A 72,089-nucleotide genomic window follows, 5' to 3' on the forward strand; every position below is an offset into this window, starting at 1 on the left:
ACTTTTAATAAGTTTGTTGCGGCGTGCAACCCAATCCTCCAATATATTCATTTCAATCAATTCTGTTGCGGCGTGCAACCTGCTCCTCCAGTATATTCATTTATCAATTCTTATAGAAGGAATTTTCCCAATAAATGCAATAATTAATATGAAATTATAAGACAAAAGCACACAATAATTATGATTTAATCATGAAACAAACAATGTCAAATAGCAAATTATTATAGAAATCAGGAAAAAATAGGCAGTTTAATATTTAATATGCTAAATGTCAAATAACAATTAAGACACATAATTCAAGTAGCATGGAATAATTAATGCGGGAATTCAAGAATTAATATTTGGCAAAGAATATGAGAGAAATAATTATTATAATAATTAATTCATGATTTTCAAGTAATTATGCAAACAATTAATTTGACGAGGTATAGACACTCGTCACCTCGCCTATACTTCGTTCACATGCATTTCACATAACAAATAATTTAAGGGTTCTATTCTCTCAAGTCAAGGTTAACCACGACACTTACCTCGCTTTGCAAATTTCAATCAATTACTCAACCACAGCTTTTCCTTTTAAATTTGTCTCCAAAAGTTTCAAATCTATTCACAAACAATTCGATATATTCAATATGAATAATAGGAATTAATTCCATATGAATTTATTAATTTTTCGGATAAAAATCCGAAATTCATTAAAATATTTGACAGTGGGACCCACATCTCAAATATTGAAAAAACTTATGAAATTCGAACACCCGTTCCGATACGAGTCCAACCACATAAAATTTATCAAATTCCGATGTCAAATGGACCTTCAAATCTTAAATTTTCGTTTTTGGAAGATTTTATAAAAATTCCAATTTCTTTCATCTAAATCCGAAATAAATGATGAATATAGACTTAGATTTATGAAATACAATCATTATATGATAAAGAACACTTACCCAGTTCGAAATCGTGAAAAACTCCTTTGAAATCGCCCCTAAGCCGAGTTCTAATTGAGGGTTTGTGAAAAATGGGAAAAATCCCGTTTTGGTTCTGTTTTAAGTCACAGGCATCAGGCCTTCTTCGCGTTCGCGAAGGGCCTGTCGCATTCGCGATGAGTAGCAGTCTGTGGCTTTCGTGTTCGCGAGTCCTCCTTCGTATTCGTGAAGGCTTTTCCCCCCTGATCTTCGCGTTCGCGAGGCATTGCTCGCGTTCGCGATGAAGGAATGATCAACCCTCCCCCAGGTGTGCCTAACACTACGCGTTCGCGAGGAGCTGGTCGCATTCGCGAAGGGTAACGCCCTCATCGCTTCGCATTCGCGACAAAGCCTTCGCGTTCGCGAAGAAGAAAACTTCAGCTGCCCATTCACTCTTCGCGTTCGCGAAAGTACCTTCGCGAACGTGAAGAAGGATATGCCAGAACACCTGCTGCAGCAAAATATCAGATTTTCAAAGTCTAAAACATCTTGTGGCTCCGAAACTCACCCGAGCCCTCAGGGCTCCAAATCAAATATGCACACAAGTCTAAAAATATCATACGAACTTGCTCGCGCGATCAAATCGCCAAAATAACACCTAGAACTACGAATCGGGCGCCAAATCAAAGGAAATTTTCAAGAAAACTTTAAATCTTATATTTTTACAACTAGACATCCGAATCACGTCAAATCAACTCCGATTCTTACCACATTTGGCAGACAAGTTATAAATATTATAGTGGACCTATACCGGGCTCCGAAATCAAAATACGGACCCGAGATCAATAAATCCAATATTAGTAATTTTTTTAAAATCATTAAGCTTTCAAGCTTTTAATTTTTTTATCAAAATTCTATATCTCAGGCTAGGGATCTCGGAATTCGATTCCGGGCATACGCCCAAGTCCTAAATTATGATACGGACCTATCAAAATTGTCAAAATACTGATCCGGGTCCGTTTGCTCAAAATGTTGACCAAAGTCAACTCAATTGAATTTTAAAGCTATATTTCACATTTTAATCCGTTTTTCATATAAAAACTTTCCGGAAAATTGTACAGACTGCGTACGCAAGTCGAGAAATAATACATAATACTTTTTGAGATTTTAGAACATAGAATTACTTATTAAATTTAAAGATGATATTTTAGGCCATCACAATCATACTTATGTGATAAATTAAGCTAATGTGGCAATATTGAGTGTAAATCACGAAATAAATATCACATAAATTGATACGAACAATCGATTATACTCATAATCGAGTCAAATCAACTTGATAGCCGAAATAAATCAGAAGCAGTTTAAATGCTATGAAAATATGCAAAAACATAAAATAAAACCAAAAAATTAAGAAGCCGATAAAAGTGGTGTTATATTTGGTACAGTTTCGTTTATGTATTAAATAAATTGAATAAGTTGAATTGATTCAATTTTAAGTAAAAATAGAGTTAAATAGAATCATGAACTCCCTTCCCCTCCCAATTCTTACAAATGGCCAAATACATGTGTAGCCCCTTAAACTTGTTCGATTTTTTTATTTAGGCACTTAAACTAAGTCTCATTCTTATTGATTGCCTAAACTCAAATCACATTGTACCAGTTAGACACGTTTTATTGGCATGGCACAATGTGTGGAAAGAAATCACCCTGCCACCGCCTCCGCTTTCCACCACCATTCACCTATTCTTTCTCACTCCTCGCCACCTTTCCCTCTTCCCCATCTATTAGCTCAAAAAAATGAAAAGAATTTTGGGCCACAAATAACACCATTTTTGCAATTCGCCGTCTTTCATTCATCATCTCCTTTTTTGAGTTTTACTGTTTTGCTGGTTTCAGAAACTCCATAAAACTGAGAATTTTTCAGAATTATTATTGCTCTCAAACACATACGCAAGTATACGTGGTCGTACAAAGAATATAGGATTGTAAGTCTAGATATCGTACCCATTTGAACTTGTGATTAGTAACTATTTATTAAATTAAACTAAAATAATTAATCTATTCAAGCGATTTTCTATAGTATGAATATTTAACTAAAACTAATCTAGAGTACCAAACTAAGAGATTAAAGGAAATAAGTAGGCAATATTCTCGATACTCAGGTTCAAGATCTCGCTCTACTCAATCTTATATGCAATCAAGAATTCTCTCTCCCGATGTTCAATCCTAGATTCGTAGATAGTATTCAATTGGTGATCAAGCAATCAAATAATTAAGCGCAAGATTTAATAAATAAACCAATATGACAAAATAATACGAATAATTTAAGCTTCAAATTACAATGTTCATGTAGCACCCAAAACTCTGGAACTAATAAACTATGAGATTAAAGGAAGATAAGATAAAAAAAACTGAGAATCCTTGCTCCCGAGTGTTCCGTGCGTGTATTTTCCTCTCCAAGTGGTGTCTCCTCCTCCAAAATAGGTTTAGACTTGCTTTTGTACGAGTTGGGGGCATCTTGGGTCGAAATAATCTTGTCCCGGACGAAGTAGGATATTTTCCATCACCTAGCGCCCAGGGTAGCATGGGGCACTAGCCTTGGCGATAGGATTTTTGAGGTTCTGGAAACTGGGCCACAGGTAGCGCCCCACGCTACCTGTGGTGCTACACTGTCCCAATTTTTTATTTTGTTCTCTTTTTGCTTCAACTCGTGCACTTTCGTCTCACATTACCTCTAGATGACTCCTACACATTAAAATACCATGAATTAACATAATTTATAACATTACACATCCGAATTTTATGAAACATAAGTAAAATGCAAGGCAATATGCATAAAAATATACATACTTTAAGCCGAATATCAACACCCCACACTTAGCTAGCGTTTGGCCATAGATTCCCAAATTTATTTTGAAAAATCTGATTTGGGTGAAGTTTGGTTTGAAGATGAAAGTGTGTTTAGACATAAGTTTTCAAAACATATTTCACCTTTTTTTTTTTTTTTTGAAAAAACATGAAGCATGACTTATACCCACAAGTTCTAAAAACTATCATAAATACTCAACAGTACCTTCATCAATAATATTTATTATCATTATCACAAACTATAGTCCCGAACATAAATAAATTTGGTACAAAATTATCATTTTTATAAAGAACTACATAATACACTATCATATGACCGAGAAGACGAAGCAACTTTATTATAAAATAATAAATAGTGGGCTCTTTTATAAAATATAAAAGTTTGGGATAATTTTAAAAAAAAATTAAAAATGTAATAGTAAAATTTTGGGCCAAAACCGGATCTTGAGCGGTTTTGGAATTTGAAAATTTGCCAAAATATGGATAAAATTTATGAACAAACATGTATTTGCCAAACAAATTTGGGAGAAATTTGGCAAAATCTATGGCCAAACAGGTCCTTAGACTCTTGCTCGCTCTCGAGCAATGGAACTCTCAACTACACACCAACACGTACATCTCAACTAGGGAAAAACAATTGATTTTTTTTTTCCAACATACACTCTACTCTTGACTATGATCGATACCGGAAATCAAGCACGCACATACAAATTTTAAATTCTTCCTGTTTTAAACATGCCCAATTGCAAACAATTCAATTCAATTAATTCAAACAACATATCTTTCACCACCCTACCTCAAGAGCTGACTCGTTACCACTAAGTACCCTCAACTCGCGCACTCACCCAGTAAGAGAAGTTTACAACATTACCAATCCTTCATGAGATTATGTGCCTCACCAACAAACAAAAGAGTGAATATAGAATATTCCACACATTCAAGTATGCCTTTGAACATAATTTAAGGACATCACACAATTTGAACAAAAACACCGCTAACTCTCACAAAGAATTCATGTGCATCCCATAGTCGTACCATAAGCTTGCCTGTAGTGTACATCTCTATTAATCTAAGCTAGCCAAATCTAGGATCAATTAGGAATTTAAGGTTATAATGTAGGTTAAAGGATGGGTATGATACATTTAGGAGTAATGACTGACCCTCCTAAGCACTTTAATACACTACACTAAAAAATCGAGAACATCTTCTTCTCAACCAATTCACTCGCCACAAACCATATACAACATAACCCCTTTTTCAATTAAGCATATCTATATTCCCACTAGCACGAATTAGTAAGGTTAGGAGGTGTGTGTTTTTCTATATTATTTGAACTATTTTTTTCTTTCTTGCAATTTTTTTCTTCTTTTTCTCTTTCTTTTTTTTCTTTTCTACACACCCTCCATACATTAAGGTTCATCGGCTAGTGACCTTTTTTCACAACTTTAGTGCACCTTAAGAGTCTTTCCATGGTTCCACTCGAAAGCTACTCTCCAATCTCTCACCTTACTTTTTTTAGCGACTAAATGCCTTAGGAGATAAGTATTCAACAATCTCAAATTAAGAACAAAATAGAGATACAACTTGTAATGTGGGTGCCAAAAAAAAGGACTATAAGCTCAAAGGGGCTAGCAACGAAAAATGTTATTTTTAAGTAACAGGCACATCTATGATCAAGCAAGAAATACCTACGTCGTCTCCTAGACTAGCACAACTTAATTATTTCATTTCGATTAACACACAGGGCAAGTTATAGAGTACACAGGATTAGCACAGAAAATTACAAATCCTCACACGCATTGCACATGACTCAATCTAGACGGTTCTGTTCAACTCTCAAGTCAAGCAAGCACATATAATTGAGAAATTTTAAGCAATATTGCACTATGTGACATACAAATCAAACAACTAAGAAAATGCATTACAGAGTAGGCAATTTATTTTATTCGGGCATCACAATTCAATCCAAATGTACGGGAAGACAGAACGCATGCCATAGCCTAATGTGCCAGCACCAAACACGTCAATAGGTACCTCATAGCAATTCAATTTCTTCCTAACCTACTCCTAAAAAAATAAAGTACCCAGTTCGAGCTACACCCTTGGAAAAGAACCGACACCCAAAGAAAAATCAAGGGATCCTACCTAACTATCCTAAAAAAAATCTTTTCAGTATTTTTTAATCACACTTTAATCCCTTAAGAAAATTGTCCAAAAGATCCATCGTCGGAAAAAGTCCGAGCTTTTTCTGATTTTTTTCTCTCAATTTTCGTTTTTATTTTATTTTATTTTTAATTATAAAAATCACTACACTAAGAAAGAATACTACAATTAAGCTAGGATAGCATAGAAAATCATCCAGACAATCTCCTCACCCCACACTTAATATTGTGCAATGTCCTCAATGCACAATATAAATAAAAAGTAGGTAAAAGAAATTCCATGGTAGGCCAAAGGGCGAAGCATTAGCAGTTCACGGTATACTCAGACTTCTTCCAGGTATGTTCCTTTGTGCGGGCACTCCACACTTAGTTCCAACCACCTGCTCGATTTTTCACACACATACGGCCTTTGACTCCATATTCCTACTCCTACAAAAATACAAAAATAACACTACCAAAAAAAATAACACAATAAAAAAATAAAAGTAAAAAGTAAAAATATAATTGGGTTGCCTCCCAACAAGCGCTTGATTTAACGGCGCGGCACGAAGCTACCACTTTTCCTTCCACGTTGAAGATATGAATTGCGCCCCCAATTTTGCATCAACTTTTATGTCACATTCCTGGGACGGTGGTTCAAATACAAAAGAACCAAGTAAATAATGTCGCATCTTGCACTTCTTGGCTTTTAAGTGAGGGGTGTCATTTTGACTCCTTGGCATCGCAAAATTCAGAATATATGCACTTTGTTCCTCATCCATTGACTCCTCCATATGCTCGAATGGATCAATTCTCGTGTCACCAACCAAACACAATGTTGAAAAGTGGTTAGAATGAGGTTTAATGCTCTCCAACTCTAAAATCGCTTCACTTTTAATATCCTCATTTTTGCACATTTCGTCAACCTTATCATCATCAACAAAATTTTGGTCGAATAGTTGGAATTCCTCTTTTTGCTCCACTAGTTGGCCAGTATCTATAACAAATACTTGTAGGGCATTAGACGCCTCAACCTTTTTATTCAATTGAGAATGCAAGTCATGGATATTTGAGCCAAATTGATCTATCTCTTGCCTAAGCTTAGTTTTTTCGTCTATCAACTGTGTTGCCATATTTGCAAGACCATCACGAAGAAACTCATGAAATTTTATTACTTGAGCTTGTTCCTCTAGCCAAGTTTGGCTCACTATATCTGCTTCTTCAACTTTTACCTCTTGTTGGAACTCACTCTCTTCGTCGAGTTGAGGTTCTTCTTGAAAAATAGCCATTAATTCCATTCTAGTATGCAGTACTTTGATTGCTAAGGCAGTCTTTTCATTTTTCTTAATTATTTGCCTTACAATGTCCATAATACGAGCATCGCATTCTATATCCTCCACTTCATTGCTCATATCAAACTCATAAACATTATTAGAAAAATTATAACAAGGGCTCAAAAAAGGGTAAAAAGAATTAGGACAACCATCTCAATGGTCACCTTGACAACCACACACATTATAGAAATTTCACTCATAAGATTGGGATTCATAATTTTTTCACAAGTGTAGTCCTCCACAATATGGACAAGGATCACTAAAATAAAAATAACCAATATTCGACCAATTCTCATTCCAAGATGCCATGTCAACAAAGATAATAAAATATTAAACTAAGCTAAAAAAAATGAGTAAACCAAAAGTAAAAATCTAATCTAGTGAAATAGTCAAATTCAAAGTCCCTAGCAACTGCGTAAAAAACTTGTTGCTCCCAAATGCACACGCAAGTATACGTGATCGTACAAGTAAAATAGGATTATAAGTCTAGATATCTTACCCACAGGGACTTGTGATTGGTAACTATTTACTAAATTAAACTAAAACAATTAATCTATTCAAGCGATTTTCTATAGTATGAATATTTAACTAAAACTAATCTAGAGTAACAAACTAAGAGATTAAAGGAAATAAATCGGCAATATTAGAGGCGAATTCAATGAGAGAAAATATTTTAGAGCTATGGGTTGGCTAAAAATCTCGCTGAATCTTTCGCTTAAATTGTATAATTAATTTATCTGGTTTATTGATTGACAGAGTTAATATTACTCATAGTATTCTCCCGAATTCCTACTCGCCTATTCAAACTAACCTAACTCCTATATTCCTATAGAATTAGGATTAACAAGAATGCATTAATAATTCCTGTATAATAACTAAGCAAGGCGATTAGGTATATCCCTATTCTAACCGCAAATCTGTTCCCGATACTCAAGTTCAAGATCTCGCTCTACTCAATCTTATATGCAATCAAGAATTTCCTCTCCCGAGTTCAATCCTAGATTTTTAGATAATATTCAATTGGTGATCAATCAATCAAATAATTAAGCATAAGATTGAATAAATAAACCAATATGATAAAATAATAAGAATAATTTAAGCTTCAAACTACAACGTTCATGTAGCACCCAAAACTCTAGAACTAATAAATTATGAGATTAAAGGAAGAGAAAATGAAGAAAAACCAAGAATCCTTGCTCCCAAGTATTTCGTGCGTGTATTTTCCTCTCCAAGTGTCGTCCCCCCTCCAAAATAGGTTTAAACTTATTTTTATACGAGTTGGGAGCGTCTTGGGTCGAAATAACCTTATCCTGGACGAAGTAGGATACTTTTCCGTCACTCAACGCCCGGGGTAGCGTAGGGCGCTAGCCCTGGCACTGGGATTTTTGAGGTTCTGGAAACTAGGGGTGGGCATCGGTCGGTTCAGTTCGATTATGAATATTATCGGTTTAGCATATCGGTTATCGATTTACAAATATGATAAATCGATAATCAAACCGATAAGATATTAGTTATCGGTTAATCGGTTATCGTTCATTATCGGTTCGGTTATCGGTTTACCCGATAAGATAACTCAATCTAGAGTTAAGCAAAAAAGAGAAGAGTAAAACAGTTTTAAAACTCGTTTCTGGCCACAACTAAAATAGTTTTATAAAACAGTTTTATATCAGTTCTAGACAGTGGACACAACTAATTATGCTATCTTCTGCTAGCTTTGACTTAATCTGACCCCTGTAATACAGTTGTTGTATCACATGTCTTACCAATTGTGCTAAAATAGTTTTATATCGACAACTAATATTCAACGTAATCAACACTGCATTGAACAAAGAATCTGCAACAAACATAATCAAACACTATATTGAACAAAGAATCTGGAACTAATATTCAACATAATGTTGCTGCTACAACTTTCTAGTTTCCAACACTACAAACATCAACATAATGTTGCTGCTAAGCCATAAAATTTGCAACTAATAGTTCAACACTACAAACAGTTGTCCAATTGTTTGAAAGAGTAGGGATGACATCGATAGAATCAAATACAACTAATAGTTCAAACACATTAATAATAATACAAAGTAGTAGCAATTTCACCTTAAGATTAACAAGTCCAAACATAGTACTAATAGTTCAAATTCAAGTTAAAAAGAAAAGAGCAATGTAATGCATGGTTATTCCAATGCAATCTGATGTGTGGCTATAATTTCATAGTTTCGTACATTATGTGCCTTGTATTTTACATGCTTTAATGATAAATTACACTTTATTTGTGCATAATGGAGTCTATTTTATGTGTAGGTGAATTGTAGATGAAAGTAGAGCAAAAGGGATACTTAAACGTTGAAAGTGTGCTCGAGAGCAGCGAAAAGAAGAGACCTAGCGAGGCCAGGCTGGACTAGGCTTTAGCCTGGCGATGCCAGCCTAAGGCCAGGCTAAACCAGGCTTTAGCCTAGCGAGGCCAGCCAAATTCCAAGCGTTAGGCTGGCGACGCCAGGCCTGAGGCCAAGCCCAATCCGAGTTTTGAAGACTTAATTCGTTCCGGGTTTGACTAGGACTCGGCCCACACGTTTAGGGTTTCTAATCAAATGTGTTACTACTGACTGCACACTGCAGTACCAGTAATTTCTTTTGATCGGTGAATGCACTACCAGTAAGGTTCTATTTTCATGACAAAATCTTAAAAAACGAATTAAAAGAATCTAGACATAAGGCAACTGAACAAAATACATATTGGTTTTATCCTACACCTACTTTCTCTGTGATTTTACAATTAATATTCTCAGAAGTTTTTTATTTTTAAAGCCGATTCTACGATTTCCTAGATAATGAAGTTTCATGTAGACAATGAAGATGAACCAACTAAAAACTTACACGAAGAATGAAGATGAAGCTGAAGAATGCGGCTAAGAAATGTAAACTGTGAAGCAATTGAAGAGTGAAGAGTCTTAACTTTGAAGAATGCGGCTGAGGCTGAGAAAGAATAGGAAAGAATGAAGCCCTAGCATATCTGCATATGTATATACTTAAGGGTAAAGTAGTAATTTCGTTAATCCTTATTGGGTTATCGGTTAACCCAATAACAGAATTGCCAAACCGAGGCCCAAACCGATAACCCAATAGTGAAAAAATTCTAAACGGTTACCGAACCGTTAACCCAATAACCCAATACCTATAACCTAATAAATAATTAACGGTTCGGGTTATCGGTTTTACCCGATATATGCCCAGCCCTACTGAAAACTGGGCCACATGTAGCGCCCCACGCTACCTGTGGCGCTACACTGTTCCAATTTTTTATTTTGTTTCCTTAGTACTTCAACTCGTGCACTTTCGTCCCACATTACCCCCGGATGACTCCTACACATTAAAATACCACGAATTAACACAATTTATAACATTACATATCCGAAATTTACGAAACATGAGTAAAATACGAGGCAATATGCATATAAATATACATATTTTAAGCCGAATATCAATTATGACTGTCCAACGATTTCTCTTCTTTCCCAAATTCACATTTACCATCAGAGCATTTCTCAAACCGTAAAAATCTCCATCACAGTTGGGAGAGACGGCGACGATGATACCGTCAACTGAAATTCTTCAATATCCTTATACCCAGCTATACATAAAACCCAACATTCAAGTCAATAAAAAATTAATTAGAGTTGTAGGGTTGCAGCAGAGAAGACGAAGATAAAATCGAAAAAGATGTTGATAAATATTAAATACCATACCTGATCCAAATAATTCTTGAAGAGTTGATATGGACCCATTTTTCTTCGTTTTACTATACTCTTTTAACTAATCAAAATCAAATTTAGAAAGTGACTTTATGTATTAAAATGGCATAGACATAGAAAAATAGACGAAAGGGAAAGGAAAGAAATGTTATGAAACAAGAAAGAATCTGTAGAGATCTCCACAAAATTTCTATTACCTCGATAATCGGCAAAAATTGTGTTGAATCATGGGATGACGCGTGTTTGGGGCATTAAATGCGGAGAGACATGCGTCTAATCAACCGTCAGAAGCTTTCAGAGGGATTTATAATAATTCCCACCAAAAAAGTGTTTCTACCAACTTTCCGGTAACACAAAGTTATGTCACCGGAAAGCAGATGGACTATCTGTATAGGGTGAAATATGATATGACATGTGGTCATCTAAAGGAAAGACACGTGAAACCCTAGACGGGGATGAGCGAAGATTAAACGCAGCTATTCCGCTTGTCACCGGAAGGGATAATGTTCTTAAAGGTGTATTAAATTCTCTGCGCCCGGTAGCATTTAATAAGGAATATTCTGTAGCATCAAGAGCGACGACCCGTTACAGAAAATTTAGCATTTATATTCACCGTTACATCTTCATCAATGACCCTCATAATTGACATTAAAAGATGGAACGATCCTAGGACCTCCTTCCATAGACATAGCTATAAATAGTTAGCCCAATTATAATTGTAGGGGACACGAATTTTCAGGCAAAACTTACACCACATTCTATATAAAGCTTAATACAATCTTACTTTTCCGCTTTTTAATCTCATCATTGATGTACCCGAAAATCTTGTTCCCGGAACTGCCATCTTTGCTGTTTCATCTACATTTTAAGGCTAAGTATTGTACATTTCTTCAATTATTGCATTATTTCAGGATCAAATTAGTTCACTTGTCTTGAAACCACATATAAATTCAACTGTACCGTTTTACGGGTAAACAATTGCTGTGTCCGAAAACTTTGTTCCCAAAACTGCCATCTCTGTTGTTTAATCTATATTTTAAGGCTAAGTATTATACATTTATTTAATTATTATATTATTTCAGGATCAAATTAGTTCACTTGTCTAGAAACAATGTATAAATTAAATTGTACCGTTTTACGAGTAAACAATATAATTTAACTTGTGTTCAAGTATCTAAATAAAACTTTTTATTTATTTATTTAAGAAGCTATACATGTATTTGGCCTTTACAAATTATAAAAGTGTTTAAATATTGGGAAGAGTACACGAGTTAGTAGCATGTGTGCTAAGCCAAAGTATAAAGAGGAAAAGACTATTTCCGCGAGCAAACAACAACAAATAAGTTGATCATTATTAACCAAAAGGTTTCGTGGGTATTCCAAAACTTTATTTTTTAATGTGAAACTTTTGAATTTAGATTTAATCTGACCCAATAAAATTATCGAAAATAAAAAAAAAATAAAAAAAATGAGTTGACGACAAGAAAATATAGGAGCATCAAAATATCCGAGGACTGTTTTTTCTTTTTTCTGGACTGAATTTCGAAACGTAAATTTATTATTCCTCTCTTTTGTTGTCTGGATTTTGTTCTTCTTCTGTATAGCGCCACGCTCCCTGTGGACTCATCCGATCGAGCTCCACAGAGTAACGAATCGACAGGCTTCTGGTTCACTACATTTCTAGGGTTTCCATAGTTTGAAACTCGTCAAATCAACACGCCATTTCTGAGAAATTTCTCCAGTTAAAAATAAAAATTGTCTGCTATTTGAATTGGTGGATTCGGCAGCTCAACCTCAAGCAATGTACAGTGGGTCAAGCGATGGCGAAGGTCCTGAGGCTTCGGCGCAGCAGCGAAAGATTCCTCCCGCTTCCTCTATGCTTTGGGTCCGAAACCTCCGTAGATACATCGGATCCGGCGCCGGCCTCGGCTCCGAAGCCCTGATGGGTCAGTCACTCTCTCTTCACGCATTTGAGTTTCCGTTTGCATGGTTTCATTTGGTTTTATTACAACTTGTTTATGCATTTTCCTTTTTTTTACTCTCTCCCCCCCCCCCCCCCCCCCCCCCCAAACACACACACACACACATAGTTTTACTTTACAATGCTTTTTGTGAGGTTAATTCATGACGTCAACAACAAACCCGGTATAATCCCACAAGCGTATAATGATTTAATTTCTAAGATGATTTGAGGAGTCAGTCACAAGCTGAAATTGAATCTATTTGACCTAAAATTCAATCATTTACTATGCATGTTGATCTCAAAAGGGTAACTTATATATGTGATATTTTTTGTGCTAATTTTAGTTATGGGAATTCGTGTTGTTCACCTCCTATTAATGCTTGAAGGTAAATGATAGATGGAGGAGGATTAATTAAACCACAAGGGGACTTAGTGAGATCCTACTTTGTGGTCGGCTGGTTTTTTGATAGCTGTAGGAGATATTCAAAGTTGTGCGAGCTATCGTGGCATTAAACTCAAGAGTCATACAATGGAACTCTGGGAAAGAGCGATAGAGTGTAAATTTAGGAACACAACAGGAATAACATAGAACCAGTTTGGATTTATGCCTGGTGGATGAGTGGATCTACAACGGAGGTTGTATTCTTGCTAAGAAGTTTGATGAAAATTTATCGCGAAAGGAAGAAAGATGAAAGCATATGATACAGTACCACGAAAGGTCCTTTGGTGGGTGATGGATAAGAAAGAATTCACATTAAATATATAAATGTCATAAATGACATGTATGAAGGAGTTGTCACTAGTGTGAAAACAATAGTAGGAGATACAAAAGAGTTTCCCATAGCACACCAGCGTTCTGCATTGATCCCCTACTTATTTATCCTAGTTATGGATGAGCTAATCAACGCAATACGAGATGAGGTCCCATGGTGTATGCTATTTGTTGATGATATTGTGCTAATTGACGAAACTAACAAGGGTATCAACCACAAGCTTGAGCTATGGAGAAGCACCTTAGAGAGTAAGGGTTTTAAAATAAGTAAAAGTAAGGCTGGGTACCTGCAAGTATAGTCATCATGAGAAGAGTGGAGTTGAGGTGAGAGTAGATGGAATTGTGGTGCTAAACGACAAACGATTTAGATATCCAGGCTCGCTGATTCGAGAGAATGGAATGATAGATGAAGATGTTACTTATAGAATTAGAACCGGATGGTTGAAATGAAAAAGTGCTACTAGGGTATTATGTGATAGAAGAATGCCTACCAAAGTGAAAGGTAAGTTCTATAGAACAACTGTACGGCCAACTATATTATATGGTAGTAAATGTTGGGTTGCTAAAGTTTAACATATCCACAAGATGAGTGTTGTAGAAATACAAATGCTAAGATGGATTTGCGGTCACCCAAGATTAGATAAGATTAAAAATAACCGTATTCGCCAGAAGGTGCAAGCAACTAGCACACATTGAGGATAAGATAAGAGAAGGTCGCTTGAGATGGTTTGGTCATGTCCTGCATCGGCCTACAGATGTACCGGTCCATAGGTGTGAAACTATGGTGGGGGTCCTGGGGGAAGGTGTTAAAAGAGGACGGGGTAGACTTAAAATCACATGGAAGAAAGTGATCTCGAAAGATCTACAAATCTTTAGAATAAATGCAAACTTAGCTAAAGGTAGGGCACAATAGAAGAGGAAAATCCATATATGTGATAACTACTAATTGGGAATAGGTTTTAGACTTGGTAGAGAACTTCTATCAATATTATTATTATTACTGTTATTATTAATATTTATATATTATATATTTTTATTTCTTTTACTTGCCCTTTTATTTTATGTCGGTAATGACGATGATATGAGTTGAGGATAATGAAAGGAATGGAGATTCGTTTACCGACCCCAACTTGTTTGAGACTGAGGCCTAGTTGTTGTTTTAGATAAATAATGAGTAATATGATATCACAGATTCACAAGTAATTTGACGGTTTTCACTCATTTGTTTTATTTACGCACGCAACTACATTACAGCTCCTTGGAGTGCGGCTCTTTCCCGGACCCTGCGTGAATGCGGGATGCTTTGTGCACCGGGCTATTATTTTTTTACACATTAGAAAGCAGAAAAAATTATTGTAACGATGAGTTTCTCTCATATTATCATGCATTTCATGCCTTCAGAGCAAAGAACGCTCTGTGGTAGTGTACTTACTTTCTATTGATCAAAGGTCCATTCAAAGTTCAAGTGGGCGACTGTAATCAGTATGCACTTGTGTCCAATGGTTTCAAAGTGACTCCAAGTTTGTCGCTGCTTCAGGATGGTTTATTTTTATGTAACAATTTAGGTTCCATTTTCAGAGCTGGCATTTTTTCAGCCAATTTATTTGTTTAGTTTTTTCCTCTCCTATATTGGCTTTAGGTGTATTTTAGGTCCAATTTTTTTTTTCTTAAAACTAAAATTAAAATTAAAATAATAGATAAAATTGTAAAATAAATATTGAATTGCAAATAATGTGTGTCCAAATTCCCTTATAACTAAAAACAATTCTTAAAGTATGCATATGATTAAATTCAGTATTTTGCAATACATACTTTATAATAATGATATGAGATGTGCAACGCACGTTCAAAGACAACAACAACAACAATCCAGTATAATCCCATTAGTGGGGTCTGGGGAGGGTAGTGTGTACGCAGACCTTACCCCTACCCTGGGGTAGAGAGGCTGTTTCCGATAGGCCCTCGGCTCCCTCCCTCCCTCCAAGAACTCCCCACCTTGCTCTTGGGGTGACTCGAACTCACAACCTCTTGGTTGGAAGCGGAAGGTGCTCACCACTAGAGCAACCCACTAGTGGGATTATACTGGGTTGTTGTTGTTGTTGTTGTTGTTGTTGTTGTGTATATTCTGCTTCAAAACTTTCTTGTTATGATTTGGTTTGGTTTAACACTTCCCTTGATATGCAAATCTGTCGCTGTTCTGTAAATCATGAATCTATGTGCAGTATGCGTTATCTGACTATATCTTCATGTTTTCATTTCAGAGCTTGAAACAAAAAGAATCTTGCTAGATATTTTTAAGGACAAGCAACAAAAGAGTGCTGAAGCTGGCACTATTCCTAGCTTTTATAAGAAGGTATCACTTTGCATTCTTAGATGATAGTGTAACTCGCGATGTTTCTGCCTAATATCCTACTCTCATCCTTGATACTTCTGTCTTTTTTTCTCCTTTTTAGAAACCTGAAGAAGGATCTATTAGTCATAGGGTTCAGCGGCTGGCAAAATACCGATTTTTAAAGGTATTAATACCCTTTTCCTAGTTTGCATATGGTCACTGGTTGTAAAGCGTCAAGCATTGGGATCCAGTCTTCCAGTGCTCTTGGCCAAGGAGCTTTTCTCTGCTGTTGCTGAGGGGGTTTTGTTTTTCTTGTTGATGGCTATCATCATGTTGATATTGATGACTAGTATCTTAACCTATTTTTAGAAAACAGGGTCACTGGGATAGTTGATATTTTTATAGTTCATGTCTGTGAAAATGTATAGAGTTAATTAACTTCTTTTATTTGTTCAGAAACAATCTGACCTTTTGCTAAATGCTGATGATTTGGATGCTATGTGGGTCTGCCTAAGAGAGAACTGTGTGATCGATGATGCAACTGGTGCAGAAAAGGTTAGACAATAACTTTATTTTCCTGATTTCAAATTTTATAACCAGCACCAAGTCAGTTTTCGATTTTCCAGCTCAAAAAAAAAAAAAAAAAACCAGCGCCAAGTCAGATCCTCTTTGGGAGTCTCTCCTCTCTCAGAATCACCTACACATGGGTGCATCATTCAGAAAACTGTCAGCAGCATACTATTGGTTGAACTTAGAGTTTGAGACTATAATTCACAAGTGTTAGAATGGAAAAAGTTCGAGTCCTCACTGTTTCGATATTTTGGCCACATGGCTGTCATACTAAATCACACAATTAAAAAAAAAGGCTGTCATACCAAATCATTGTAGTTGCTTGAATCCTAACCTACTTCCCGTTACTTTGGTCAGCTAGTACTAAACCTGAATGTAGTGATGAAATAGGTATTAAGTGCTTATGGGTGGTATATCTCATTCTTCAGATGTTTGTTTTTTGCTCCTCATTGATGTGTTTGTCTGATTGCTTGACTATATCTTCAACTTCCTCAATTGCTTCTCATTTATGTCTTTTGCACTTACTTTGTGCTTTGTTCTTAGAGTAATTAACCATAGAGATCATTCTGAACCATCTGAGACAAACAGACAAAAACATTTCTTCATTTATTACTGTTGTTGTTATATTATTGTTACTATATATATATATATATATATATATTCTTTGTTTTCTTTCAACATCTGTAAGCATGCTGAGAAAGTGATTCTTTGTCTTGTTTAGATGAATTATGAAGACTTTTGCCACATTGCCTCTGTCTGTACAGAACAAATAGGGCCTAAATGTCGCCGCTTTTTCAGTCCTTCAAATTTCATGAAGTTTGAGAAAGATGAATCAGGGAGAATTGCCATTCTGCCGTTTTACCTTTATGTGATGCGCACAGTGAGTATTATCAACCTGTACCTGCAAAGTCCTTTTAGCTTTAATTTTCTTCCTCCACAATGTTTAAATACACTCAGATATACTTCCCTGTCCCTGGCATGGTGGAAGTATATTGAATCTGTTTGCGTTTTTATACACCGAAATTTGACTGTTTATTGGTTTATTCATAAGCTTTAAGGTTGTTCAATCTGCTTGCTTTGTATATCGAAATTCATATATTCAATGCATTGTTTGTACCCCTGATGAAACTCACTTCTTTTGTGAATAAAAAACATTGTACCAGTTAAGTAAACAACCTTTGATCCTAATTTGTTGGAATGATCAAATCACAATATGTGCGTGTATGTGTTTCTGTGTCTTTGTCTTGCGGTCTTCCTGATGGAAAAGAAGGAAAAATGTGAAGGGACTAAAGAAAGAGATAACGTAAATAAAATTACCTTATAAAAAAACACGATATGTGCGTGTATGTGTTTCTGTGTCTTTGTCTTGCGGTCTTCCTGAAGGAAAAGAAGGAAAATGTGATGGAACTAAAATAAAATAAAAAGAAGAAAAAACATAAATAAGATTCTGCTGGAGTAGTGAGTGTGAATTTTACCTTGTAGGATTGCACCCCTCTGAACCACATAAATCAACTCTATTTTATCTGAAAAAGAAAAAACCAGGGCACTGTGAATTGGCCGTCCTCCAATTCTATAGTTGAGTTAATACGTTATTTGCAGGTCTTGAGATATTGCTATTTGGACTTATTTTGAACAGGAGCTTCTGTTGAGGACGTAAAGTTTACTGAATAGTAAGGCATTCTGTCTCTGTAAGAATTTATACTGTACAAACAGTTGGAAGTTTTTTGTAGTTAAAAGAGATCCTGTGAAAACTACCTACCGGCAGGCTGGTTGGCCATGCTATTCTAACGAGGGTTCATCTTGCGAGATGTAAATTTCACTTAGATGTTGGTGACAGAAGTTGTAGTGTGGTCTTTCAATATTTTCAATTTTGGAAAAGTTGGTTATTTGATACTACTTGTTATTTCCTTGTTCCTCTGGAAGAGTTGACACATCTTCTCTCAAGAGCTGGCTAAAAATAAATTAGGAAGAGGTCTTAAGCTCTCTGTGTCAAATTTCTTACATTTCTTATATGATTTCTCTGCTAGGTTTCACTTACTCAAGCCCGAATTGACATGAGCGAGCTTGATGAAGACTCTGATGGCTTCCTTCAACCCCATGTATGGTTCTTCACTATTCTCAACTCCAATGCTTTACATTTATTTGTTTTTTGCCTTATACAGTTATTATCTTAGCAAGTAGCGCACACACTTGGACAAATTGAATTCACACATGCACTTTCTTTTTTGGGGCCAGGAAATGGAAGCCTATATACGGGGCTTGATTCCTAACCTAGCACAGCTTCGAGACATGCCAGCAGCTTTTGTGCAAATGTATTGCCGTATAGCTGCACACAAGTTTTTCTTCTTTTGTGATCCTCATAGACGAGGTTTGTGTTTTTAATGACTGTTTTCATATTACGAGCTTTTGTATATGGTACTCCTGCTGTTTTGTAATCCCGCAAATCAATAATTTCCCAAGCACAAATATTCTTGCTTTATATACCCAATCCATTAGATATTCTTTGCATTATCTTGAGCTGCTAGATAAACTCTTTTATACAATTGTTACTTGAATTTAGCTTGAAAAGTGCAATGTGGACCCCAACAGGTAAGGCATGCATAAAGAAGATTTTGCTTAGCAACTGTCTTCAGGAGTTGATGGAACTTCACCAGGTAACTTCTTCTTGTCGTGTACTACTACTTTATGCAAGTAAGCATGGTTTAAGAGCTACGGATAAATACTGCAGAAGTTCTCTCAAGTGTAAAGCAATCTACCTGTAATTTGTCCTTGTGACAGTTTTGATTGGGCTTTGTTCTCAATCCTTAAGAAATCCTCATAACCCTTCATTTTAATCAGCCTTGAACATTTAACTTCTTTCATGTAGCAACTCCATGAGCAAAATTTAAGGTGTGAATTCTTTACATCAAACTATCTGTCCTCACTTAGTCCACTTTCCGGTTGTTAGAAAGGCACCATAAAACGGAATTTGAGGGATGGGGATGAAGAAGGCTTTAGTATTCCAGATGCCATGTTTCAGCTTCAGTTGAGTAATTTAATTTGATTCACTGAGGAACACAATAAAGTGATGACAATTGTTGAGTTTGATGAACGTCTTAGAATGTAAAAAAGATGGAGAAACCTGACAGAATGGGAGATTCAAACCTGCATGTTGCTTTTTCTCTGCCTAACTAATTCAATTTAAGTCCAGAAATGCTTTCCAAATGAGCTATTGTCAGAATATCATTTAATAAGCTAACGAGACTTGGCGAAATACTGGAAAGCACTCTTATATCTCAAATTTGTTTCCTCAATTCCTGATACATATTGCAACCCTAGCATTTTGCTGATATTATTGCTTTAAGTGTGTGGGTTGACAAGTAGAAGTTATTTTATTCAGCTGTTCCCAGGACTTTTTTTGGTTCCTAGAACTTAAAACACATAAAAGTGAAGTGATGGTCCTCGGTTAGTATTTTGCACAATTTTATCAAAATTATTTGCATAATTTTGTTAAGAAACCAACTTTTACAAACTATCACCTAGATTCGAAGTAATAGTTTGTTTACACTCTACACTTAAAAAAAATCTGCTACTCCTTTGCGTGTACAAAGATGTTCACTAAACTATTTTGTTGCAAAGTTTTCACTGTATTCTGCAGGAGAAACATATAACTGTTTATAGTTCCTTATTTGTTCTAAAAGTAAGAATCTGCTTTTGCATCAGTTTAACTTTTACTTTGAGGATGATATGTTCACATTATTTTTGTGCTAGGAAACTGAAGAAGAAGTTACTGACACAGAACAAGCTGAAAACTGGTTTTCCCTAACTTCTGCACAGCGCATATGTGGTCAGTGCTCTGAATTTCTTAATTTTGAAGCAGATCCATGTCATGTTTTGTTTACTGCTTTCCTTCTACCCAGCTTCCATTGGAGCTGTCTTTCTTTTACATCGGGGATCTGGGAATGGGAGGGGGGAGACATTTAGAATCAAACCCACACGTATTATGTGGGAGACTCTTACCAGTACTACTAGTATGTTTTATGTTATAGTTCCAAAGGTTCCTGCCGCCTGGATCATATTGTCTGCTAGTTTAACCAGCTCTGATACAGTATTCCCCTTTGAATGAGTACAGTTCCACATAGTACGTGCTGTAAGTACAGAACTGTAAGGTATACAAGTAATTATCGTGGCCTCAAAATGTATGTTCTCTTAATTTCTTTTAAGTTGATAGGAAACAAAGGTTGTCAGTTTAGTGCTTCCAATTTTCTCAATACTTGGTCATGCTACAAGATTGGTTATAACTTTTATACATGGGCTGGTGGAGAATCAAGTATAAACGGCATTTAATGGAGAAAAAAAGGTAGTTATATGTCCAAATACTTGCTAATGTGGTTGTTGTGGGAATCACAGCATGGTATATCCCAATCCCCAGAATAGTTACGCTCACACATCTTTCCTATTATTCCCCTTTTTTCTCCTTATTCTTTTCCTCCCCCTCCTTTTTTTTCTTCTGATTCTCCTCCTCTTCCTCTCTTTCTCTGTGTGTGTGTGTGTGTGTGTGTGTGTTTCTCTTTTGTTTAATTTTGTTTTTCTGGGTATTCATTCTCTTCTGCCTTCCTTAAGATCAATATGCTTATATGAATTATGCAGACATGTTTCTTGCTCTTGATAAAGATATGAACGGAACATTGAGCAAGCAGGAGCTAAGGGAATATGCTGATGGTACACTAACAGATATCTTCATTGAAAGAGGTAAAACTGAGAGTCTGCTTATGTATCATTGATGTATCTTTCTTGAGGATCTATGGGATGTTTCAGTTGTGTGGTCTGCTGCAGCTGTGGTCTCTTTTCCTAACTATTTCTTTCACTTTCTGCAATTATTGCTTGAAATCCTATAGGAGTCACTCCCGTAGTTCACATTGAAACCTTGCTGTCTGAGATAGACACTTTGCATGTTCACCTACCTGTCACTAGACCTAGGAATCTGATGCTTTGAGATTTCTCTCCATTCTAAACTAGGTAGGGATTCAGCCATGTTTCTTCTTTTTGATACTGGGGGTCACCATGGGACATAGGCTCCAAGATGGGTGAGCTGTCTTACCAAGGGAGTTCCTTGCCAATTGCCACTGTCATGGTAATCCAATCTGGCACCATCTTCAAAGGGCAGTGGGCATAGGCTCCAGGATGGGTGAGCTGTCTCACCTAGGGAGATCCCTGCCAGTTGCTGCTGTCATGGTACTCCAATCTGGCACCACTATCAAGGGTTTTCTCACTGGATGTTGAGTCTATTTCTCCAATTTATTATCAATATTGCAAGACAGGATTAGCACTGGTCAAGCAGTTGATTATGTTCTCATATATCCTATAGGCACTAAGATTAATATGTAATCTAAACACTAACATTACCTCCATCATCAGTATAGTTGCCCACTTGATTGCTGCAATCTTTCCCTCCATAGGTCATGTTTACAGTATCTACAGCCCAGGCTCCAGAGAACAGCCCAACACCACTCTTTATCTTCTGGATATTAAAGGATTTTCGCCCTTTTTGGTATGGATTATCCTGAAGTTTTCCATTTACATGACCTAAAGTTATCCTGCCTGCTCCTCAAGGAAATAACACAAACATTTCAAACGAACTTCAGCCACATCATGTTACTTTTCCACCTTGTCTTGCTGCTTGTAACCTGATGCAGCGGACTACCAGAGAAAGCTCTTTCCCCCTTTCATCTAAACTCTCTTGTTATCTCATAAGGTTTTATCTCATACCAATGTGCATTTCCCATTTTTACAGTCAGAAGTCATCTGGGTGCTTTTATTTTTAAACCTCCTATAGCTTTTATATAGTCCTAGGATTGAATTCGTATTTATCGTGAACTTTTTTTGGTTTGTGTAATTGCTAGTTTTTGACGAGCACGTTCGGCGTGGAAAAATTGGAGGCGGCAATGCCCGTGAAATGGATTTTGAAAGCTTTCTTGACTTCGTACTAGCCCTGGAAAACAAGGATGCTCCAGAGGGTTTAACATATTTGTTCAGGTGTCTTGATCTCAATGGAAGGGGTTTCCTAACTACAGCTGATATTCACACGCTATTCAGGTAAAAGGAACATGTAGTTGTATTTTTGCTATGAGGAATTCTCCACCTGTCTAGTCAGTAGTACATAGTTGTTTCGTATTTGTTATTCCAAATTGAGAAAAGGAAAAATGAAATATGGAAGAGAAAGAAGGGATCACAGTTAAGTTTGAGATGTATCCCGATTCAATCTTCCTAAAAAGAGTTTCTGGGATTTCCTACTTGTGGTTCCTGAGATAGTGCTGCAAGTCTCAAATAACCAGATACATAAGCTCATTGAATTATCAGCCACTCAATAGACTGAAGTGTTTATTTGATTCTATACGCTACCACTACTATTTACCACTCCCCTGTACACCAAAAAGGATGCGGATAAGAGGACAAGAACTCATGAAAGTTTAGACGGTCTTAGGTTGACCATCTATGTGTAGAATCTCAACCTAGTTATTGAATTTCTTCCAGTGTCCAGATAAAGGCCTATTTGGTATGATGTAAAATGTTTTTCCTTAATGAAATTCTTTGTATTTGGTTGTCTAGAACTGAAAATTATGTTTCTGTAAATGGAAACATTCCCCACCTCCACTCTCCATTATATTATGTTGCACCAACTTTATGTCCGACGAAACACCAAAAATCATTTTACATCATCCCAAATAGGGCCAAGTATTTTATGTCTTACAATCAGATTTGTTCTTGTATCACTGAGTATTCCATTATAGTGGTCCATTTCTGATATGGAATGTTATTTGTATTAAAAAAAACAGAGATGTCCATCAAAAATGGATTGAAGGAGGGAACTATGAACTCTGCATCGAGGATGTAAGGGATGAAATATGGGATATGGTGAAGCCGGCTGATGCTTTGAGGATAACACTGGCTGATTTATTGTCATGCAAACAAGGTGGCACCGTTGCAAGCATGCTAATAGACGTGCGTGGTTTCTGGGCCCATGACAACAGGGAAAATCTTCTCCAGGAAGAGGAAGAACCCCAAGAAGAAGGATGAAGGATTCAAAGAGCGAATCATCTGTAATTGCACTAACATCGGATCCTAGTTTGCAGAATAGATTATTCTATGTAGAGAATTTGGCTTTTCTTTAGTTGTGTGAATGGGAAGTGGCTAACTATGCTGTCATTAGGTAGTCTGTCTTGGATGATGAAAAAACCTCCAAAAGTAAGTTTGAAATCTTGTGTAGCAAACAGATATTTGGATGTTGCTTGGTTCCGTGGGCATACCCCATAAAAATTGAGCATGTTTACTAGAAGTCTATTAATGAAAAGCTATGTCAGGAAAGCTGCTCTCTTGTATCATCTCTGCCTTTTGGTTCAAAACTTTGTCTGCATATATGTGGGCTGTGGCCAAGTATTTTCTGCTTTTCATGAACTTGTTGATTTTTATCAACGTGAAACTGATTTGCTGCTCGAAACTAAAGTCTAGAATTCAGGTAACTATGATTAATCTCTCTGAATCTGATTGAAGTCAAAAACCAAAGTGTGCAAGAGATATGCTAGTTTGTTGTTCAAGGAAGCAATGGGAAGACTTATTATCAGAAACAGAAAAAGAGAAGGAAAGGAAACACTAAGAAAAGCTTCACTGAGTACTTAGTTGAGTTTGATTCTAGTTCTTGTCTCATTTGATAAATTTCTTCTGTTTTTGCAAATTTTCATTCTACCTCATTCTCCAATTAAAATCTTTAGATCTTCTTTTCATATCTTCTTCGTCGAGTAGTTTTCTTTCTAACAAATTTATTTCCTTCATTTTTATCATTTGTGCATCAAAATAGAAGTTTCAGATTTGCCCTTTTCACTTCTCTTTCTCAAATAATTTCTTATAATAAAAACTTTAAGATTGAGGTGTAGTTCGTTGATTGAATGAGGCAGAGAAAAACCAAGATAAATATTAAAGTAATAAATGGGACTTAGGACCACTAGAGTTGGTAACCAATTACATTCGACTGCATATACATTATGGTTTTTTTATAAAGTACCTTCAGCTTTTAAAACAACTCATATTGGCTGAGAAGAACAATATGTATAACCAGAGACATATCCCTACTAGCTGCAAAAGACACTGACAGCAAATTGATAGCAACACCCTCTTTTGAGATTTTCAATTTTCCAACATTACTCTCCTCTTTAAGGCTACTTTCTTGACTAGAGACTTCTAACTTTTCTCCTCTTTATGGCTAGTTTTGGGGCCAATTGGTTTTGTACCCCTCTCCAAATTTATTTTCGTTTTTGCGTCATTTTCTTTTATTCAAATTGCTCAAATTAATGAAACTTGGGAATAATTGCACATGCTGTCGACATACTTAGGGACAGAGCTAGCATATAAGATATGAGTTCGGCTGAATTTAATAATTTTTTGTTTGGATCTTAACTCAAATATATGTTATAAAATATATACGATATATGTACAAATATTAAATTCCGAATTCAGTAACTCAAATAGTTAGTGGCATCCGAATTCTTGAACTTCAAATCCTCACTCCGCCTGTTCACTGTGTTTACATCCCACCTGTGGGCTTGATATTGTTGGAGGATTTCAACCAAGCAAGACTGTGTCTACTGTCTACCAATCCCTTTGTGTTGTACACTGTAGCTCCCTCCCTCTTCCTCCTAAAATAAAAGACAAAAACTCATAAGAATATAACAAAACTTATAAATGAGACAGAGCAAGACAAAAATGGACAGAGAATATTACAGCTCAAGAATCTTCCATACAAGTACCTCTACACCCTTCTAATCTCCAGCCTTTGGGGGTAAAAAAAGAAAAAAGAAAAAAGAAAAGGTAAATGCCAACAACTTAACAAGAGGTAAATATAGAGGCGACTTAAACTGATACTGTAAACATGACTTGGTATTCACTAAGCATGACTTGGTATTAGAGTCAGTCAAATTATAGTATTCTGTAACGTTGCACAAAACTTAAAATTTAATGTGCATTATGTTCCCCGGAACACTAGATTTAGGTCTAATATAAAAAAATAAACAATCAAGTCACCAGAAAATCAAGGATGTGTGATTTCACTAGACATGACTTGGTATTAGAGTCGTCAAATTACACTGATAGTGTAAATATTTCGTAACATTGTACAAAACTTAAATTCAATGTGCATTATGTTCCATGGAACAATTTTCTTGAGTCAAAAGTCTATCGAAAACAGACTCTCTACCTTCCAAGGGGTCGTTTGGTTGGGAAACAAGTGATCCCATAATTAATTATCCCGCGATTAGTTATCCTATTCTCCCATGGGGATTAAAAAAATACTACAATCCCGGGATAACTAATCTCGGAATTAGTTATACCACAATTTTATTCTAAACAAACATGTGATAAACTTATCTCAAATTTAATCCCGAGATTAATTATCCCTTATCTTTCGTACCAAACGAACCCTAAGGATAGGAGTAAGGCTTGCGTATACACTATACTCCCCAAACCCCATTTGTAAAATTCTAGTACTTTTTTTTTTTGGTTGTTGTATGTTCCCTGCAACACTAAATTTATTTAGGTGTAATATAAAAGAAGCCAACAAGCAATTCCAGCAGCAATTTGTGTGTATGGATTTGGGTGTGGGGAATGTCTTATTTGCTCAGCTGTCATGATCTGTAATGATGTGATGCCTCATTCTGCCAACAAAAATTAATAAACAGATACTCTCTTCTTTCCAGGTCATACAAAGAAAAAGAAGGCAAAAAGGCTGATAGTGTGGATACAAGGAAAAGACTTGGATTGATTTTTTCACCTTTTCTTTTGATTCCCTTTCAATTATTTTGTCTGTCCAGTAAAAGTTAGTTTTTTCTTACTGTTCCTAACCTAGTAAAGACAAACTTTTTTACTATCAGTTACAGCTACCTCAGATTGGATGAAACCTTTTCTTCCTTCTTTTCCTATTTTGAAAAGTTCCAAGACTTTACTAAAAGCACATTTTTATTGGTAATTTCATGTCAAATTTGAGGTTTGTAACTAACACCCTTATAAAGATTTTATCTTTTAGGACAACACGGTGCACTAAGCTCCTGCTATGCATGAGGTTCGAAAAATGGCCGAACCACAAGGGTCTAGTACGCAGTCTTATCTTGCAGTCTGAAACTCCCATTTTATATTTAGGGCAACCTGGTGCACAAAGTATTCCATATTTACGCATGATTCGCGGAAGGGCAGTACTCCTTGTGATGTAGACAGAGATACACCCTTAGTGGCTGCTTCCACGACTCGAACCCTGATCTACAGGTCACACTGAGACAAATTTAACGCATTCAAGATTTTATCTTATTATAAGATATTCTTGCTGTGTGGGAAATCTTAGACACCTTTATGCCAATTATCTTTCTACACAAGGGAATCAAAAAGTACTTGTACAACTGACAAGGTATGTAATCTTAACTGAATTGGTGTAAAGAGAGGGCAGAATCTGAGGAAAGCTATAAATAATAAGTCCTCTTTTTCTTATATTTACATAGCAGCAGGCCAAGGAAAAAAGTTAAAGAAAAAAACAAGAGATTCTTTGTTGGTTATAAAAAGAAGGGGTTCTTCAACTGTGGTGGGAGCTTCTTTTCTTGAATGACATATTTGTATGTGTAAATGCATGGACAAGAAAGTGGGGTACTATAAGAAATTAGCCAATGAATTGTCTGAATACAAAGGAAATTGGCAGCATTGCTTCCTTACCATAGTTTCTGTTTCCCAAATGGATTCTTGAAATCAATTAATTGACATTTCTCAAAAATTTTGTCATGTCCTTCCTCAGCAATTACTTTTCTAGTACATAAGTTTCCAATCAAGAGGACCACCACTTTCATCTGATTTTTCATAATGGAGTTTAATTTGGTACCTTTATATTCATCTTTATGAAAAAAAATTCAGCTTTTTCAGCAGTAGTTTTGACTTGAAAGTTTCTTCATTGATACATATCAACACAAGTGTCAATTAATGTTCAAATAAGTTGGATGATTTTCTTGGATGGCAAGTTCATTTGCAGCTATAGGAGGAGGAATTGGAGGGGCAGTTGTCCTCTTGGGAGTAATTTTCTTTTTATGCTTTTGCGCGTTTCGCAACAGGAAGAATTCAAATAAGAATTCAGACAGTGCTTCTTCAGATCCATCTGCAGTAGGTAATGTAGAAAAAAATCATCATTAGTTTACTATAGCAATGGAGATGCACTAAAAATTTGCCCTGCTAACTCTACTTTCTGCTAAATGTACTGACCAAAATAGTTACAATGGAGCTGAAAAGGGGAGGACCAAGCCCATCTTTTAAGCAGTTCAGAATGGAAGAGTTGGAGAAAGCCACAAGAAATTTTGATGAGGGCAATCTCATTGGTTGTGGGAGTTTTGGTCTAGTTTTCAAAGGATTGCTTTGTGATGGAACTGTGGTGGCTATAAAAAGGCGTTCGGGGAATCCTAAACAGGAGTTTAATGAAGAGGTATGTCTAGATATTGAAGGGGCTGATTGTTTAATTGAACATATAGAGAAGGGAGTGATAACAAGAAATGGATAATGTACTATCCTTCTCATATTTTCACTTCATATTTCCTATTTTAACAAAAAAGAGAAGTAGAGACTAGAACTTCAAGAAACAAGCTTAATATCAATTCAATACAAGAGTTGAAGCAATCTTGAAACAATCAAATTCAATTATATATCCAAGTGTTAATCACTAAACTTTGCATTTCCAATAATAGGTGGCTTATTTATCAACGATTCAACACCGCAACCTGGTTAATCTTTTAGGCTACTGCCAAGACAGTGGATACTCAATGCTGGTTTTTGAGTATTTGCCAAATGGAAGCATGTGCAATCACTTGTATGGTATGGCTCTATTGAGTAAAGAGCCTTTGATTATATTACTCATTATATATCAAAGCTGATTAGTTCTCTTGTTAGATACAGGAAAGGACTCTGCAACAAAGCTAGAATTCAAGCAAAGGTTATCTATTGCTATTGGAACAGCCAAAGGTATATCAATAAACTCGTTCGAGATAAAAGTTCTGATTAAATCAAGAATGAGAAACAGAAACAAAGATGGCTCTAAAATTGTTATTGACTGTAACAGGTTTAAGTCATTTACATGGCCAACGCCCTTCAATAATCCACGGGAACTTTAAAACAGCTAATGTTTTGGTTGATGAGGACTTCATTGCTAAAGTTGCAGACGCGGGGATTCTGAAGCTACTCGAGAAAATTGATGATGCAGGTCCTTCTGGCCTGAGTTCTGTCAATGCTTTTAGAGATCCAGAGTAAATAGCAATTTGCCATCTGAAGTTCCAGAGTAAAAAAACTTGACTTTTAAGCACTTTTTTGATTCGTTTTCTGTTCCATGCTTAGGATAAACCAAATTGGAATTCTCTGTGAGACAAGTGATGTTTACAGCTTTGGAGTATTCCTGTTAGAGCTCATAACTGGAAAGGAGGCTTCACATATAGATGAATTTGGATCAAACCAAAGTATACTTGAATGGGTAAAGAACCAAAATTTCAATTTTTCTACCTGTTAATAGACTGTATCATATATCATCCTTACACTGAATGATTATTTGAACTCGGCAAAAGGTTGAGAAACAGCTGAGTTCAGACCAATTAGTGGATCATAGGCTGCTGGGAAGCTTCACGGCGGAGGTAATGAGGGATTTGATCAAGTTAGCATTGAGATGCATGAGTTTTCCTGGTCGATATAGGCCAACGATGGAAACAGTCGTGTTGGATCTTGAAAGGATTCTTGAGAAGGAGCAGATGCACACAACTGTTATGGGAGAAGGTACTTCAATAGTTACTCTTGGGAGTCAATTGTTTACAAACTGAAGCAAAGAGATCTCGTCTTGATCTTCACAAAATCTTCTATTTAACTTGAAAGATTTCGGCCTGCAAGAAACAACAAGTAAATGTACATTAGCTTGAATGGCTTTTCCTCTCTCCTATCCTGCTTAATTTTACAAAGCTAGAGAGGCAAAAGGGCGTGGCCTGAAATATTAATGGGCAACCAAATTTTTTTAAGTCCAATAGCCTAGCAGACCTGATACGCGTTGAAGGGCATTATTGTTTGATTTGTGATAATTTATATCCTGCTTGATAGAGCTGCAATGCTGAAAAAATATTAAGTGCAATCTCGTGTTCTTTTTACATTAATGTAACTGAAAAGTAACTAATATTTTTGCTAGTTTCAATTATTTATTCTCATCGGATCAACATGTTTCCATTTCCCACATAGAGCAATTGGTATACATTAAAGATGACTACAGGATGTTCAATTCAGTAATTACATATGTGCCGAATCAAACAAGTTAACATTTACAATTTTTAAAAGCTGGCCTCCACTATGTTGTGCTTATGATGTTTACAATTATCCTCCAATATGTTGTGCTCACGTTGACGTTTCCGTTTCAAAACGGGCGAATAATGCAAAAGGATAGATTGCTCGACAAACTGGGCATGTGCTGTTCCTTAGTAGCCATATCAGGAGGCACTCAGTATGAAAATCGTGCAAACAATAAGTTGTTAACACTCATTCTTGTCCTTAAATTCTTCATAGCAAACAGGGAAAGTGTCGTCATCTATTAGATCTCTGCTGCTGCCATTGAGTTGGTCTACGGGAAAAGGAAACCGGACAATGACGTAGGTAGGTCGTGGCGGTAGTTGTAAAGCTTCAGAAAACTGAAATCGAGTGAAAAGGTAAGAAGAGATGCTATTCCCCAATTCTTCATTAGTGAAGAGTAGCAGATAGAAGCATTGTACCTAACGATGGATCGTTGTTCAGCAGCTTTGACACATCAAAAGGAATGACGGTAGACCAATACCAAAAAGGATTTAATTAGAAATACTATAAAAGTTTCATCAAATTCCCCCCCACCCCCCACCCCCCCCCCAAAAGAAAAAGAAAAGCAATACCAAAAATTGCACCAGACAACGAAAAAGATTTTAAAAAAATAGCAGAATCTTAACCTTAAAAAGAAGGAAAAGTTTTATAATATACTCATTTTCAGTGGGCATATTACGTAGATTTCCCTTGAAAAATGTGGAAACACCAATTAACCCCATATACAAATTAAAATAATTATTTTATTTTATATACCTACTTTATAAATTTACTCTACCATATATAAAATGCATGGAACTTTTATTGAATCGTTTTGTTTTATTCAATTTGTAAGTGTGTATAAAGGACTATTTCCTCTCCAATTCATGAAGTAAAAGTTTCACACCTTTATACTTTTTTCCATTCCAATTTGCTAAAATTAATGAACGGATGATTGATTGACTCTAAAAACATAGCATGGCATCATCAATTCATACCATTAGAAATCAACGTGGATTCAACTGAGGTAATATCTATGTTGCACCACCATACTTGCTCATCATTGCTCCTGTAATATAGGTACTTGTTGCGTCAACTGGTGACCTATATATAATGCATACATACAAGGAGCAGAACCGTGTTGCAGGTGCACTCGCGCGATATGGAGCCACACAAAACTTGTTTGAGCGGACTCATGTTCTCCATCAACCACCACCCTTTTTGGCACAATAACTGATGGAAGACCAAATAGGCACTGCCTACTTACGAAACACAACAGTGCCTGCATTAGCAAATACAATATATTTTTTGGTAACAATATGCATGTTGGGTTTTTTAAGCATAAATGTAGCTTAAAAGAGGGTGAATGGGAAATGGAGGGAAATTAAAAATATTTGAGTTTCCCTCCTTGACAAAGGGATATTATCCCATATTGAAAGAGGAAGAGATTTTGATGGGTATATATACAATTGCACTTCTTCTAGCTCTTAAAGAGTTAAGAAGAAGGCAAGCCTCGCGCCGTCGTCGTCGCTCGGCTCGGCCTCGGATTCGGATGATCGATTGATTGATTAATTTTTCGGCCTCGGCCTCGGCCTCGGATTCGGATTCGGTCAAATGATCGATTGATTGATTAATTTTTTGGACCAAATTTATTTGTTAATAGTAAATATTAACAGAATTGTTATTAAATATCCTATTTTTTGTAAACGGAATATTAATATTAAATCCAAACGTAATAGTATATGCCCTTCATTTTTTATAAAAGACATTTACAAAACAGTTTGCACCTCTTCAGAAGAACAATTTGTACCTCTTCAAATCTGAAGAGTTGAAGAACAGTTTGCACCTCTTCAGATTTGAAGAAACAGTTGGCACCTCTTCGGATTTGAAGAGTTGCACCTCTTCAGATTGAGCTCAACATTGGCTATAAATACCAGTCCATTCTCTCAGATTTTCCATACGAATTTCTGACTTCTCCTCCTTTCTTCTGCATTGTTTTAACTACAAACAAAGTATCAGTAAGTGTGATTTGCTACCAATTTTGTGTTCGCTGAAACATTGGTGTTTGAAGTATCGCTACACCAGTGTGTAATTCGTTCTATCCTGAAAGAAAATAATCCACAACCTTGGGTACTAGGAGGTGATTAAATTCCTTAAGGAAACACTGTGAATTCAGTGGGCTCGAATTAAATTCTGTTTTATTTACATTTATGTTATTTTATCTTCTCCATAATTGTTTTATAAATATAGATAAACAACAAACTTAAGGAATTTAATATTTTCTGTATTTGTGTTATATTCACTGTTTCTGGAGACTAAAACCTGTGTGGTTTTCTACTCCAGTGGAGATTAAAATCTACATGATTTTAACGTTTGTTTGTGTCATTCTTTTACAGAAATGACGAATGACAACGGGAACCAGACTGTTCCTATGGTAACTGCCAACGCATCGACAAGCCGAACACCACCGGCACTAGCACCGGCAGAAAAACCCGAAAATTTTTTCGGGATTGACTTCAAGCGCTGGCAGCAAAAGATGTTCTTCTACTTAACGACTTTAAGTCTGCAAAAGTTCATTATGGAAAATGTTCCTGTTCTGCCCGACGAAACTCCAAAAAATGAACGCTTTCTCGTGACTGAGTCGTGGAAGCATTCTGATTTTCTATGCAAGAATTACATTCTTAGTGGACTAGAGGACAATCTGTATAATGTCTATAGTAATATGGAGACGTCAAAACAACTGTGGATAGCGCTTGAAAGGAAATATAAAACGAAAGATGCCGGGTTAAAGAAATTCGTTGCCGCTAAATTTTTAGACTATAAAATGGTAGATAACAAGTCTGTTATTACCCAAGTCTAAGAATTGCAAGTGATTATTCACGATCTCCTTGCTGAAGGTATAAGTCAAATTAATACTAATGTTGAAAGTATTAATTATATTGTTTCTACTAACAGAATTTTCACTGAAGGTCTTGTCATCAATGAAGCGTTCCAAGTTGCAGCAATGATTGAAAAGTTGCCTCCTTTGTGGAAGGACTTCAAAAACTACTTGAAACACAAACGAAAGGAGATGTCCCTTGAAGATCTCATTGTTCGGTTGAGAATCGAAGAGGACAATAAAGCTGCTGAAAAGAAAGGACGTGGAAACTCAACAATAATAGGAGCAAACATTGTTGAGGATAGAAAGAGGAAGAAGGCTTATGGACCGAAAAGCAACCCAAGCAAGAAGCGGTTCAACGGAAATTGCTACAACTATGGAAAAGCTAGACACAGATCTGCAGATTGTCGTGCTCCAAAGAAAGACAAGAAGAAGGGTCAAGCAAACATGATTGAAAAGCACGAAGATATCGATGACTTGTGTGCTATGCTTTCTGAATGCAACCTGATAGGAAATCCTAAGGAGTGGTGGATTGATTCTGGAGCCACTCGCCATGTTTGTGTTGTTAGAGAAGCATTTGCTATATATGTTCTTGTTGGACCCGAAGAGACGCTTTCTATGGGAAATTCTGCAACGGCAAAAATTGAAGGATCTGGAAAGATATTTATGAAAATGACTTTTGGTAAGGTGGTGACCTTGAACAACGTCCTTCATGTTCCCGAGATTAGAAAGAACTTAGTCTCTGCTGGACTTCTTATTAAGAATGGTTTTAAGTGTGTCTTTGTATCTGATAAGGTTGTAATAAGTAAGAATGAAATGTTTATAGGAAAAGGTTACCTCACTGAGGGCCTTTTCAAGTTGAATGTAATGGTTATTGAGAATAATAATAAAATTTTAGCTTCTTCTTACTTACTTGAGTCAAATGAATTATGGCATATACGTTTGGGTCATGTCAATTACAAAACCTTGAGAAAAATAATTAATTTGGAAGTATTGCCTATGTTTGAATGCAACAAATCAAAATGTCAAATATGTGTGGAATCTAAGTATGTTAAACATCCTTATAAGTCAGTTGAAAGGAATTCAAATCCTTTAGACTTAATTCACACAGATATTTGCGACATGAAGTCAATACCATCTCGCGGTGGAAAGAAATATTTCATAACTTTTATTGATGACAGTACTCGATATTGCTATGTTTACTTACTTAATAGTAAAGATGAAGCAATAGATGCATTCAGGCAATACAAAAATGAAGTTGAAACGCAACTTAACAAGAAAATTAAAATGATAAGAAGTGATAGGGGTGGCGAATATGAATCTCCTTTTGAAGAAATATGTCTAGAATATGAAATAATTCATCAAACAACTGCCCCTTACACGCCCCAATCCAATGGGATTGCGGAAAGAAAGAATTGCTCATTAAAGGAGATGATGAACGCATTGTTGATAAGTTCTGATTTGCCACAGAACTTGTGGGGGGAAGCCATTATTATGGCTAACCGGATACTAAATCGAGTACCCAATATCCATTCCATATGAAAAATGGAAAGGAAGGAAACCCAACTTGAATTATTTTAAAGTGTGGGGGTGTTTGGCAAAAGTGCAAATTCCTAAACCCAAAAGAGTAAAAATAGGACCGAAAACCGTTGATTGTGTTTTCATAGGATATGCGACCAATAGTAAAGCATATCGATTTCTGGTTCATAAATCAGAAAATCCCAACATTCATAATAATACGGTTATAGAATCAGATAATGCTGAATTTTTTGAAAATATATACCCGTATAACAAGGAATGTGAGTCGATTGGTGAAGGATCTAAACGACCTCGGGAAGAAACAAAAGAAAGTATATTTAATCAGGAGGATCCAAGATGTAGTAAACGTCAAAGAACGTCTACTTCATTTGGACCAGATTTTGTGACTTTCTTATTGAAAAATGAGCCTCGAACATTTAAAGAAGCTATGTCTTCTTCGGAATCATTGTTTTGGAAAGAGGCAGTCAATAGTGAAATAGAATCCATATTGAATAACCATACATGGGAATTGGTTGATCTTCCTCCTGAAAATAAACCTTTGGGTTCTAAATGGATTTTTAAGAGGAAAATGAAAGATGATGGCACTATTGATAAATATAAGGCAAGACTTGTAGTCAAAGGGTATAGACAGCGAGAAGGTCTTGATTATTTTGATACATACTCTCCGGTTACAAGAATTACGTCCATACGAATGTTAGTAGCATTAGCTGCAGTTTATGGGCTTGAAATTCATCAAATGGACGTTAAGAGGGCCTTCTTAAATGGAGACTTGGAGGAAGAAATCTACATGGAACAACCTGAAGGGTTTGTGGTTACTGATAAAGAAAAGAAGGTATGTAAACTTGTTAAGTCTCTTTACGGACTAAAACAAGCACCCAAACAATGGCATGCGAAATTTGACCAAACAATGTTGTCAAATGATTTTAAGATAAATGAATGTGATAAATGTGTGTACATTAAAAATGTTCCAAATCACATAGTCATTGTTTGCTTATATGTGGATGATATGCTAATAATGAGTAATGACATTGCCAACATAAATGCGACTAAGCGTATGCTAACTAGCAAGTTTGATATGAAGGATTTGGGAGTTGCTGATTTAATTATAGGGATTAAGATCAATAAGATTCCTCAAGGTCTGGCATTGTCACAATCTCATTATATTAAGACAGTACTTAGAAAATTCAAGCACTTAGGGTTTAAAGTTGCAAAGACTCCAATTGACGTGAATCTTGCATCAGCAAAGAACAAAGGCCAAAGCATATCACAATTGGATTATGCTCGTGTGTTGGGATGCTTAATGTACATCATGAATTGTACACGACCTGATATAGCTTGTGCTATAAGCAAATTGAGTCAATACACGAGCAATCCAGGTCAATCTCATTGGATGGCAATGAAATGAGTTTTGGGATATTTAGAACATACCCAGGACTTTGCTTTGTACTACAGTAAATATCCTGCGGTGATTGAGGGATATTGTGATGCAAATTGGATCACCAGTTCAATTGATTCTAAGTCCACAAGTGGATATGTATTTACTATTGGTAGATGAGCGGTATCTTGGAAGTCATCCAAGCAAACTTATATTGCCCGCTCTATAATGGAAGCTGAATTCATAGCCTTAGATAAAGCTGGTGAAGAAGCTGAATGGCTCCGGAATTTCTTGAAAGACATTCCATTTTGGCCCAAACCGTTGGCACCAATATGCATACATTGCAATAGTCAAGCTGCAATTGGAAGGGCTGGGAGCGTGATGTATAACGGTAAATCTCGTCATATACGACGAAGACATAAAACCGTTAGGCAATTACTCTCTAGAGGAATTATCACGATTGACTATGTAAAGTCAAGCGATAATGTATCGGATCCACTTACAAAAGGCCTAACTAGAGAGGTAGTTGAGAAATCATCGAGGGGAATGGGACTATGGCCGAGAACAAGCCATTGTGGCGGTAACTCTACCTAGAAGACTGGAGATCCCAAGATCTAGGTTCAAGGAGATCAAACAAAGTCATTAATGACGGTTCAACATTGTCAACTAAAAGTTTGGTCCATTCTCGTGATGAGATAATGTTCAGTACCAAGGATAAAGTATTAAGGCTTTTTAATGATTTCTAAATTTGATACGGGGTATATCAAATAATGTATCTACGGGATGACATATTTAGGAATCACCTATGTAAGTGTGAAGTGTTAGCCGCTTCAAGGAGAATTTTGTAAGGCCAATTCCCTACGCACTTATTAAACCAGGCGGTGTTCATGGCTGAAATGAACACAACAATGAGAGCCAAAGACGGTTAAGGGTCGGTTGTGTGACTTATGGTTGTCTAGGTATACACCAAAGTTCGACGGTTCAAAGATATCAAATCTACCGATTGACCGAGTATATCCGACATAAGTTCACTACGGAAAGTTCAAAGGGAAACCTACTTATCCTGATACAATTAATCCTTGCTTGCGAATCACACAGTTTTTCATGCATATTTCCGTGATATAGCCATTCCCCATTCATGTGGGGGATTGCTGGGTTTTTTAAGCATAAATGTAGCTTAAAAGAGGGTGAATGGGAAATGGAGAAAAATTGAAAATATTTGAATTTCCCTACTTGACAAAGGGATATTGTCCCATATTGGAAGAGGAAGAGATTTTGATGGGTATATATACAATTGCACTTCTTCTAGCTCTTAAAGAGTTAAGAAGAAGGCAAGCCTCGCGTCGTCGTCGTCGCTCGGCTCTGCTTCGGCTACGGCTTCGGCTTCGGCTTCGGCTTCGACTTCGGATTCGGATTCGGTCAAATGATCGATTGATTGATTAATTTTTTGGACCAAATTTATTTGTTAATAGTAAATATTAACAGAATTGTTATTAAATATCCGGTTTTTTGTAAACGGAATATTAATATTAAATCCAAACGTAATAGTATATGCCCTTCACTTTTTGTAAAAGACATTTATAAAACAGTTTGCACCTCTTCAGAAGAACAGTTTGTACCTCTTCAAATCTGAAGAGTTGAAGAACAGTTTGCACTTCTTCAGATTTGAAGAAACAGTTGGCACCTCTTCGGATTTGAAGAGTTGCACCTCTTCAGATTGAGCTCAATATTGGCTATAAATACCAGTCCATTCTCTCAGATTTTCCATACGAATTTCTGACTTCTCCTCCTTTCTTCTGCATTGTTTTAACTACAAACAAAGCATCAGTAAGTGTGATTTGCTACCGATTTTGTGTTCGCTGAAACATTGGTGTTTGAAGTATCGCTACACTAGTGTGTAATTCGTTCTATCCTGGGAGGAAATAATCCACAACCTTGGGTACTAGGAGGGGATTAAATTCCTTAAGGAAACACTGTGAATTCAGTGGGCTCAGATTAAATTCTGTTTCATTTACATTTATGTTATTTTATCTTCTCCATAATTGTTTTACAAATACAGATAAACAACAATGCAAACCATACAAAATAGCTTAGCACCTACTAGGGGCCAGTCTAATGGCCATAGCAACACTTCTTTTGGCAACAATCTGCAAACCATACAAAATGCTCCTTGTATTGGCGATCAGCCTTAATATAATTTAATTTTGTTTGTTGACCAAAAAAAAAAAGCACGGTAAGGTTTTAGTAAAATTTAGAGTAAACCAAATTTAAAATAACATAATTACTTTTACTTTAATGAAAGGAGAATAATTGGACAAACTTGTCAAGTTTTTTTATCCTTGAAAACATGAGTATATTTAATTAATAGAAAGATGTTACTTCATGTCTCAAATTATAGGTTATGTCCAGTTAGGGAAAAATGAAACCTTTTCATCTTTGACATTAGTTGATTGAACCTTTTTCCTTTTCCGTGTTACTGCAAATTTTATGATATAATAGTCAAAGCTTTTAAAAATAATTTAATTTTAAGAATTAACAATATAAATAAGGAGCCGAGGGTCTACCGGAAACAACCTCTCTACCCCTCGGGTAGGGGTAAGGTCTGCGTATACACTACCATCCCCAGACCTCACTTGTGAAATTTTACTGGGTTGTTGTTGTAATTAACAATATAAATAAGAGTTATAATCACATAATCAGAAAACAATGATTTTATTGTTGTCTACTAAAAGTCCAAACTTTAAGGAAACAAGAATATAACCACACTCTTATCATACTTCAAATACAAATATCAAAAATGAAAGAAAAAAACTTACTCCCTCCATTCAATTTTCTGTGTGATTGTAATTTAATTGAGCACAAAGTTTAAGGATGTTAAAGAATATTCGAATTTTATACTCTAAAATTAAATAATATGTATAACATATCAAAATAACTTTTTAAATTAAATGGCTTTAAATATGCCATGTTCTTCGTATAAGGAAGTGTCTTATTGGAATAAAAGTTTACTAAATATGGAAGACACATTCTTTTACAAACTAAAAAAGAAATAAAAACACTTAAATTGAACAGAATAAAATGCTAAAAAACAGTTAACACTATTATGAAAATAATTATAATGTAGATGTCTATTTATTACTCCACTTTAGATAATCATCTTGAAGAAGATTATCCGTTTGGTACTTTATTGAAGTTTATCTACAAGCAGCTAATGCAGGCAGATTGCAAGCAACTTAATGAAATGATTTGCAGCAGCTTCTTATTAAACAGGCAGGTTGCAAGTAGCTCATGCAAAAAGCTTACAAGCAGCGTAAGAAAAGTCTCGCAACTGCTTCCTGAAAAGTCTCGCAATTGCTTTCTTTCTTCTATAAATAGAGGAGTTTTCGGTTCACTATGTACATGAGTTTGAAATTGAATAATATATCAATCTCTCTCTATACTTGTCTTCGATTTATTTACTTTATAGTTTTTATTTTATAACACGTTATCAGCACGAGACTATGCCATTTTGAGCACTTACTTCGAATTTAATTTATATTTCAGTGTTCATCTGCGATGTAAGGAGACGCTCTTATGTCTGTGGTTAGATCTTGTTCATTCCGAGCATCATAAGGCAGATTATATCCTTGAGGTGGTGAATTTTTCTTCTAGGCAATAGTGATGTAGATATCACTTAAATCTAGAGTGGCCAAATTTACGTAAATTAATTTGAGCATTTTGCTTATATTTTAATATCTTTATCATCGCTTGCTTGGTTATATGTTACGTATACAGTACATATTTTGGTATTTGTTTTCATCCTAATTATATTAATAAAGGATTACAAAGTGAATAACATTGTTAGATCCACTTAAACTCCAGCAGAGTTTGCAAGAAATATACAACTACCAGAAGTGGTTATATTTCGTATATCTCATTGTAACTAAATTTTGTTAACCAACAAAAGTGGTATATGCCTATGACCACCAGAAATGATAATTTAGACTTTCTATGGTTACAATTAAAGATAATCTAGAGAAATATTCTCTATATTACATGCACGCTTCGATTTGCTCGCAAACTAGTAAATATTTTAAAAGAGGTTGAAGCATCACAATTTGATGTGATTAATGTGCGTTCAGATAATTATGTTCGATTTCCTGATGGATGAGAATTTTTTATAAATATTAATCCATTCCCTGAAGCGAATGTGATAATATTAATAAAGTCCTAAATATGAACGCGCTTTTAATGTAAATATATTACAATTCACCTCCAGAAGAGTTAATATGATTGAGGGAATAGATACTCAATATTTCGTATTTTAAATTTACTCCTGAAGAAGTAACACAACTGAATTTTCCTCTGAAGTAGGAAAATATTTTGAAGCAGTGTCTTTCTGTGCTTAAATAAAATAATGAGCTATTCAAAATTATTTTTGAAGCACATTTTTATTCCTTGGAGTGAATGAAGAAATACCACAACTCACCTCCTGAAGAGATAGAATAATAGAAGATATAAATATTATTTTTGTAGCATAAAGATCATTGCCACACGTACCTGTTGTACGTAAAACATCTTGGATAATTTTATTAAGTATCATTCTAAGGCAAAAATATTCTTGTAGAATGCTTTCTACTACAACCACAATGATATATTATGGTTAGTTATTATTAACTACCCCGAAGAAAATAGCAACTCATGTATATTTCCCTGGAGGATGTAATGACTATGTGGTTGCCGCTTTGATATAAAATATTCAGATGTTAATGGCGTTTCTCCCTGAAGGAGATATTTGTCACAAAGTTGGTGGTAAAAATATTGAAATTCTTGATTTCTGACATTTATAAATTTAGAATTGTCTTTATATTGTTTATTTGATTATGATTTTCTCTCATGATACCAGAAGTGCCTGAGCAATATTTGATAGTACAAAATGTATCAAAAACTCCTGAAGAATTAACTGTTTGTCTAGAAGACACGTGACACCAGTAGTGTCCGAATAATATTAGATTGTGGATAATAAATGAAGGCTCTCGAAGAGCTTATATTCAAATATGTCATTTATATTATATGATTATGGTCAAAACATATGTTGTAGTAAATCCGAAGTTTACTGATACAAATGACTATCATATTGAGACCACAAATGATTGGAAGATTGAAAATCTTCATGTTTCCACAATCATATGGGGTAAAATAATATGTATGTGAGAAGTTACCCGCCTTATTCTTCAATTTATACTACATCATGTTTATACTACACAGTAAACCAGAAGTTTACTAATGAAAAAGCAGTCACAGTAAACCGAAAGTTTTACTGAGGCAAAAGTAGCTACTGTAAACCAAAAATTTACTGATACAAAAGTAGTCACAGTAAATCAGAAGTTTACTTATGCAAGAGTTTATGCCATAATAAACTAGAAATTTACTTAGAGATAGCACATGCCATGATAAACTTGAAGTTTTTATTTGCCATTTTTAAATGAGCTATTTGAGAATTCAGTTAAGCATATACTGAAGAACAAGAAGATTCTTCAAGAATTCTCTTGTGTTGCTTGTTCTCATAATAAATTAATTATACCAGCTAAAGTTGGGACTAAAACTCCTGAATTCTGGAATATATAAAAGGTGAATATGGGCTCATTCACCTATCATATGAACCACTTATAGATGCATATATGAGATGGTTACATGTGTGTTTGTTGTCAACCTGCAGTTTGGCATTTGAAATTGCCTTTCTCAATTAAGAGCGAAATCAAGATAGTTCATCTTGACGATGCTGGTTTATATCCAAGCTAGTTTAGCATTGAATACCTCCTATTAATGGCTAAACTATTACTTATGAGAACAAAGCCTTATGTATTGGTCTAAGATTTTCTAAATTACATACAAAAATACTTGTATGCATCAGAGCAACAAAATATGACAAGTCCTCCCCTCATAATTGGTTTAGGATCAGAAACCAAATATTTTTACTATCTAATAACTTTTGATATGTGGTATATGATTAATTTCTCTTCTACAATGCACAAAGATAGGTTTTCAAAGAAGATTGGGGATATGAGTTAGTTTTTCTAACATTTGGGGGATGGAATAAACAACTAAAAAATATACTATATGAATCGAATTATCATTAATATGATCATCACTTAGAACATAATTCAAGTCAAATGCCAGAAGCATTTGCTGATCTATAATTAAATATCATATTTCAGTTGCAAATGCTCCTAAAGCGTAGTAAACTGGTCGGTTCCAAAGGTAACAATCCTTGAAAAGGATAAGAGCAAATGATCAAAATGATCATAATGAGGAGGAAATGAGCTATAGAAGAGCCCACGTCATAACATTTCATGAAACTCCAGAAGAAGTTCAGGTACCTGAAAATAAAGAAAGTGATGAGATCTTAACAAGTTATGTCACTTGCGAACCGATATGAAATGATCGTCGACGATATATTTGATATAATATAGTGCACAATATTATAAAAGATTGTGAGGATCAGACCTGTAGTCCAGATACCTGAAGATGTCATGCCATTTAGATGCAAGTCATAACCTATATGACTCATTTGATCAAATTTATATAAAGATCCCTGAAGGATTTAAAATACTTGAAGCATATAATTCAAAGTCTCGAGAAATGTACTCAATCAGATTACAAAAATCTTTGTATGATTTAAAACAATCAGGGCACATATGGTATAATCGCCTCACTGAATTGATGAATGAAGGTTATATAAATGATGGCATTTGTCGATGCGTTTTTACAAAGAAAACAACATCAGAGTTTGTTATACTTGTTGTTTATGTTAATGACATAAATCTCATAGGAACTCCAGAAGAGCTCCAATGGGAAAAACTTTGTCTTAGTCTGCATATTAAATATTTAGCAGACGAGATCTTTATCCATCAATCGGTCTATACAGAAAAGGTCTTAAAACGTTTTTACATGGACAAAGCGCACCCATTAAGTACACCAAATGGGTGTTCGATCACTTGAAGTGAATAAGGATACGTTCTGACCTCCAGAATAGGATGAGGAACTCCTTGGTCCTGAAATACTCTATCTCAGTGAAATTGGTGCACTTATGTATCTTGCTAATGCTAACAAAGGTGGTGCATATCATATTGGTTATGCAGATGTAGGTTATTTATCCGATTCCCATAAAGCTCGATCTCAAATCGGGTATGTGTTTAGATGTGGAAGTACTGTCATATCATGACGCTTTACAAAATAATCTATTGCTGCTACTTCTTCAAATCATGATGAGATAATAGTTATTCATGAAACAAGTAGGGAATGTGTATGGTTGAGATCAGTGATTCATTTTATTCGAGAAAAATGTGGGTTGGAATGTGACAAAAAACCCACAATATTATACTAAAACAATGTTGCATGCATAACCCAATTAAATGGAGGATTTATAAAAGGAGATAGAACGAAGCACATTTCACCAAAATTATTCTACACACATGATCTTCAAAAAAATGGTGACATCGATGTGCAACAAATCCGTTCAAGTGACAATCCAGCAGATTTGTCCACTAAATCTTTGCCAACTTCAACTTTTGAGAAGATAGTATACAAGATTGGAATGCGGAGACTCAAATATTTGGAACAAGGTTTTCATCAGTGGGAGTAAAATACGCGTTGTACTCTTTTTTCCTTACTAAGGTCTTTCCCATGAGATTTTTCTTGTAAGGTTTTTAACGAGGCAGCTAGAATTGCGTATTACTAAATATGTGTATTTTTTTTCCTTCAATAGGATTTTCCCACTGGGTTTTTTCTAGTAAGGTTTTAACAAGGAACAATATATTTTAATGAACATCCAAGGGAGAGTGTTATGAAAATAATTATAATATGGATGTCTATTTATTACTTCGCTTAAAATAATCATCATGAAGAAGATTATCCATTTGGTACTTTATTGAAGTTTATCTACAAGCAGCTGATGCAGGCAGGTTGCAAACAACTCAATGAAATAATTTGCAGCAGCTTCTTATTAAACAGTTAGGTTGCAAGCAACTCATGCAAACAATTTACAAGCAGCGCAAGAAAAGTCTCGCAACTACTTCATGAAAAGCCTCACAACTGCTTCTTTTCTTCTATAAATAGAGGAGTTTTCAGTTCATCATGTACATGAGTTTGAAGTTGAATAATATATTAATCTCTCTATACTTATCTTCGATTTATTTACTTTATAGTTTTTATTTTATAACAAACACCTCATATTAAATACAAAGCACTAGAAAACTTTTAATTGTTATAAGAAAAATCAAATTATGGTGGATGTCTACTCTTCCTCCATGATCTTCTCAAATGCTTAATGACATATTCAATGACATATTTCTATACTTAATGACATATTCAATAACATATTTTTCTTTACTTTTCATGCCTATATAAAGGCCTTGTAATAGATAGGAAAATACACACAATTGAAGAAGAAATAAAAATCTCTCATCTCTTTCTCTCTATATCTCTTAGCTTGTTTTTTTTCTTGTTCTATATTGTAACTTTGAGTTATATTTCATAACACGTTATCAACATGAAGTCTCTAACCTCAAGGTTGAATTTCACTTATGTGTTACAGGCACGTCTTTCTGCTACAACAACAAGTTCGAACTTTAAACCATATAAGTTTATACCAATATTTGGAATAAGCAATGGTCCGGTTATTAGAAAATTAGTATTTATGTGGCTGCTAAGGATGTCACCTTATTAAATTTTCATGAACTAAATAATAGGTGACATGCGGTATACTAAATAATCTACAAAATTAAAATTATACTTTATTATGTATGCTTATGGTTTTACCTTATAATACGATTTTAGTATGCCTAGTATAATAATTATACATTAGCTTACTGTCAAATATAATAATGTAATAATAATAATGCTCGTAATTATTTTATTTTAATAAGATAAAATATTAGTACAAGAAGTATGTACTACACCGAATTTTTTATTGATGATAGTTCTTATCAAATTAACATGTTGAATCATTTCTATATGGAAAACATATAGTAGTAGATAATAGACAGAGATTTATCCCCTAATTTATTTTTGATTCCCTGATTGACCTAAAGGTTCTTCTATATCGCTTTGTTTTTCTAGAGAGCATAATACTTAATTTCCACAAAAGTGCATGGTAACTAGTAGTACTATATTATTCTATTTGATACATTATTTTTCTTTAATGTTTTGGTCATTTCACTTTCATCTTGAAGTAAACTTATTGCAGCAAAGACCACATGTGAATTTTTAATATTATTTTTTATTTTCATATATCTCTTTGACACTAATTACTTAGCTGATTTGAGTAAACGAAAGTCTATTGTTGAGAATTATATCCAAATGGAATTATGAAGTGTTTAACTCAAGAGGTAAGCATTTCCTTCGTATTTGAAATTGTTTTTGTCCTTTGCTATTAATGATATCAACTTCAATGAGTTCAAGTCGCAATGCACCATGAGGGTAAGACATCAGGATCAAGTCCTGATGCTCCATGATGATAAGAGTTGGGTTTGAGTCACAATTCATTATGGCCTAACATGCCTTTATATTGGTAAGATATTGGGTTTGAGTCACACTATACCATATTGATGATATAATGATGACTAAAGAAAAATAATATATTTTTCATGAAAAGGCATGAATATTGCCCCACTTGATTTGCTCTATTCTTGAAGTGAATGTGGTAGCGGCGCATAATAAATCTAAATAAAGATAAGTAGTTGAATAATGAACGTGGGCGTTCCAAAGATCAAAATAATAATAATTGTGAACAACTAATTTTTGACCACATCTAAATTCTATACTATTTTAGTGTAAATATTTTCTTTAGGTGTGTATATATATATATATATATATATATATATATATATATATATATATATATATATATATACGATCTCTTTTAATTAAAATTTTAATAAATAAGCTATGTATTTTTCTTAGTATTATTTAAATTATATATAAATAGTTAGATTTCTTATATTTTTTTTAGTAAACTTTTTTTGTGTTAATATTTTAATTGAAATTTACTTCGAAAAGAAAACATACAAAAAAATTTATATAGTTAAATTTCCGTAACTTTCAAAAAATTTAGTAAAATTTATCATTAAAACAATGTCACATATCCCATGACTCTTACAAAAAAAAAGAGAGATAAAAATAGTAACAATCCCTAACTTCCCCATTCCCTCACGTCTCCTCTCCCCACAAATCCTAACTCCCTCACGTCTCCTCTCCCCACAAATCCTAACTCCCTCACGTCCCTTTTCCCACTTCCCCCACTCCCTCACGTCTAAATCCCAACCATCACATCCTGGAGGATCCTTTATAAATTCTTTGGCATATGAGGAGAGGGGGAGGGGGGGTTTTCGCAGTAAAAAAAAAATAGTTTTATTTTGAAAGAGCTATTCTTTAGTTTTCTTTTTTAGAATTCCTTTATCTTTCCCATAATCTTTTCTCTCTTGAATTGTTAAAACAAGTTGAAGAAGTTTTGACGTCGAGGTTTTCATTCGAGGTTGCTGAAGAGTTAGCATCTTTTAACTCTGAAATCAGTTGATTGTAGCTGTTATCTTGTTGATCTTCACAAAAAGTTCCTTCCCGTTTCTTTAATATTTGGCTTATATATATTGCTAGATATGATACTGTTATCTTTTAAAACATTTTTATGGTATAAGAATTTGAGAAGTTCTAGTCGTGTTAACGTTTAGTTTCAGCATTCTTAATATTGTTTATTATAAGTAAAGGCTTGAAAGAAGAGCCATTAAAAGAGATAGAGTATTCTGATAAATATGGTTGACGTCCTTGTTTTCTTTGTTTTTCTTTAGCAAAATTTTTGGAGTATAAACGACTTTATTTGGATCTCCATTTCTTTATCACAATTGGTATTTAGTAATTGTCTTATGCCACACCTCTTGTACTTCACCTTTGATTCAAATATAAACTGAGATCTAACATAAAGTTGGTGTGATATAAAAAGAAACACATTTCTTTTTATTTTTCAGTAAATTATGCTTATGGGTTCAAATAAAAAAATGCATTTCAACTCAAAGAGTGAATGTCAATCTTAAGTCTATGTCGAAAAATCCTTCATCCTTGTTATAAGCTTAAATTGCTTCTGTGACAGGAACGATTTGGGATTAATCGAAGTTGGGTCTGCTTATTTGTTTTTTGATTAAAAAAAATACTAGACACATTTCTTCTTTTTTTTTTTTTTATAGTCATTTTATAAAAATGGGGGCGAACCCTATGAAGGTTGCCTACGTATCTCACATCCGGTGAGAATCAAACCCGCGTAGTTCGTAGATATTTCAGGAATAGGATGGCACTTTTTTTGAAAAATTCAGGCTTTTTTGGGGGGTAAATACTGAGATTTTCAAAAACCGGGTAAATTTTCTCCCTCATATTTTCTTCTTTCTGGTTTTCCCTCAATATTTTTATATTTTTATTTTATTTTCAGAAATCGGTCAACATGCAAAAACCAAATCAAACATAATACACAAGTAGCACATAAGATGCATCAGGATGGTCTTGTAATTTCGGGTACACCTGTCCTAGACGAACCCAACCCCTGTGTTGAGTCCCCAAAGTCAAATGCACATGATGCAAACAAACGTACCTACTAGGGATCTGGCATGAGGCTATGTTATTCTAGGTTTAAACCTGGAGGTGTGTTCTAGACATGGCTTACCCAAGCGGACAACTCGAGCCGAGGTGGGAGCAATGTACCGGGAGCACGAAAGTCTACCCGGCCTAGTTACTGAGCCAGCCTCGTTCTAATTGGTATGACTTCTAACAGAAAAGTGGGCCACGCGCACGTGTGCACCATAAATTCAGAAGACCCAGAAGGGAGGCGTAAGAAGACAATTTAAAACAGTTCAAATAATATCAAAGCGGTAATTAGCATATTAGGGCCAAAAATACAGTAATAACATCAAATCAATAAAGCCAAGTATATATCACATTACAAGCTCGAATTCTGAATCTTGAACCAGAGATTCTGGGTTCTGTTCCCCAGCAGAGTCGCCAGAGCTGTCACACCTCCTTTTTTCCCGAGGGGATAGGGGAAAGGAAAGAAAGGAGTTTTTTCAATTTAAGTGACATTATTCGAAATGAGATTATTTATTTAATCAGAGTCGCCACTTGGGATAATTATTATGGTGTCCCAAGTCACCGGTTTATTTGAAATCCCAAATCGAGGAAGTTGTGACTCCGAATTACGGTCCGCAAACACAGAAGACCGGGTAAGGAATTCTGTTAACCCGGGAGAAAGTGTGAGGCACTCCTGGATTCCGTAGTTTGCACGGTCGCTTTTAATAATTATACCTAGCTTAACAATTTCTGGATATTTTAGGTTCTAGAGAACTTTGTGCACTTTTATCTTAAATCGCTTTTAATTGCTTGATTATTTATAATTATGGAATTATCTTGAAACGAATCATGCGTACGTGTATTCATTTTGTTTGGTGTGTCATGAATCATGTCACGCGTACATGTAAACAATTAATAACACTTTATTATTTTTAAGATTGTTCTGTCAAAGTTGCGCGAACGTATACTTTGCCTTTAATTTTGGGAATCATAATTGTGTCACGCGAACGTATACATAATCATGATGATTCAATTAATTAAGAGTGCACCTAAAGCATTCTAGCGCATTCACGATTTGTTTCTTTCCTAAGTTTGAGATTACTGTGAAGGCCATGATTTATTGATATAAAATTATGGAAGAAGTGGTATGATTCAATTATTCAGAAATATTCATTATAGAAATAGGAGAGGAACGTTTTAAACTTATGGACTCTATTTATTTTAGCGTAAATCCTTCTAAACTCAATATAGTCCCAACAACCCAAATCAGTTTTAAATCCTCATAACCCCCTTCGTTAAAATAGACGCATAGATGCGAGTAACAACTCGGCCAAAAATCAGTTGTGACAATTGTAAGCAATTAATGCAAAAAATGAGTCAAAGTTTTAAAAAAGAGACATTTAACTAATCACATTTATGACACCATTTCTTAACTTTAAAGTAGGATGCAGCAAACCAATCTAGCTCTCGAAGCTATTTCAAATAAAAACATTCACCTAAAATTATTTCAAGTTATATTAGGAACTCATTTAAAGCACTAGAATAATTTTCTAGATATGGAGGGGAGGACGTTAAACTTTCAGGAAAAAAAAATTTCCATCTACTTCTAGTCACCTATGTCAATACCTTAAGTCAACTTACTTGCCTAAATATCAAAATAATTAACAATCTTACCTAAAGATTTAAAATAACTCCAACCATACTTCTTTATTTTTCAAGACCAGACAACTAGCTAAACTAGTAAAATTGGCAGAGATGTACCAAGCCTGGGTGAATGGACAAGCACCGCCCTCACTACCCATAGGGCCTTCGGATAATCTTCATAATGTGTCTGTTGCCACTCAAGTGCCTATCTCCATAACAAGTAACCCATTGTACCAACCTGGATTCAGTCCGAGCATTAACCTTCCCACTATCCCCAGTACCTCCATTCCATGTCCTCCAATCGCACCTCTCAGAAATGACCCACCTACTATACCCATTGTCCATACTTTCACTGTCCCTCAACCGGCTCTTGCTCAAAAGTCCAATAATGATCCATAACTGGATGCTCATGATGCCCAACATTACTCTCCAGAACTGACTTTAAAGGTTCCAGATTCATACAAGCATACTCCTCATAACGTGTTCCCAATTGAGATAGAAAAGCATGAAAAGAAGATGGAACAAGAGGAAATGACCAGAAAAATGAAGAGCTTGGAACAAACCATGAGAAACATACAGGGTTTGGGGGGCCACAAAAGTGTTTCGTTTAACGATCTATGCATGTTTCCCCATGTTCATTTGCCACCCGGCTTCAAGACCCCCAAGTTTGACAAGTATGATGGGCATGGTGATCTCGTTGCCCATTTGAAGAGGTATTGTAACCAATTAAGGGGAGCGGGAGGCAAAGAAGAATTGCTCATGGCTTATTTTGGGGAAAGTTTGACAGGAATTGCTTCAGAGTGGTTCATAGATCAAGACATCTCTCACTGGCACGTTTGGAATGACATGGCTCAAGATTTTGTCCAACAGTTTTAGTACAACATTGATATAGTGCCAGACCGCTCCTCTCTCGTCAACATAAAGAAAAAACCAACAGAAAACTTCAGAGAATATGCAATCAAGTGGAGAGAGCAGGCTGCTAGGGTCAAACCACCAATGAAAGAGGCAGAAATGATTGACTATTTTCTCCAAGCTCAGGATCCTGATTACCTCCATTACATTTTGGCCGCCATTGGTAAACCTTTAGCTGAGGCGATTAAGATTGGTAAAATAGTTAAGAATGGCATGAAGTCGGGAAAAATTGTGAGTCAGACAGCCCTTAAGGCGACCACACAAGCAATTCAAAGCGGGTCAGGCAGTTTCGGAAATCGAAAAAAGAAGAAGGAAGGATCCATGATGGCATCTGGGTTCGGGGGAGTTCAAAGAGGAATAGCTACTTCTTACCTGCAATTCCAACAAGGACTATACAATTCTCTTCAACATTATTATCCGCCTCAAGGTCCCCGATACTCAGTTCCCCTGCAACAATACACAGTGTTTAATGCTCAGGCTTATGCTAGGCCTCCCAATCACCAACAATGGCGGGCACCGATCCACAAGGCTCCCTCAACTCCGGCCAAATTTTCAGGCACCATAAAATCCTCGTCCCCGACAAGAATATGTGAGAGAACAGGAGCCAAAGAAAGAGTTCACCCCAATTGGAGAATCGTATACAAGCCTATTTCGAAAGTTGATGCAGTTGAAGTTGATTGAACCTATTATGCCGCGTTATGTGAATCCAAATTCAAAAGGTTTTGACTCAAATGCAAGATGTGAGTATCACTCTAACACCCAAGGGCATAGTACTGAAAACTATTGGACATTAAAGAAAGCCATTGAAAATTTGATTGAAGCAAAGGCAATTGTGGTAACAAACAATGAGGATACTCCTAATATCACAAACAATCCGCTCCCCAACTCATGATAATACACATTTTATTGGGATGATTTATGATGATCAGGATTATAAGCAGTCTGGCAAGACAGAGATGATTGTTAGAACCATAGGGCCAGAACCAAAAGTGATAGTGAGCCCGCCGCAATTGGCACCATTGATGGTGAAAGGTGCGAGTTCTAGTTTGAACTTGGCATGTTCTGAAAAAACGATTTTCTATGTTCCTGGAAGCACAAAAAAGGTTGAGGTTCAATTGGGTGGGCCAAAACTTTACATCCCCGGGGGCATTCAAAAGATCATTCCGAATAATGGTTTGAGGAATATAACAGAGCCAGTCATGATCCGACCTGTTGCCCAACTCCTAGTGACAAACACAAAAGCTATTCCCTGGAATTATAACAAGACTGTCATGACATACAAAGGAAAAGAGATAGTTGAAGAAACAGGTGAAATAGGGGGCTTGACCCGCTCTGGAAGGTGTTATTCACCAGAGGAATTGAGAAAAGCTAAGCAATCCAGGGAAAGTCACTTGCCAGTGAAAGAACCCATTGCAGAAAAAGAAGCGGAGGAATTCCTTAAGAAGATAAAATTGCAAGACTACTCAATCATTGACCAACTAAGGAAAACTCCTGCTCAGATATCTTTGTTATCTCTGCTTTTGCATTCAGAAGAGCATCGTCATGTGTTGATCAAAACTTTGAACGAGGCATATGTCTCAGAAAAGACAATGGTGAATCAGCTAGAAAAAATGGCTGAAAGATTCTTTGAAGTAAATAGAATTACTTTCAGCGATGATGATTTGCCTGAGGAAGGGGCTGGCCACAATAGAGCTTTGCATCTTATGGTCAAATGTGAAGGGCACTACGTAAAAGGAGTCATGATTGACGGAGGCTCAAGTGTAGATGTGTGTCCTCTTTCTACTCTACAACAGATGAACATCGACACTAACAGAATTCGAACCAGTAATGTCAGCATCAGAGCTTTTGATGGTTCAAAAAGAGACACTATTGGGGAAATCGAACTCACCATGACAATCTGCCCGGTTGATTTTAACATTATCTTTCAAGTGTTAGATATGGAAACTTCCTATAATTTTCTTTTGGGAAGGCCGTGGATCCATGTGGCTAGAGCTGTACCATCCACCCTACATCAAATGGTCAAATTCGAGTGTGACGGGCAAGAAATTATTGTTCATGGGGAGGACGACTCATCCGTCTATAAAGACCCGTCCATTCCATATATTGAGGCCAAGGAAGGATGTGAATCCATCATATATCAAGCATTTGGGGTGATTGAGGTGGACCAAGTGGAAGAAGGAAAACCAATTCTGCATCCCCGTCTTTCAGCCACATCTATGATGGTAGCTTCGCTGATGTTGAGGAACGGCTATGAACCAGGAAAAGGATTGGGATCCTATCCGCAAGGAATTGTGAACCCCATTGCTCCATTTTCGAAGAAAAATACCTTTGGCTTGGGCTTTAAACCAACATCAGCTGCTGACATAGACAGAGCCAAGGCCCGCAAAAAGAATGGTTGGAATCTATCCAAACCAATCCCTCACATTGCCTACTCTTTTGTCAAGCCACAATTTAAAGAAGTCCAAAATCCTTCTACTCAGGATGACATTGACGGAGTTTGCCAGGGTCTCAAGGAGATGTTCTATGAGATCAATATGGTTCAAGTTGGGGAGGGCCCTAGCCGTGCAAGTGTTCAACTGATTGGTCCAGATACCTCGCTCAGCAACTGGGAAGCAACTCCTCTTCCCATCAGGAAGGAGTCTTGGTAGCCTGTTTTGTTGTTTTTTCTGTATTTAGATTATTTTAAGGGTTGTAATCCAGATATTTTAGTTTAATTGCTTTGCTATGATGTTAACCCTTCTATCCTTTCAAATTCAATGAAATGAAGTTCCATTTTCGTAGTAAAATTCTATCTTTTTATTTCCCTAATTTTTGTTAATTTCTTATCATTTTCAGTTTCGATAATGCTGGCTTTAAATACATGACATGCACGCGGAATTCATGCCCAGATCTTAAAAAGCTATTTAATCTCGAAATAATGAATCAAGAAGTTGAGTATGACGAAGATGATGCTTTTAGAGAAATAAAAAGGGAATTGGATCAATTTGAGAATAAGCCTAAGCCTAACTTAAATGAAACTGAGGCAATTAACCTGGGAAGTCCTGAAGAAACTAGAGAAACAAAAATAAGCATTCATACTGAACAAAAGACGAGAGATGCCATAATTCAAGTTTTGTTCGAGTACAGAGATGTATTTGCTTGGTCGTATGATGACATGCCGGGTTTGAGTGCCAATCTAGTGGTCCATAAGCTTCCCACACATCCTAATTTTCCACCAATCCAGCAAAAACAAAGGAAGTTTAAGACACACACGAGTGATAAGATTAAAGAAGAAATCACGAAGCAACTAAGTGCAAATGTGATCAGGGTCGTCCGATACACTACATGGTTAGCAAATGTTGTGCCAGTGCCAAAGAAGGATGGGAAAATCAGAGTTTGTGTTGACTATAGGGATTTAAACAAAGCAAGTCCAAAGGACAACTTTCCCTTACCCAACATTCATATCCTTGTTGATAATTGTGCTAAACATGAAATCCAATCTTTTGTGGATTGTTATGCCGGATATCACCAAATTCTGATGGATAAAGAAGATGCAGAAAAGACCGCCTTCACAACTCCATGGGAAACTTATTGTTATAGGGTCATGCCATTCAGTTTGAAGAATGCAGGGGTAACTTACATGAGAGCCATGACTATCATATTCCATGACATGATGCATAAAGAGATTGAAGTGTACATTGATGATGTGATCATTAAGTCGAGAACACAAGCTTACCATGTGCAAGACTTGAAAAAGTTCTTTGAAAGGCTACGAAGGTACAATCTCAAACTCAATCCAGCCAAATATGCATTTGGAGTTCCTTCTGGGAAGCTTTTGGGTTTTATAGTTAGTCGAAGAGGCATTGAGTTAGATCCCTCCAAGATAAAGACCATTCGAGAGCTGCCTCCCCCGAAGAACAAAACAGAAGTCATGAGTTTACTCGGGAGGTTGAATTACATTAGCAGGTTCATCTCGCAGCTTACAACCAAATGTGAGCCTATTTTTAAGTTGTTGAAAAAGAACGCCGCTATCAAGTGGACAAATGAGTGCCAAGAAGCTTTTGATAAGATCAAGGAATATTTATCAAATCCCCCTATTTTGGTCCCGCCGGAACCTGATAGGCCTCTGTTTTTATATCTGTCAGTAATGGATAGTTCCTTTGGTTGTGTTCTGGGTCAACATGATGCCACAGGCAAAAGGGAACAAGCAATATATTATTTGAGCAAAAAGTTCACCATTTATGAGGCCAAATACACTCTTTTGGAAAGGACATGTTGTGCCTTAACCTGGGTCGCCCAGAAGCTTAGGCATTATCTTTTGGCCTATACAACTTATCTCATATCCCGAATGGATCCCCTGAAGTACATCTTTCAGAAGCCGATGCCAACAGGCAAATTGGCAAAGTGGCAAATCTTACTCACAGAGTTTGATATTGTTTATGTCACTCGCACTGCCATGAAGGCACAAGCTTTGGCTGATCATCTGGCAGAAAACCCGATTGATGATGAGTATGAATCTTTGAACACATATTTCCCAGATGAAGAGGTTAATTTAGTTGAAGAAGTAGTCCAAGATGACAGTCAAATTTGGAAACTATACTTTGATGGGGCTGTCAACATCAAAGGCGTAGGGATTGGGACAATTCTGGTATCACCTACTGGGCAACATTACCCTGCTACGGCGCGACTTCGTTTTTTCTGTACAAACAACACAGCAAAATATGAAGCTTGCATCATGGGTCTGAACATGGCAATAAATCTAAATGTGCATGAACTGTTGGTGTTGGGAGATTCAGATTTGCTTATTCGGCAGGCTCAAGGTGATTGGGAGACTCGAGACATCAAGCTCATTCCATATAGACAATGTGTGGAGGATCTTAGCAAAAGGTTCAAGTCCATCAAATTCAGGTACATTCCCAGGTTTCACAATGAATTAGCTGATGCCTTAGCCACCCTAGCCTCAATGCTTCCATATCCGGGTAATACTCACATTGACCCATTAGAAATTCAAATTCGGTATCAACATGGTTATTGCAATACAATTGAAGCAGAACCAGATGGTGAACCATGGTATCGTGATATTAAACAATTTCTGAAAGCAAGGGAATATCCGGAACATGCTAACAGGGATCAAAAGAGAACTATTAGGCGACTCTCTAATGGTTTCTTTTTGAGTGGGGAAATCCTATACAAAAGAACTCTGGATTTGAATTTGTTGAGATGTGTGGATGCCAAAGAAGCTGAAATGATTATGAATGAGGTGCATTCGGGAGTTTGTGGTCCGCACATGAATGGATATGTTCTAGCAAAGAAAATCCTTCGGGCAGGATATTATTGGCTTACTATGGAACGAAGATTGCTTTCGTTTTGTTCGCAAGTGCCACCAGTGTCAGATTCACAGTGATTTGATTCACTCGCCACCTTCAGAGTTGTATCCTATGTCGGCTCCTTGGCCTTTTGTTGCTTGGGGAATGGACGTCATTGGCCCAATCGAGCCAAAAGCTTCAAATGGGCACAAATTCTTCTTGGTTGCAATTGATTACTTCACCAAATGGGTGGAAGCTATTACATTGAAAGCAGTTACCAAGAAAGCAGTAGTAGACTTTGTTCACTCCAACATTATCTGTCGTTTCGGTATTCCAAAAACCATTATTACAGATAATGCTGCTAATTTGAATAGTCATCTGATGAAGGAGGTATGTGAACAATTTAAAATTGAGCATCACAATTCTACTCCTTACCGTCCCAAAGCTAATGGAGCTGTTGAAGCTACGAATAAGAACATCAAGAAGATTCTTAGGAAGATGATCCAAGGGTCTAGACAATGGCACGAGAAACTGCCTTTTGCTCTTTTGGGATACCGGACAACTGTCCGTACATCAGTTGGCGCAACGCCCTACTTATTGGTTTATGGAACTGAAGCGGTCATACCTGCTGAAATTGAGATTCCCTCTCTCAGAATCATTGTTGAAGTAGGGATTGAGGACACTAAATGGGTGAAGTCCCTATTGGAACAGTTGAATTTGATTGATGAAAAGTGTTTGGCGGCAGTTTGTTTTGGTCAGTTATACCAACAAAGAATGGCACGCGCTTACAATAGAAAAGTGCGCCCAAGACAATTCGAGGTAGGACAACTTGTTTTGAAACGTATATTTTCGCACCAGGAAGAAGCAAAAGGAAAGTTTGCCCCAAATTGGCAAGGTCCTTACCTCGTCAAGAAAGTATTGTCAAAAGGAGCTCTACACTTGGCAGATATAGAAGAAAAGGTGACTGATATATCCGTCAACACAGATGCGGTCAAGAGATACTATGTATGACATGGCTCTGTTGGGGCATTCTTATATTTAGCATTTTCAGGTTGGGATGACGAAAGGTTATCATTCTCGCTACCCAAACACTGGTCAACCCTAGTTATCCCTTTGAAGCCTTGTTTATATTTCTTTGTTTTCCCCTCTTTTGGAACCAATGTACTTAAAAAAAAAAATTAATCAAAACAAGTTCATGTTAATTGAACTACGTCCGGCCTGATTCCGAAAGGATACGTAGGCAGCCTCACTCTGGGGTTCGGTCATACCAAAACAAAAATCCATATTTTTCCAGTATTCAAAGAAACTGGGGCAAGATTTTATTTTATTTTCGATGATTGTTCCATCAAAATGGTTCCAAAAGTTGTAATTCAGTTGAATAGTTCTTTTTACCTTTCCCTGCTAAGACCTTCTGATCAACTTTCGAGAATGCAAAGTCAGTATACTATGGGTAATGCCTCAGCCATTGAAGAGAGAAAAAATAAATGAGAGAGTCTTATTGGTGAAAACCTTCACGGGCACTATAAGGCAATGGTGAGTTGAGAGAAAGATAAATGAGAGAGGTCAATTGGTGAAAACCCACAAAGGGCATCATTGATCGATTTAGGTCTTCATATATCTTGCCACAAGCATGATTAAGACAAAGAACTCAGTTTCAAAGTGAAGTTTACAACATATTTTGAGAATTAGACGGTTCAAACGGATCGGGCATCCAGTCCAAAATGCATGTCATGTTCATTGAAGTCAGCATATTCCTCCAGATAAGTCCTTTCTTTCTTTTTTCCCCCCTGAAAGGGACACTTCTTGATTAAGTCATAATACATGTTAGTTCACTTTCTTGTTTTCTTTCGCATTACTTTCTTGAGTCCCTTTCAGTCTAATTTTTCAAAGCAAAGCAAAGAAAAGGCCACAAAATTAGTTACAGCTTTCCCGTTATATAAAGTAAAGATTGTTGGGCATAAACTGTATGGGCAAAGGCATAAAGCCATCTGTGATTTTCCTTGACGAGCAAAAGGCTGGAAGGACTGAACAATGTTCCAAGGGTCAACAAAAGTTACTCAGTTAAAAGATTTTTGGGAGCAAGGTTGTTTGCACCACAAATACAAATGGTGATAGGCACAAAATAGTCAGGCTTCGATGCTGAGAAAGAAGATCTCCAGAAAGTAAGGATAGAATCTCCCGGCAATTTGTACGACCATCGACTGAGTTAGTTTTTCTAACAAGTTTAATGGACGCAAGGTCAAGTCACCCAAGAAATCAAGGCCACAAACTTACCACCATTTTAAAACTAACGAATCTTTCTTTATTCAAAACAGGAACTGAACAGTTTTAGGAAACAGTTTGTGAAGGGACGAACCCCACCAAGAGAAGTTCTCAAAATCCTTGTTTTTCTTCCAATATACATATAATCATGTTTTTTTTAGTTTAATTTTAGGGAATCAATACCCTATCTTCAATATAGAGTACTACATCCCCTGGCTGCATATTTATTGCCTACATAGGGTACGCCATTTCCTAGTAGCATACCAGAGTGCCACAAGCCTCATTTTATTTCTAACACAGGGTACTACATCCCCTGGTCGCATTATGTTTTCCCTACGTAGGGTACGACATTCCCTAGTAACATTCCAGAGCGCCACGAGCCTCATCTTATCACCAACATAGGGTACTACATCCCCTGATTGTATTACTTTCTGCCAACATAGGGTACGACATTCCCAGTAACATCTCAAAGTGCTACGAGCCTCATTTTTATTGCAAACATAGGGTACGACATTCCCTAGTAGCATCCGAAGGGCCACGAGCCTCACCTTATTGCCAACACAGGGTATTACATCCCCTGGCTGCATTACTTTCTGCCAACATAGTGTACGACATTCCCTAGTTGCATCTCAGAGAGCCACGAGCCTTATCTTGTTGCCAAACACAGGGTACTACATCCCCTGGTTGTATTTTAGTGCCAACATAGGGTACGACATTCCCTAGTAGCATCTCAGAGAGCCACGGGCCTCATCTTATTGCCAAACACAGGGTACTACATCCCCTGGTTAGATTTTTATTGCCAACATAGCATATGACATTCCCTAGTAGCATTTCAGAGTGCCCCCAGCCTCATTTTATTGCCAACATAGGGTACGACATTCCCTAGTAGCATCCTAGAGTGCCACGAGCCTCATCTTATTATCAACACGGGTTACTACATCCCCTGGTTGCCTTCCTTCGTGTTAACATAGGGTACGACATCCCATATTATTCAAAAAAAAAGAAGGAATAAACTCGTGTCTTTTTCAATCCTTTATTATGCAATAGCAAAGATAGTTTTATGTATTTTCAATAACTCACAAAAATTTTCTAGTGCAAACTGGGGCAGAAAATTTTTGTACGTTTTGTTTGTTTGTGATGACTTGTAGGTTTTTCTAAAAAAGCACGGATTGGATGTGCAAAAATAAGATTACATCTCTTGCCAGAGAAAGTGGAATGTTTGATCTCAATACCAGCCGCAACAAGCTTTGACATAATGCATGCGGAGACATAGAATCTCAAGATCCATCCTCTTATCATCTGATCAAGGAACAAGCTGTGAGAATATTTCATAGTCTGTTGCATCGAGAGGATCAAGTTTCAGTCTAAAGTCAATGGGAGAAGCAACTCAAGAATCAAGACTAGACTCCAGATGTCTTTTAGATAGGAATTCTGTAACTCTTAGATTTTCAAGAGTATGTAATTTTCTTTTTATTTTGATGTAATAGTAGGAATCGCGGATCGGAACCTCGACGGAACTTCACTCGACTCTCCCTCTGAGCATACTCCGTCACTCTTCTTTCACTTGAACTACACATGACCTGATTCCCTTATAACCCGGGTTATGTAGGCTGCCTAAACCCAAGGCTCGGTCACATCTCTTTCATTTATCTTCTTTTCCTTTTTAAATAATAGTGAGGTCAAAAATCAGTCACCTTATTCATTTTCTTTGCCTGAAAACTCTTCATGTTTCCAAACAAAGAGGGGCATGCTGTGAATAACTAATTTTTGACCACATCCAAATTCTATACTATTTTAGTATAAATATTTAGTGAAGGTATAATATATATATATATATATATATATATATATATATATATATATATATATATATATATATATATATACGATCTCTTTTAATTAGAATTTTAATAAATAAGCTATGTATTTTTCTTAGTATTATTTAAATTATATATAAATAGTTAGATTTCTTATATTTTTTTTTGTAAACTTTTTTTGTGTTAATATTTTAATTGAAATTTACTTCGAAAAGAAAACATACAAAAAAATTTATATAGTTAAATTTCCGTAACTTTCAAAAAATTTAGTAAAATTTATCATTAAAACAATGTCACATATCCCATGGCTCTTACAAAAAAAAAGAGAGATAAAAATAGTAACAATTCCTAACTTCCCCATTCCCTCACGTCTCCTCTCCCCACAAATCCTAACTCCCTCACGTCCCTTTCCCCACTTCCCCCACTCCCTCACGTCTAAATCCCAACCATCACATCCTGGAGGATCCTTTATAAATTCTTTGGCATATGAGGAGAGGGGGAGGGGGATTTTCCGCAGTAAAAAAAATAGTTTTATTTTGAAAGAGCTATTCTTTAGTTTTCTTTTTTAGAATTTCTTTATCTTTCCCATAATCTTTTCTCTCTTGAATTGTTAAAACAAGTTGAAGAAGTTTTGACGTCGAGGTTTTCGTTCGAGGTTGCTGAAGAGTTAGCATCTTTTAACTCTGAAATCAGTTGATTGTAGCTGTTATCTTGTTGATCTTCACAAAAGGTTCCTTCCCGTTTTCTTCCCGTTTCTTTAATATTTGGCTTATATATATTGCTAGATATGATACTGTTATCTTTTGAAATATTTTTATGGTATAAGAATTTGAGAAGTTCTAGTCGTGTTAACGTTTAGTTTCGGTATTCTTAATATTGTTTATTATAAGTAAAGGCTTGAAAGAAGAGCCATTAAAAGAGATAGAGTATTCTGATAAATATGGTTGATGTCCTTATCTTCTTTGTTTTTCTTTAGCAAAATTTCTGGAGTATAAACGACTTTATTTGGATCTCCATTTCTTTATCACAATTGGTATTTAGTAATTGTCTTATGCCACACCTCTTGTACTTCACCTTTGATTCAAATATAAACTGAGATCTAACATAAAGTTGGTGTGATATAAAAAGAAACATATTTCTTTTTATTTTTCAGTAAATTATGCTTATGGGTTCAAATAAAAAAATGCATTTCAACTCAAAGAGTGAATGTCAATCTTAAGTCTCTGTCGAAAAATCCTTCATCCTTGTTATAAGCTTAAATTGCTTCTGTAACTTACTAGTTTGGCTAGTTGTCTGGTCTTGAAAAATAAAGAAGTATGGCTGGAGTTATTTTAAATATTTAGGTAAGATTATTAATTATATTTTATATTTAGGCAAGTAAGTTGACTTAAGGTATTGACATAGGTGACTAGAAGTAGATGGGAATTTATTTTTCCTCAAAGTTTAACGTCCTCCCCTCCATATCTAGAAAATTATTCTAGTGCTTTAAATGAGTTCCTAATATAACTTGAAATAATTTTAGGTGAATGTTTTTATTTGAAATAGCTTCGAGAGCTAGATTGGTTTGCTGCATCCTACTTTAAAGTTAAGAAATGGTGTCATAAATGTGATTAGTTAAATGTCTCTCTTTTAAAACTTTGACTCATTTTTTGCATTAATTGCTTACAATTGTCACAACTGATTTTTGGCCGAGTTGTTACTCGCATCTATGCGTCCATTTTAACGAAGGGGGTTATGAGGATTTAGAACTGATTTGGTTCGTTGGGACTATATTGAGTTTAGAAGGATTTACGCTAAAATAAATAGAGTCCATAAGTTTAAAACGTTCCTCTCCTATTTCTATAATGAATATTTCCGAATAATTGAATCATACCACTTCTTCCATAATTCTATATCAATAAATCATGGCCTTCACAGTAATCTCAAACTTAGGAAAGAAACAAATCATGAATGCGCTAGAATGCTTTAGGCGCACTCTTAATTAATTGAATCATCATGATTATGTATACGTTCGCGTGACATAATTATGATTCCCAAAATTAAAGGCAAAGTATACGTTCGCGCAACTTTGACAGAACAATCTTAAAATTAATAAAGTGTTATTAATTGTGTACATGTACGCGTGACATGATTCATGACACACCAAACAAAACGAATACACGTACGCGTGATTCGTTTCAAGATAATTTCATAATTATAAATAATCAAGCAATTAAAAGCGGTTTAAGATAAAAGTGCACAAAGTTCTCTAGAACCTAAAATATCCAGAATTGGTTAAGCTAGGTATAATTATTAAAAGCGACCGTGCAAATCACGGAATCCAGGAGTGCCTCACACCTTCTCCCGGGTTAACAGAATTCCTTACCCGGTCTTCTGTGTTCGCGGACCGTAATTCGGAGTCACAACTTCTTCGATTTGGGATTTCAAATAAATCGGTGACTTGGGACACCATAATAATTATCCCAAGTGGCGACTCTGATTAAATAAATAATTTCATTTCGAATAATGTCACTTAAATTGGAAAAACTCCTTTCTTTCCTTTCCCCTATCCCCTCGGGAAAAAAGGAGGTGTGACAATAATCATCACTATGATTATAAAAGGAGAACAATAAGGGTTCTCAAAATAGTCCTTCAAAATGTGAAGGCAATGTTTACCATCAAATTGATATGAAAAATAATAAAGCACGTCACTGATTATGATTCATTCCTTAAAGAGAATGTGACTTGTAATAAGCATTGAGAATGTAGACCCATTCCTAAAGGTGAATGTGGCAATATGTGATAAAAGTAATGAATAAAGACATGCAATGCATGATTAGATAAATACCACACAACTCACCTCTAAGGGAGGTTTGAGTAAAATAAAGAGAATAAATATTATTGTGTGGTTACATGAATATGTCATTGGTCGTGTACATGTGATACGCCAAAAAATATTTTGGTGTGCCTTATAAAAGGTTATTAAAGGAAAAATTAAAGCAAGAAATGATTTTGCTTATAATGATTTTGACCATGACAATTTGTTATGATATAATTTTCTCCGTGAAGGAGACATTTACCATATGAATGGTATGACAAAAGATCTTGTAGTACAAAAGTTGTTAAGAGCTCCAAAAAAATTAATTTGTTACTACCCAGATGAATAAAATTATTTACGACATTGATATTGTAAAGTCTCAAAAGAAACTTTTTGAGTTTCAAATGTATAAATCAAAGTGGGTTGCATATTGAGACTATAAATGAAAGGAATATTGAATATCTTCATATTTCTATAATCATAACGGGTAAATATGAAAGATTACCCGATTTTCTTTCTATTTGTACTACATAAATATAAGCATGATGATGGAATCATATGTAACAAGTAAACTAGAGGTTTACTGAAACAAATATTAGTTGGCATGACCGGTTGACCATCTCGGTTCAATTATGATGCGAAAAATTAATTGAGAATTACATTGGCATATATTGAAGAAATATAAGATTCTTCAAGAATTCTCTTGTGCTGCTTATTCTCATGATATACCAGTTACGGTTGGGATTGAATCCCTTGATTTCCGGAACGAATAAAATGTGATAAATATATGGGCCTAGTCACATTCCATGTGGACCGTTTACTATTATATGATTTTAATAGATGCGTCTATTCTATGGTCACATGTGCATTTGTTATCAACTTGCAGTTTGGCTTTTGCAAGATTGATTGCTCAAATTATTATAGCATAGTTCCAGAATATAAATTATGATGATTTATCTTGATAATACTGGTTTAAATTCAAGTTGGTTTAGCAAAAATTATATGCCTCCAATTATATCTAAACCATTGGTTATGAGAACAAAACTGCCAAAATAAAATTTGGTATGTGATGTATTATTTAATATACAACAGCACTTGTACGCATCTAGCCAAGTTATGATAAGTTCTCCCTATCACAATCGGTTCAGGGTCAGGAACCAAATAATTTCCATCTAGAAATATGAATGTGCTATATGATTTAATTGTTCCACCACAATGCACAAAGATGGATCCCCAAATAAGGCTAGGGATATGTGTTGGTGATCCCAACAATAGGGGGAGAAAATGGGCAGCTGAAAAAGTAATGCCTGTAATAAATTATTATGAGTGCATCTAGATCCTCGTACGAGAAAATGTGAACTTGAAGTTCAAGTGATAATTCATTTGCAAATTATTGCAGTCGTATTTTCTGACCCAAAGCTAAATGTCATATTCAGCTGCTAATGCTCAAAATAAAATAAAGTTCATAATGAATAGAGTCTATGGCATGCATGACGCATAATAGACTAATCGGTTCCAAAGATAAAACTCCTTGAAAAAGGAGAGAAGCAAATGTTCAATATGGTCATAATAAGGAGGCAAGTGCTCTAGAAGAGCACCACGACATAACACTTCATAAGACCTCATGGGAGAGGCTCAGGTACAAAAAAATAATAAGATAAAGAGATCTCAATAAGTTATGTCTTTATTGGGTAATAGTAGAACTGATATAAAATGATCGTCGACGATATTGTTAATATAATGTAGCGCTCAAAATTATTAATATTGACGAAGATCTTGAGCTTAAATCTGTCATGAAATTTGGACAGATAAATGATTGGCCAAATAAAAAATACGCAATGAAAATTAATTTCACCTGAAAAATATGAAGTTGGATAGATAGTCCCAACACCTGAAAGTATAAAGCCAGTGGAGGTATAAATGTGTTCTTGTGCGAAAAAAAAGGTCAAGTCGATAGACATAAAGACGACTTGTGTCACAAGAAGATTTATAAATATCCTGGCGTTGATTATATAGAGACATGTTCTCCTGTGGTGGATGTCGCCATTTCAGGTTTTAATCTGACAATACAAGAAAAACGTGATATGCGTATAATGGAAATCATTGAAGGATTTAAATTGTTCTGAAGCATATTAAGGTTTTCAAGAAATTTATTAAATAAAGCTTCAAAAATCCTTATACGGATTGAAACAATCAGAGCGCATGTGGTATAATCGCCTGAGTGAGTACCTGTTGAAAGAAGGGTATATGAATGATTCAATTTGTCCTTGTGTTTTTATAAAAAAAATCTGGATCTAAATTTGTTATAATCACCGTGTATGTTGATAATTTAAATATCATTGGAACTCCTAGGGAGCTTCCTAAAGAAGTAGAGCTTCTTAAAGCAGTAGACTATTTAAAGAAAGAATTTAAAATGAAAGATCTTGGAAAAATAAAATTTTGTCTTGGTCTACAAATTGAGTATATGAAAGATGAAATTTTTGTCCATCAATCAGCATATACTAAAAATATTTTAAAGCGATTCTATATGGATAAAGCACATCCATTCCGACCTCATGAAAATAATGAAGAGCTTATTGGTCCCGAAGTACTATATATTAGTGCAATTTGTGCACTAATGTATCTTTCTAACATTACAAGGTGTGACATAACTTTTTCAGTTAATATCTTAACAAGATATAGCTCTGCTCCTACAAGGAGACATTGGAATGGAATCAAACACATATTGCGGTATCTAAAAGGGACTACCGATATGAGATTATTTTATGGCAATGATTGCAGTCCCGATCTTGTTGGTTATATTGATGCTGAGTATTTATCTGACACACACAAGACTCGATCTCAAACAGGCTATGTGTTTACATATGGAGGCACTGCCATATCTTGGCGATCGACTAAGCAATCTGTCGTGGCTACTTCATCTAATCATGCTGAGATAATTGCTACTCATGAAGCAAGTCGAGAATGTGTATGGTTGAGGTCTATAATACACCTTATTCGAGACAAATGCGGTTTGTGTGACAAACTACCCACAATTTTGTATGAAGACAATGCAGCATGCATAGCCTAATTGAAGGGAGGATTCATAAAAGGGGATATGACAAAGCAAATTTCACCAGAGTTATTTTTCACACATGATCTTCAAAAGAATGGTGATATCAACGTGCAACAGATCCGTTCAAGTGATAATATGACTAAATTGTTCACCAAATCTTTACCGACGTCAACCTTCAAGAAACTAGTGTACAAGATTAAGATGCGAAGGCTCAAGGATGTGAATTGATGCTCTCATCAGGGGGAGCTAATACGCGTTGTATTCTTTTTCCCTTACAAGATTTTGTACCACTGGGTTTTCCCTGCAAGGTTTTTAACGAGGCAACCAAAAGGCGTATTTCTAAACATGTGTACTCTTTTTCCTTCACTAGGATTTTTTTTCCATTGGATTTTTTCCTAATAAGGTTTTAACGAGGCACATTATCTATGGGCATCCAAGGGAAAGTGTTATAAGAAAAATCAAATTATGGTGGATGTCTACTCTTCCTCCGTGATCTTCTCAAATGCTTAATGACATATTCAATGACATATTTTTCTTTAGTTTTCGTGCCTATATAAAGGCTTTTTAATAGATAAAAAAATACATACAATTGAAAAAGAAATAAAAATCTCTATCTCTTTTTAATCTCTTAGCTTGTTTTTTTCTTGTTCTATATTGTTACAAAGAAATATTCCTACCACCACAGATAAACACCTACAAAGAAAGCCTAAACCAAGCCAAAAAGACATACAACCATATAACCCGTACATATATAGACAACATATATAAAATACAAAACTTTCCTAAACAAAAATCACATTTCATAACATTAATTACCTTTTCAGCAATTATGCAAAGAAAAATATAATATCAATTTCTTAAAAACACCCGCCCAAACGGATAATACTTTTTTTGAGCTCTTCGCCGTAGCCATCCATGGCTTTCTCTTTGTTCACTACAACTGCATCAACTTTCTCTCCTCACTGCCAAGCACGACCCAATACCAATCCCAGTCGCAATAGAACCAATCCAAAGCGCGTGTCTACGAACACAACCAGAAGAAGGCAAAATCCCAACCGCCGTCAGCTCAAATCCGGCGAGTTTAGGCCGCCCCCGCCAATTACCACCGCCGCCGGTAATACTGCCACCACCTACACTCGCCTACCCCCCAAAGATGATTTTGTTCTTCCACCCCTTCACAGTTCAGCTGAAATTACGCTATCTGAATCAACTATCTCCTCCACCCCAGCTAAGAATCTTCACCAAAAAATAAAGGATTCGGTTGATGATGTTGAAAATTCGGAGAATTTAAAGTTTGATTATGGGAAATTCGAGCTGTACGAGGTTAATGATGATGATTTTGAGGATGATTCTGATGAAGATGATGATGTGGGTGGTGAAATGGAAGGTTCTAGAAGTGGGGTGTTTGAGGGTAGTGGGAAATTCGAGTTGTACGAGGTTAATGATGATTTTGATGATGTGGATAGTGAAATGGAAGGTTCTATTTTTGAGGGTGGTGATGTGTTTGAAGGGGAGGGGAGTGATATAATGGAGAAAGAGAAAGGGGTTCCAGCAGTAATGAGGTGTTTCGATAGGGCGAAAATATTTGTAAAAGCAGGGGATGGAGGGAATGGGGTGGTGGCATTTAGGAGGGAGAAGTTTGTGCCATTGGGCGGACCATCTGGTGGTGATGGAGGGAGGGGTGGGAATGTGTATGTGGAGGTAGACGGGTCGATGAATTCGTTGTTGCCATTTAGGAAAAGTGTGCATCTTAAAGCTGGGAGAGGAGGGCATGGTCATGGAAAGAAACAATTCGGTGCGAAAGGTGAGGATGTGGTGGTGAATGTGCCACCTGGTACGGTTCTTAGGAAGGCTGGGGAGGGTGGAATTCAAGGGGATGTACTTTTCGAATTGTTGCATCCGGGACAGAGGGCGTTGCTGCTGCCCGGTGGAAGAGGTGGGAGAGGGAATGCCTCTTTTAAGACAGGGTCGAATAGGGTGCCCAAGATCGCAGAGAATGGTGAAGAAGGTGCAGAGATGTGAGTATCTTTAATGATAATCGTTTCTGTTCTTTAGACTTTGATTTTTATTGCATCTTTTGGGTACATTCAGCATCTAACTGTAAAGCATATTAGAATGTAGTTTTCGTTTGGTGGATCTATTGAGCTCTCATCCTTAATTTTGAATGCCAAATAAGCTTGAGTAGAAATATATCTTGGTCACATTTCTTTCATATTTCATTTTGTATCTTACAAGTAACAGTCCTATTGAGCAGGTGGTTAGAATTGGAGCTTAAGTTGGTCGCTGATGTCGGTATAGTAGGAGCTCCAAATGCAGGGAAGAGTACATTTCTCAGTGTTATAAGTGCTGCTCAGCCAGCTATTGCGAATTACCCCTTTACCACTTTGCTACCAAATTTGGGCGTAGTTTCATTTGATTATGATGCTACTGTGGTCGTTGCTGATCTGCCTGGTCTACTTGAAGGGGCACACCGAGGTTTTGGTTTAGGCCATGAGTTTCTTCGGCACTCAGAAAGATGTTCAGTCCTGGTACAAGCTTTTCTAAAGCGTTCTTTCTTTTCATAAATTAGTTGAATGCGTTCCAATTCTCCATAAATGGAACTATTAGTGATTTGTTGAATCAGATTAAGATTTTGGCATTTTACCATATTCCTAGACAGTTAGCATTTTGTAATTTGAATGCTTGCTATGTTATAGCTAATTCATTGATGAAACTTCACTGCGAGAGCTGTTAACCTAGAAATATTTATTTGAAAAAGTTAAATAGAATGCAAACTGTAAAGGGCAACTCGGTGCACGAAGCATCCCGCGTTCACGCAGGGGCCGGGGAAGGGCCGCACCTCAAAATACAGATTGCAAACTGTATTTTGATTTATTCTTTGTTCCTTCTTGTTTCGAGTTTGTATTAGCTTGGTGGTTTTTGTAAAAAGAAAAAAAATTAGTGGTTTAGCTATCTCCTTCCTTTCTGAGATCCCCAACATAGTATCACTGTACAATGTCCTTGTCCCCGTTGACATGAGCAATAGACAAAAATGGATGGGTGTTTTTTTGGGTAAAAGATGTCTTCTCCACACCCCCCCCCCCCCCCCCCCACACACACACACACAAAAAAAATAAAAAATTCTTTTTGTTGGTCTTTTCATCTTTTCGTAGTTTCTATGTACTCTGTGCATCCATGAGGATGTTGAGATAGATGTGCGGGCACATTAGGCTGGATAAGATTAGAACGAAGATATCCGGGAGAAGGTGGACGTGACTCCCATAGAAGACAAGATGCGGGAAGCTAGGCTTAGATGGTTCGGGCACGTGCGGAGGAGAAGCATGTATGCTCCGGTTAGGAGGTGTGAACGGCTGACCTTGACAGGTGTGAGAAAAGGTAGAGGGCGGCCAAAGAAATATTAGGGAGAGGTGATCAGGCAGGACCTGGTGCGACTTCAGATTTCCGAGGACATGGCCCTTGATAGGAAGTTGTGGAGGGCAAACATTAAGGTTGTAGGTTAGGAGGTAGGAGGCTAGCCTGCATTTTGTCTTAGGCTGCTAGTGGCTTCAATTGTGTCCATATTATTTTTTTAGGGCTGCAGGTTAGGTCGTAGGAGGCTAGTCCGATAGTTTAGTGTCTTAGGATGCTAGTGGCTCTTGTTGTATCCATATTACTCCATTATGTCCGTAGTGATGTGCCATCGCTACTGCTTATTGTTATTGCTTTTCTCTCTATTTTCTGGTTATTACGTTGCTGATGCTATCTTTCTTGCTTCCTCTGCTATTACTGCTCCAATGTCTCTTTTCATCTTCTTGAGTCGAGGGTCAATCGGAAACAGCCTCTCTGCTCCTCCGGAGTAGGGGTAAGGTCTGCGTACACACTACCCTCCCCAGACCTCACTTGTGGGAGTCCACTGGGCTGTTGTTGTTGTTGTTGTTGTATGTACTATGTGCATCCATATACTTAAAAGTTCCAATTATTTTGCACTGATGTATAGCATTTCTTTACCTTTTTACTGATTATTCTGAGATTGAGCTAATATTTTTGACTAATTGATGGAATTTTTATTTGGAGAAAGGTGCACGTGGTTGATGGTTCATCTCCACAACCGGAATATGAATATGAAGCTGTTCGTCTTGAATTGGAAATGTTTAGTCCTGAACTTGCTGAAAAGCCCTTTTTAGTGGCTTACAACAAAATGGACCTTCCAGACGCATATGAGAATTGGAAGACATTCAGAGACAGTTTGAGATCTCGTGGGATTGAACCCTTTTGCATGAGTGCAGTGAAAAGAGAGGGTACGCATGAAGTTATTTGTGCTGCTTATGAGCTTGTTCGAAGAAAAAGAGAAGCTGCTAAAGAAGAAGGTAAGCGTTTCTTAATTGTCATTTGCGTCAATGTTACCGGTGGCTATGATTATGCTATAATGCCTTTGATGTTCAGTTAATTTGTCTTGACAAGTGTAATTAAGTTGAGCAAATGTCTGTTCTAGCTAAATAAATATTCCTATAAATTTTTTTTGTCCTACATTCGTTGTTGGGTTGTCCTAAAATGTTGTCATTTCATAATTAGCACATTTCAAATACACAGAAGTTTCAAGTGCCCCCACTTTTACCTTAATCCTCTATTCTACCTTTCTACAATGCTAAAGTAAAAAATGGTGCCCATGTTTCTCAAGAAATAATAAACAATTCATGTAGTCACTATTCTCTTACTACTTGAGCTTGATGAAAAAGTGGACTAACAAATTAAGACAGATGGAGTAACAAAGATTAAAATTTGAATGTAAGTGTTTTTTTCCTCCTTTATTTTGTTTTTGCAACCGGGGGGGGGGGGGGGATGTGGTAGCTCTTTGCTGTTTGTTTTTGTCTTCTTAAAGGAAGTGACCAAGTTGTGTGTCAGTCATCGAGCTCCACAGCAGTTAGATTTGCTTGGACTTGCTTCGTTCTTTGTGAATGTGACATATGAAATGAGAGTGCTTACTGCCCCCCCCCCCCCCCCCCCCACCAAAGGGTAAACTCGTAATAGAATTTTTATTTAGAGGAAATAAAACAAGAGCGTTTATCAGAATAAAGAATATGAGAGGGTGAATTTGAGGGTTCCTGGTGGAATAGTCGAGGTACGCGCAAAACTGATCAGGACACCACATTTAAAAAAAGGATTTTCTACTGTGTATTTTCAGCACTGAGTTTCTTTTATTATTGTTAAATGGATGTCAAATTTTAAAAAAGATTTTGGGGTGGGGGTGGGGGGAGGGGAGAATAATGCTAATGTTTTTAATATCTTGTACAGTGAGAATGGACCCAGTAAATTTGAACTATGTTGCTGACATGGTGAAAAAGCAGCGAGCTGCTCCCATAAGCGAGTTCGAAATCACCCATGATAGTTCTTCCAAAACTTGGTATGTTCAAGGATCAGGCCTGCAACGTTTCGTCCAAATGACAAACTGGAGGTATGGTTCTTGCTGTTCTCTGATTCCTGTCTTCTTTTACCTTCTCGTCACTGCCTTTCATCAAGCACCTTTCCCCTATTTCCTTTTGGATTAGCATCCCTATGGAACATGTTTTGGTTGTAGCATGTTGGCTATCTATTTTCTTGTATCATAGCTGAGACTAGTCAACATTATCAACTTGAGTTGAACTTTTTCTAGTGGTCTCACATATCATCCTAAATTTAGGTGTATAGAGATTTTAAATTGGTGGACTATAGGGATTCCTCTAGCCCGCTTGCTTAAAGGAACCTGCTTTAACTCAAGTTTTGTTGGATATATTTGATCCTTATCAAAATTACATTGACTTCCATTAAAAAGGAATCTTATTCTTTGTGGCAGATATATGGACTCAGACAGAAGATTTCAACATGTTCTAGAGGCATGTGGTGTGAATAAATCTCTGCTCAAGCTTGGCGTAAAAGAAGGTGACACCGTCGTCGTTGGAGATGTAGGTCTATGCTACTTTGCTTCCTTATTCCAGCTCATTTTAGCCACTAAACTGCATAATTGCTTCTTTTCCTGTAATTTGCATTGAACTTATTTGCTGATAGCTTATTAGTCTTTTAACTTAAGTTCGTCTACTCAAGGCTTTCCGGTACTACGCATAGCTTTGTTTAGCATGTCATGATGAAAAGCTCTTGACATATTCTGTAATATTCTCCCTTGGCTGAGTGAAAATGAATTCTTGCTAATTGTTTTCCTCTTCCGGCAGCATAATTCTTACTTTTTGCTTATAGTATGTGTACAAGTGTCAGGGATTAATATGGCTGAGTTTTGCTTCATTCTTTGCCAGATGGAGTTGGTATGGCATGATTCTGATAATTCAGGCCCTACAAGTCGGAAGAAGTGGGCCGCAGGACCAAGTCAATAATCTCATTGTTGCTCTTTACGTGAGCCTTTCGCATATGCTGCTAATCAATAAATCGTACATACGACTAAACATCCTTGATGTGGCATTTCCAAGAACTTAAACAAGTTCTGCTGAAAATCGTCGTGTATTATACATCTACACCGTGCACAAGACATGTAAGTACCATAATTTTGTTCAAGACATTGCTTAAAATTGTTACCTTTGTGCTAATGTGAATTATAAATTTGGGATCGTCATAAAACTTATACTTGCTTTCTATGTAGGTTCATACTCTGCAAGTTGTGGATAATGTAATTGTGCCTTCAACTTAGCAGAGTGTTTCCAATCAAAATACCTTACAGAGCTGCAAGAGGTAAGGGGCCGGAAAATATGGTTTCACCCAAGAACATCTTGGTCTCATGCCAGAATAATGCAGCCTCTTCTTTCTGGTGCAATGTACACTATCCTCATTAGTTAATTTATGATAGTGACGGTAGAGTTATGTGAAATCTTATATTTTTGTCCATTTAGAAACATGGTCCTGGTTAGTAAGGATTTATATAGTCAACCCTAACTTGTTTGGGACTGAGGCATAGCTATTGTTGTTGTTACATCTTAAAGTTTCAGATGACTATATG

General features: G+C 36.1%; 3 protein-coding genes, 1 long non-coding RNA gene and 1 other non-coding gene across 6 annotated transcripts in view; 4 read left to right on the top strand and 1 right to left on the bottom strand.

Annotated features, from left to right (window-relative positions):
* Positions 1-12,526: 12,526 nt before the first annotated feature.
* On the top strand, positions 12,527-23,981 carry LOC104119313 (probable serine/threonine-protein phosphatase 2A regulatory subunit B'' subunit TON2). Its single transcript, XM_009630784.4, has 12 exons — positions 12,527-12,946; positions 15,997-16,088; positions 16,189-16,251; positions 16,524-16,622; positions 17,359-17,517; positions 18,665-18,736; positions 18,873-19,005; positions 19,227-19,291; positions 20,388-20,463; positions 21,267-21,368; positions 22,520-22,712; positions 23,453-23,981. The coding sequence occupies exons 1-12, from the start codon at positions 12,802-12,804 to the stop codon at positions 23,691-23,693; spliced, it is 1,440 nt and encodes a 479-aa protein (XP_009629079.1). The 5' UTR covers positions 12,527-12,801; the 3' UTR covers positions 23,694-23,981.
* Positions 22,842-22,959, top strand: LOC117273211 (small nucleolar RNA snoR104). The gene has a single exon (XR_004503175.1). It is a non-coding gene; the product is annotated as a small nucleolar RNA snoR104 (small nucleolar RNA).
* Positions 23,982-26,328: 2,347 nt separating the features above from the next.
* Positions 26,329-29,864, top strand: LOC104119319 (proline-rich receptor-like protein kinase PERK3). Of its 2 annotated transcripts, XM_033652289.2 has the most exons (8): positions 26,332-27,063; positions 27,158-27,804; positions 27,908-28,116; positions 28,376-28,502; positions 28,578-28,649; positions 28,747-28,930; positions 29,019-29,151; positions 29,243-29,864. In XM_033652289.2, exons 2-8 carry the CDS (start codon positions 27,654-27,656, stop codon positions 29,489-29,491), a joined length of 1,125 nt encoding a protein of 374 aa, XP_033508180.1. In that variant the 5' UTR covers positions 26,332-27,063; positions 27,158-27,653; the 3' UTR covers positions 29,492-29,864. The 2 variants fall into 2 exon arrangements, with proteins under 2 accessions (XP_018634087.1, XP_033508180.1); XM_018778571.3 differs by having other exon boundaries at positions 26,329-27,804; positions 28,584-28,649.
* LOC117273208 (uncharacterized) lies at positions 28,669-30,514 on the bottom strand. Its single transcript, XR_011411248.1, has 2 exons — positions 30,055-30,514; positions 28,669-29,551 (listed from the first exon to the last, which is right to left on the bottom strand). It is a non-coding gene; the product is annotated as an uncharacterized lncRNA (long non-coding RNA).
* A 35,240-nt stretch (positions 30,515-65,754) lies between these two features.
* LOC104085861 (GTP-binding protein OBGC, chloroplastic) overlaps positions 65,755-72,089 on the top strand; it is a 6,421-nt gene continuing 86 nt past the window's right edge. The window contains exons 1-7 of the mRNA XM_009589985.4: positions 65,755-67,149; positions 67,386-67,659; positions 69,189-69,477; positions 70,403-70,562; positions 70,941-71,049; positions 71,395-71,627; positions 71,736-72,089. The exon at positions 71,736-72,089 is cut by the window's right edge and continues 86 nt beyond it. Of these exons, the coding sequence (XP_009588280.1) occupies positions 66,047-67,149; positions 67,386-67,659; positions 69,189-69,477; positions 70,403-70,562; positions 70,941-71,049; positions 71,395-71,472 (2,013 nt within the window). The 5' untranslated portion in view covers positions 65,755-66,046 and the 3' untranslated portion in view covers positions 71,473-71,627; positions 71,736-72,089. The remainder of the gene's footprint in view (positions 67,150-67,385; positions 67,660-69,188; positions 69,478-70,402; positions 70,563-70,940; positions 71,050-71,394; positions 71,628-71,735) is intronic.

The sequence above is a fragment of the Nicotiana tomentosiformis genome, chromosome 9 (assembly GCF_000390325.3).
Source record: "Nicotiana tomentosiformis chromosome 9, ASM39032v3, whole genome shotgun sequence".
Taxonomy (NCBI): Eukaryota; Viridiplantae; Streptophyta; class Magnoliopsida; order Solanales; family Solanaceae; genus Nicotiana; species Nicotiana tomentosiformis.

Coding starts and splice junctions, on each gene's coding strand:
- LOC104119313 (XM_009630784.4), top strand. CDS start 12,802: ATGTACAGTGGGTCAAGCGATGGCGAAGGTCCTGAGGCTTCGGCGCAG. Junction 16,252..16,523: donor CAAAATACCGATTTTTAAAG/GTATTAATACCC, acceptor TTATTTGTTCAG/AAACAATCTGACCTTTTGCT. Junction 21,369..22,519: donor AGATATCTTCATTGAAAGAG/GTAAAACTGAGA, acceptor TGTAATTGCTAG/TTTTTGACGAGCACGTTCGG.
- LOC104119319 (XM_033652289.2), top strand. CDS start 27,654: ATGGCAAGTTCATTTGCAGCTATAGGAGGAGGAATTGGAGGGGCAGTT. Junction 27,805..27,907: donor TTCAGATCCATCTGCAGTAG/GTAATGTAGAAA, acceptor TGACCAAAATAG/TTACAATGGAGCTGAAAAGG. Junction 28,650..28,746: donor TGCTATTGGAACAGCCAAAG/GTATATCAATAA, acceptor TGACTGTAACAG/GTTTAAGTCATTTACATGGC.